This window comes from Protopterus annectens, chromosome 2.part0 (genome assembly GCF_019279795.1).
Source record: "Protopterus annectens isolate FY-2018-M chromosome 2.part0, PAN1.0, whole genome shotgun sequence".
NCBI lineage: Eukaryota > Metazoa > Chordata > Ceratodontiformes > Protopteridae > Protopterus > Protopterus annectens.
Genome location: NC_056728.1, coordinates 531,803,189 through 531,875,277, shown reverse-complemented (window position 1 = coordinate 531,875,277; position 72,089 = coordinate 531,803,189).

The following is a 72,089-nucleotide window of genomic DNA, read 5'->3' as shown; positions in this document are numbered from 1 at the left end:
AAAGTAAAGCTAAAGGCTGGAAAAAATGCCTGTCATCTAAGATCCATATGTACGGTTTCTCATAATGCAAAAGACTGACTGTCATCATAAATACAACAAGGCTGCTTTATACATTGTGGTAGCAGGTGAAATCCTTAACAAAACTGATAGTACAGTTGTAGTTCATGCCAATAAAGAAGGATCAAACTCAGCTGACTGTTCAGAAATTTTATAAAATTATCTGAATTTGCTTTCTGACATTAGTGGGAAGTGTCTCTATGTCATCAGCATATGACCATTTTTCTTCCTACCAGTATAGGGGTATCCCTATTGAAATGCCAGCACTCAAAATGCTGGGTGCTAACAAGCTTAAAAAAAGACCAAAAATATAGGAGAAAAGCAAATTTCAAAATTTGCTCTTCTCCTTTAAACTTCTTTTTGCAGGGGAGGCAACCCCCCTGCACCACTCCATGTGGGGAAAAGCCCTTCACTCCCCATGAGCCTGTATATACCAACTCTGAGATTGCCATTCATTGGTAAAAAGGGAATATTCTGAGAAATGGCATCTCTGACTTAAGACATATTAGTCTGTTATTTTAGCCATTTAGTCTCCATACTTTGGGACTTGCTCTAGCATGTCTCAACATTTCAAATGGTTACTGTGTAAGCTAAAGAGCCAGAGTGACATGATGCAGGTTAAAAATGCAGAATATAGTGTACTGAGGGTTGACCACATTACTTGTATTGATGTTATGAAGCTAGTTGCTAAGTAATTAGAGTGCAATTAGCTGCAAAACTTGCAGCTTTAAATTGTGTACATACATCTAAATTTCCAGAAAAGAGTTAATATTTACAACTCTACATAATCGGAACCAAATCAGATCTGTCAAATAATATATTTCCTGCCCTCCCATCAAATAAATAGAGGTTCATACTTATTTTTTTAAAGATGACAATAGGTTTAACATTGCTTAAGTCAACAGGTAAGATGCTCTTTATTAGAACAACCCATTCTTCAAACCACTGCATACTCTTACAGCTTTTTGCATCTTCACAATTCCCCAATCAGATTCTGTTTGGTCCATAGACTGTTGAAAACATATTCACTCTAAAAGACCTTGTCAGTCAAGATGATGTTGCCAATTACTGTGCGATAAGATGAAGATTATCGACCCAGTATCCTCACTTCAAGTGCATAGTCACATGACTTGAGATTATCAGCTCTGAGAGACTACCTCCTATGAAGCTGTTAAACCTGGAAATTTGTCAGAGAACCATAGGAAGCTGTCAACTCTACTACAGTTTTAACTAATGGTATGAAACAAGGACATCATCACATTGGGTGACCTATTCCAAACTGTCTGCAAAGTACAATCTGATAGTGTAGCTATTTTAATATATGAATGTGGATCCAAAAACGTAAATGCCTATATATTATTATGCCCAAATCATAACAATTTTCCATACTGCCTTGTATAACTGGTTGCATAGTTCCTTGGTCTCAGAATCATGTTGGCCAGGTTCAGAGTATTTACCCTCATATAAATCATCTTGAGCCAAGTAGTCAGCAAAACCAAAACTTGTTGAAAAATGCTTTGATCTTCTTTATGAGCTATAATCTTAGTTTGGCAATTTAACATTATCAGCATGTTTGCACATCTTTGCTATTTTTGGCACAAGTTCATTCACATGTAATGTAGTCAAAAAAAGATACAACATAAGACCCCACAAAATTTTATTATACTTTTTATAGGTTTGCTAATTCTAAACCCCAAATATACCTTCCATAATGTACTATGCAACGATTTCCTAAAAGGATTAAGAATTATGGTATCTCTTCTTAGCTAGCTATTTCGTAAACAAGTTAAGAACTATGGTATCTCTTCTTAGCTAGTTATTACACTATAATTAATTTAATTGAAATCAGTACTGAGGTATACAAAATTAATGTCAGCTTTAAGTCATCACTAACATGACTTCAGGATTTTCCTAATCTGGTTGGCACCCTTGGCAATTAGTCAGTGGGTGTGCAGGTTGGGGATCTAGGCACAGCTAGCCACTAGATGTAACATGTCAAAGATGTTGAGTGTGCTGTATTACCTGTATAAGAAAGGGTAACTGCTGCAGGGACACTGAGGCAACTTATAACACAGCCAAATTAGTATGGCATATCTGGACCTGAAGCAATCATACCTGCTTAAAAGGGTAGTGGTCATGTTAAAATCCACAGTCTTACCCATGAGGTATAGGCAAATTCCCACCTTGGTCACCTTAGAGACCGGCTGGATACATGGGGCAAAATCATAAGACATGCTTACGCATATGGCAGACAATTTTCCAGATACTGCACCACTAACAACACTGGCCATTACTGCCTCTATTCATAGACACAGCTACCATGCTGACTTACCATAACCCTCACTCCTTTAGTTGCTTTGTTGTTCATGGTCACTGTGCTCCATCCAATTTGTGCACATAATGATGACTATGCTCTGCTCACCCTCAGCCTGTATGAGTATGGCAATGTCACTATCACTTATAGCCTGTGTGTTAAGGCATGCTTCTATTTCTTTCTGGGTTGTCCATGATATTATGGCCCATAATTGTGGTCTAGACACTAATTTTATGTCCATACTGCAATATATTGCAATCACATGTACCTCACACTGGGTATCAATGTAGCCAAGTGCTTTAAGAAATTCTCACTTGACTGCTCCTCCTCTGCTGCATAGATATGTCTGGCAGAATTACAATGTCCCTGTGCTGTGACTGCTTTCATGTCACCATACGATCTATATGGCAGAGTTACAATACCCCTGTGCTGTGACTGCTTTTATGGCATCATACGATCTATATGGCAGAGTTGCAATCTTCCTATGCTGTGACTGCTTTCCTGATACCATAAGATCTGTCTAGTAAAATTTCAATGCTCCTATGCTGTGACTGCTTTCACAACACCATAAGAATTATATGGCAGAATTACAATGCCCCTATGCTGTGACTGCTTTCATGGCACCATAGCACCTGTCTGGCAGAATCACAATGTTCCCATGCTGTGATTGCTTTCACAGCACCATTTTTAGCAGCATGATACATTCAGATACAGACAACTAATACCATTTTTCCAGGTCTGTAGTGTACGCTGTAATTCCCAACAGAACCGATGAATCCAAACAGATGTTTAAAGATGTAATATGTCTTTTCTCTGTGATATAAGCCATGTCCTTATTGGTCTGGGTGTATCAGCCATGGTTTCAATTTGTATCCTGTATCAGTTTTTAACAAATGATAGTGGCTAGCATTATGAGTGGCTAAAGGTCTACATCAAATGGAATGTTTTATCCAGGAATCAGTCAGTGGCAGTGTGTACATTTTACAACTAGATGACTCTGTGGAAAGTCATTCCAAATGATTTAATACAATCATGCTGCATCTACCTTTGAATCCTCATCCATGTATGTTACTGCTTACTACTCTATTTTACAAAACATTGTATACCATTTGTTATTGAATACTCCCTTAATGTGTACAATTGTGGGCTAAAAGCTCATGTATTTGTGGCAATACAGCATTGCACTTTGCATGGTGTGCTTTTATTGAAAAGTCATCTTAAGAAGTGAGTCAAGCAGATTTTATTGTGCTTCTCAGCATTTAAGCAATTTAGTATCAGATGTGCTCAGTCATCTACATTAAGTGCACAGTGTGCAAAAATAAGTAGTCAAACACAAGAAATACATTGGAGAAATTCATCATTTGGGTTCCAGGGAGCTAGCTTCCTATTGGACTAATACTGCTACTGACCTATCTTCTAAAAGAAACAACAAAGCTATATGCCAGTAGAACAACCCTTTCAGAGGGCTGTTTGTACTCAGGAAATGTCGCTATGCTCCATAAAACTATTTAGTTATCAGAAAATCATACAGGACAGATGGCACACAATTTATTGCTAGAACGCATAACTTGCTTTCACAGTTCAAATTTGACTACAAAATAAACTAACGTAGGTATGATTTTTTTCCCTTTGGCCAACAAACTGATGCCTTCATTTCAAGTTGCATTGTCCAGTGCATCAAATTATATATATCAACTCATAGTAGTTATGTTAGTATAAACAGCATATTTTGTATTTGATAGAGCATTCTTAAAATAGTTATGATCAATGCTACAAGCTATGCAATATAATATGAAAGAGAATTTATGTAGCACACAACTAAAACAAAGTAAGTAACTCACTATAGATTTAATAACTGCATAAAAAAAAAAATTTAAAGTGTACAACATACCAGTTAGAGGTATACTATATAATGGAGGTTTACTTGTGGCCTTAATCAGTATATAACTTATTACACTGGACTAAGACACCATGTTTGTTTTAGTATTCTGTGAAAATGATTAATTTGCAAGGCATGTGTTATTTGTGTATTTTTAATTTGGAGGCACACTGTCTGGGACTGAGACAGAATAAAAAGGGCCAGCTTTCATAATCATAAAAAAACTGCAATTCAGAAACAGATTAGACACAATGAGAAAAAAATGTCATTATCAGCTAATTTGAATGTTTTTGATTTACACAATGTCATAGCTAGCATTAACAAGCACTTTGTTGTAATTATCACCAGTGTTGGCCCATGCATCAAGCTGGCACAGGCACCCTCCCATTCACTCTCCAACAAATATTCAATCACACACGCACGCACGCACGCACACACACACACACACACACACACACACACACACACACACACACACACACACACACACACACACACACACACACACACACACACACACACACACACACACACACACACACACACACACACAAACACACACACACATACACACACAGATGTGTACTGTCACCTGAGACCACTATACATTCCCCACCTCTACTTCTCTACAAACCTCTCTGATACTTACCTGCTATGCAGTTTCTCCCACTGAAAGTAATAGGAGAATGTAGCCTTTTAGCAGTGCTAATTAATGCAACCAGCCATGTTAATTTATGCAGCCGAGCGATTTTCTGAATCACTTGGCAGAGATGATCCTTTATTGCAGGCTGGCTGAGAGCACATGGCTAATTATTATATTATGTGCTGCTCCTGTAAAATGCCTGATTAGTACTATTGTAGGACATGGAGTCAGGTCTTTACATTGATTCTACTGATCATGTACAATCACTGTGGTGGGGCTGTTTAACAATCAGAAAGGTCTGCAGTCAAAGTAAAAATGGCTTGTTAAGGCTTGCAAGTGGTTCTAGGCCTTTCTGCATCTCAGTGACCATATGGAAAAGACTTTCCTACAAGGAAGAAGTAGTAATCCTCACAAATAAGTGTTACAGCTGAGCAAGCAATACCAGGTCATCCTTACACAATACTAATAACTGTCAGCTGAGCCAAACAACTTGCATAACCCAGTGACAGGGATATATTAAAAATATATACATAGTTTTCTGTTCAATACTTAGTAGATCCAGTGCCTAAGGTTACCCTCAGGCAGTTCTACTACTGGAACCCAAGTCTCAAGTGCTCTAAGACCCCAGTGTCTCAAAGTCAGGGACTCAATAATCTTGTAGCTTGTACACAGTGCTGTCTTCACTCAAACTAGAATATGAGTTCATGGAAGCAGCTGCAACATCTTATCTTAACATAGTATTCCAGATGGAGTGAGGCATGTGCAGCAGCCATGGAGTGGAAGTGTAAATTAGGAAAGTGATTGGGAAGGGGTTTAAGTTTAGGGAGCAGGAGGAGAATTTTAATGTTAAGGAGTTGGATGGGAGTTTTATGGTTATGGAGTATGAAAGAAGTTTTAGGGTTAGGGAATGGGAGAGAAGTTTTATAGAGAGGAAGCAGGAGGGGAGTTTTAGGGTTAAGGAGAAGGAAGTGAATTTTAGGGTTATAAAGCTGGAAATGAGTTTTAGATTTAGGAACTGAGAGGTGTTTTAGGGTTAAGGAACAAGAGGAAAGCTTAGGGTTAAGGAGTGTAGGGCTAAGGAGTGTCAGGGAAGGTTTAAGTTTTGGAAGTAATTAGAGAGTTAAGTTTAACAGGGGGGGTGGAGTTTTAGGTTTAGGAAGTGAGCAAGGATTTTATAGTTAGACAGGGGAGTGGAGTTTTAGGGTTAGGCAGCAAAGACTTGGGTTAGCAACTGGATGGGAATTTTACATTTGGAGATGAGGCTATGTTAGGGCTATAAGTTTCAAAGAGTCAGGTACTGGGAGGGCTAAACTGTAAGATCAGGCTAGTGGGAGCTAGAGTTCTAACCTTTTTGAGCAAGTCGTAATGAGCAAGTGTGATACAAGCTATTAGCCCAGTAGCACTTGTAGAAGACCCTGGTCAAACTAATTTTGACACTCTACACCTTTGTTTATTTTAACTTCAGTGTTGTGCCTATTCATTCTTGCCATTTCTTTCAAACATTCTGAACTGAGATACAGTACTGTGATCTACTGAAGGGAGTGCAAAGTCTGCATTGTGATTTTTGGGTGAGGCGATATTGTGTTTCAGGACAGGTGGCAGTGCAGGTGCAAAATGGCAAACTTCCAAAATAATTCAGAATGACCCCTTAAAGCAGTGCAATAGCTGGCTTCTCTAGTGCTCAGTGTCCATTCCTGATTTAATGCTACGGCCTCCTCAGCTCTTCAAATGAAGACCAAAATGAAAAAAAAAAAAAAAAAAAAACTTTGGCTTCCAAGGTAGCAAGCTGATTGGTACAGACACAAAATGGTCTGACAGTCTGCACAATTATCCCATCATTAAAAACCCTGTATTTCAACAATTTGTACAACTTCCAACAGGCAGTAGTATACACACTCCGCTCAGCTCTTCATTGAAGAGCAATAGAAAAAAGACATTGACATGCTTTTCTGTACTAGCATTTCAGTACAGGAAAAAAGTCATGGAAGTAGGAAATCTGAAGTGCACTCTCTTAACTCTTTGTGCTGGGCTGACTGCTTCCTTTTCTCATCCCTTGCAATGCAACTACCTTAAAGTATTAAAAGGAGTAAATGTGTTCTGGAGGATGAAGTGTAGTGTACCCTTTCACTAAAAGATATCTAAGAAGACTGGATGACAATTGTTAATCAGGCTGTGTGAAAAAAGTATTGTTGTCAGATAATACTATGGCAGATGTACAGCGCAGATACTTCTAATAATGTCATAGTGATTTTTTTTCCTTTTTTTTTTGTGGGGGTGAGGCATCTTGTATTGTCATAGTGAATGCTATGCAAGAAAGGGACACTGAGAGCACTATCAATCATATACTACAATTAATGACAGAATTGATTAGGTTAATAGATTCATAGGATGATTCTAGGCTATTGGCTCAGAGGCCCTTATAAGCCTAGCCATGAATTTTACCCATGTTCCCATAAAATCAGCACCTGTTTTTCCTGTTAAACAGGGACACAGGTGGGATCCCAGGGGTATATTTTGTGTTTCCCATCCAGTCTCCCAGGTTCCTCTTAAAGAAGGCTAGTGAGGTACTCTGCTTAACAAGGAGAGGAAGACTATTCCACAGATGGGGAGTCGGGACACAAATTTATTCCACCAACAAATTCTATTAATGTAACCCAAAAAGTGGTGCAATTGTGCAAAAAGAAGAACAAATAAACCAAAAAAGGCACCACCAGGGTTTCCAGACTCCACACAGTTTTATTTAACACAAATTGTTAAGCGCTTTCATCAACCCAAGTTGACTTCATCAGTACAATTACTGATTATTTGCTGGGATCGCTACTCAAAACAAGATAGGTGTGCACTGTAGACCCCTTCCCTAAACATATAGAGCTACAATCCCAACCTGGACGTGTCTTATTTTGAGTGATCACATGGTGATCAAAAGTCAAGTTGCTATCAACCTGGGTGCCTAAGTCCCTTGTGACTGATTGCATGCTTAGTACATTGTTATTAATGTGATAACTAGTGGGGATACTATAATTGATACTATTATACCTTTAACTTATAAGTTAAACACAATGTTTTTATTGATAGGATAATTGCGCAGATGGGGAGAAAAATATTAACAACACTAGGCAGAATGTCAGACCATTCCACAATTGCATCCATTGTGGAATACAGACTGTCATTTATTAATATAAAAATGGATGTCTTCTGGAACCCCCCCAAAAAAAGAAAATGTAAAGAAAAAAATAACAAGTACATTTTATTTACACTGGGGACTACATGATATTGCGTGTGTGTGTGTGTGTGTGTGTGTGTGTGTGTGTGTGTGTGTGTGTGTGTGTGTGTGTGTGTGTGTGTGTGTGTGTCTATCTGTGGTCATACAGTGGAAATCCATTTTCCTAAAAACTGTATAATATACTACATATTACTGGAATTTGCCTGAAAAACTAGGAACATTGTAGCAGGAAATGCACTGCTGATTGCATTCTTCTTCTCTTTTTGTCTGTTCCCATTAGGGGTCACCACAGCAGATCATCTGTTTCAATTTCTTCCTGTCCTTTGCATCTTCTTCTGTCACACCAACCACCTGCATGTCCTCTCTCACCGCATCCATAAACCTTATCATAGGCCTCCCTGTTTTCCTCTTACCTGGCATCTCCATCCTTAGCATCCTTTTCCCAATATACTCAGCAACCCTCCTCAGCACATATCCAAACCAACCCAATCTCGTCTCTCTGGCTTTGTCTCTAAACTGTCCAACTTGAGCTGACCCTCTAATATACTGATTCTTAATCCTGTCCATCCTTATCACACCCAGTGCAAATCTTAACATCTTTAATTCTGCCATGTCCAGCTCTGACTCTTGCCTTTTTGTCAGTGCCACCGTCTCCAACCCATATAACATAGCTGGTCTCACTACCCTCTTGGAGACCTTCCCTTTCACTCTTACCTTTACCTGTCTGTCACAAATCACTCTTGACACTCTTCTACACCCATTCCATCCTGCCTGTACTCTCTTATTCACCTCTCTTCCATACTCACCATTACTCTGAACTGTTGAGCCCAAGTACTTAAACTCATCCACATTCACCAACTCTACTCCCTGCATCCTCACCATTCCTCTATCCTCCCTCTCATTCACACACACATATTCTGTCTTAGTCCTGCTGACCTTCATTCCTCTCCTCTCTGAAGCATATCTCCACCACTTCAGGTCTCTTCAACCTGGCCCCTACTCTCACTACAGATCACAATGTCATCTGCAAACATCATAGTCCATGGGGCCTCCTGTCTGATCTCATCTGTCAACCTGTCCATCACCACTGCAAATAAGAAAGAGTTCAGAACTGATCCTTGATGTAATCCCACCTCCACCTTAAATGCATCCATCACTCCCACTGCAGACCTCACCACTGTCACACACCCCTCGTACATATCCTGTATTACTCTTATATACTTCTCTGCTACTCCTGACTTCCTCATATAATACCACAACTCCTTTCTAGGCACCCTGTTATATGCTTTCTCTAAGTCCACAAAGACACAATGCAACTCCTTCTGACCTTCTCTATATTTCTCCATCAACACTCTCAGAGCAAACATTGCATCTGTAGTGCTCTTTCCCAGCATGAAACCATACTGCTGATCAGTAATCATCACCTCCCTTCTTAACCTAGCTTCAACTACTCTTTTCCATAAGATCAAGCTGTGACTGATCAATTTTATCCCTGTAGTTACTACAGCTCTGCACATCACCCTTATTCTTAAAGATAGGTACCAAAACACTTTTTCTCCACTCCTCAGCATCCTCTGACTTTCCAAGATTTTATTAAACAATCTGGTTAAAAACTCCACTGCCATTTCATTAGTGAAGTAAAATGTATTATGCAAAGACAGCTTCTTTGTATTAAAAAATGTGCATGCCAATTAGACATAGTGATCAGAATGCCTGTTATATAAACAGGCCTATTATAAAGCCATCATTGTGTACAAGAACACATTTGTCCAGCTCTCATAAAGCTGTAGCTAAAAGTATAGGGCCTCCACTTTCTTAAAAAGGCAGAGACATCCAACAAATCACAAATTAAGAAAAAAATACAATAATTGTACCTCAAGCAATATCAGATGCACAAGTAATTCAACTATTTGTCTCATCAGAAAAAAAAAAATAATGTTGTGTCTGTTATTCCCTGAGGTGCATACACAGATAGAGCAAAAATACTGCATCTTGTAAGAGTTAATATATAAACAGACAATCCCCAGGATTCAATAAACTCTGTCTAGGCTAAATGTAGAGCCTACATGGAATGTACCCATGTACACTGCCACGGTCCCCCTTCGGCAGCACACCATGCATATTACTCATGGTGCACTGCCATGGGATAACATAGTAACAGGGATATTGAATTCATGCAGGCAGAAGTGTAGCGGCTATCCCATGGTTGTGGATTGTCCAGGGAATTACTAGTCAAATGTTATATACAGGGTGAGACTGTAATGTGCCCTGCTACTGTTGAAATGTGCTGAGCATTAATATTTTATGTTTTAATTTTCATTTTTTTTTTAAATTTTTTAATGTCTGTTTGTGCAGAGTGCAGCAGTGCCAAGCTGCACTTAAATATATACAGCTGATACCTGCTAGACACCTAAAAATAGAAATTGGATGTAATTAATTACTATTGTTTTTAATGTCCATTTATGCTGCATGGCTCAGAGTGCGGCAGAGCTGAGCTAAGCTTACATATACACTATTGACACCTGTCAGACATCTAAAAATAGAAACTGGATATAATTAATTATTTATGTCTGGTTTTGTTTAAGCCTGTTTGCACAGCAGGGCCATTAGCAACACAAACAGCTTAGTAGCATATGTGAAGCTATACTAGTTTACCTACTATCCAAGTAGCCAAATCAGTAGAGTCATGTCCTAAAGCTTAGTAGGCCCTGGGTTTGGGTCTGTAACACTCATACCATTATTTTAATGTAATTACATTTTTTGTTTACTTTAAAAACAAAATTGTCACATTGACAAGAGCTGAGCAATACTAAGCACTGTTTAAACATGGTTAAAGTTTACTACTGTTTGTGCATTGGTAAGCTTCGCTAAAATCACACTTGTGTGAGTTTCTGAAATGCTCAGCCCTACTAAGCAGGTTTGCACAATGCTAAGCAATGCTCTGCTTTTTTGAATGTTGCAGTATGATGTGTAAGGGTGGGAAAACACCCTATATTAAGGCCAATAGGTGGGAGTTCTGCACCATTTGTTGGAGTCTGTCTAACTGTTGGTATGCCAAGTGGTGGGGAGAAGGTGCATGCTTTTGGGCACAGAGATGGTGTGTGCTGGAGTCCAGGGTTTTTGTTCAGCACCTGGTATACAATTATGAACCTAGGCAGTTGCAGGGTAGTTACCAGGGCTCAAATTGTAAGGCTGAGGCCTGGGATCAGTTGGCCATGGAACCTACCAGTGCTACTGGTATCTCTGCACCGGTGGGCAGTGTTGTCTCTACTATGATGATAGAAAGAGGGGAACTTTGGACACCTGAGTCCAAGAGGTCAGGGATGGGCATGCCCCAGACATATGTACGTATATATGCTACTAGTTTACTTAAATACAAGCTGAATCTGTGCAAAACCGGTATGCATAATGGTGTTCTTCTCTTCCAAAAGCTGCATCTGGCAGGGCTGGCAACATGCAGTCCCATGCCTGTCGCCTGGCCAGGATGAATTGTGAGTGTGGTAAGTATAGATATATTATGATAAATGTAGTACAATAAACAATAAAAATTGTAGTGCAATAATGAATAAACAGTAAAAACTGTAGTGCAATAATGAATAAACAATACAAACTGTATTGCAATGATCAATAAACAATACCAGGAACAGTAAGCAACAAGGTGTAAAGCAGGATTGTGGTGTCATAACAAAATTTCAGTAGCACTGTATGCATTGCATGTCTATTGTAATGTTGCTGCAGTCAAGTGTAAAACTGCAATAACTGTGGAATACAAAAGTAATTGCTTGAAAAAAGTATCGTACAACCCACAGTATGGTTCAAGACTGTCTTCAGGCCACTTTCAGTTACATAACACTCTCTTTTCCTCCCACTCCAGGAACAGAAAGTATATGGGTAAGGTTGCCCACTTTATGGGCAGATATCTTGTGTATACTTCACAGATACTTAGCAGCAATACCAATAAAGTGTAAAGCAGGATTGTTGTTTCATAACAAAATGTGTCTAAATATTTGCAGTAGGGCTGTATTCATTGCAAGCCTGTCCTAATGCCACTGCAGTCAACTGCAAAACTATAATAACTGTAGAATGCAAAAGTAATTGCTTGAAAAATGTTATCACACAACCCACAGTATGGTTCAAGGCTGTCTCCAGGCCACTTCAGTCACATAATGCTCTCTTTCCTTCCCACTCCAGGAACAGAAAGTATATGGGTGAGGTAATCTATTTTATGGGCAGATAGCATAAGTATACTTCACATATACTTAGAAGCAATACCAATAAGGTGGAAAGCAGGATTGTGGTTTCATAACAACATGTCTCTTAATACTTGCAGTAAGGCTGTATTTATTGCATGTTTGGTATAAGTTGCTGCAGACAGTTGTTAGATTATTTGCAGATGTCCACTGCAGTCACATCTTTTGGGTTCTACTCCCATGCATGCCAACTAAAACAAGATGGCTGTCTAATCTACTTAATGTACAGAAACATATCTCTAAACTGCCATGATTTTCTGTAATGCAATTACAATGGCCCAATCTGTCTCCTCCCTGATTAGCAGATAAATGATTAACTGAATGCAGTGTATTGTCAAATCCATGTACAGAACAGCTTGTTAGTCATGTACTTGAACATTATATGAAACAGTTCCATGTAGTTGTGAACCTGATTTCTTAGTGCTTGGCCCACACTATCCCATACTAATGGCTTGAGAGGTATGTACATCCTACATCATCTATAGAGGAATTGTAGTCATCACTGCACACCTGTAGAACTATGTTTTAGCAGACCTTTTTAGGGATATCATCTACACCTTGACTAATGGTATGTTTTTTCTCTCTTTCCCCACCCCTTATCTTCTTTAATTTATTATTGTTATTGATTATTATGATTTAATATTAATATGTTTTGTTAAACTAACTTTTGTTGGCCTTATGGGTTATTTCATACTGGCTTGCTGTTACTATACTTGCTGTTATGTTACTTGATGTTGTGTTCCACATAATATACATTAATATGTATTTAGATTAATCAATATATGTTCCATTATGTTAATACTAACATTGGTTTGGTTATTACTAACCTTAACTTATTGTTGTAACAAATTTACTACAGCACTTTAAGGTAGGCCAGATTCGGGTGATCCAATTAACTAGCCTCGTCTGGCTGTGGCACTAGGTCCCAGCACATTTGAGACCCAGACCAATGATGCCCCTATTGCTGCCCCTATACTACCTGCAGTATTGGGTAGTTTTACCCCATGGGTTAGGGGAGGCCCCCCTCTGGGACCAGTGTTGGAGGGGGAGTTGTCGCCTGTGATAAACTGCCAGTTTTGGTGTGCAGGATCATGTACTATGGGTTTGGACAATACCTGCACCAGATGAAGAACATGCTGGCCACCCTGGTGGGGCAGGCTCAACACGGAGCCCAGTCTCCACCACTGTCACCCCAGGTCAGTGGTGAAGACAGTCCCATGGGTGGTGACATGAGTCATGCTGCTACCTTGTGGAGGCACATGGGACTGTGATTCCACAACACCCTCCCCATCCAAGGTATTCACCCACCTCTTGTGTCACACACCACCCCTGTCTGCTGTCTTGTCTGTCTTGTCTGTCTGCAAAGGCTTTCTCACCTACCCAACTTACCTTCCCCGCACGTACCTATGTCCCAAAAAATATTGTCCCATACATCGCTGTCCATTTCTTACATGTGTCCATTGGACACACATAATTTGGTCCAATTCTCTTGACAACACAGGTATGTTGTCCTCACCCCTTTCTCTGGGGGCGAGAGTCCAAATTCATCTACAAATTCTATCAAAGTGCACAGTTGTTGCTGTACAAGAAATGGATAACCACATTCCTTTCCTACACCCTTCCTGCACATGACTACCTGCCTTTCACTATGTTTTTCTCCCTGCTTGCACCCCATTTCAACACTTTCCTATCTCCCCATTTTTCATTTCTTGAAAGATTTCTTGTGTGATGCTGGGTGATGCATCTCATTGTGCAGCATTGCTAAGCTTAGCTAAACAGAGCTATATTGCTATATGTGTTTTAAATGATAATAAACACATACAAAATAAATACCTGTCCCCTATTTTGAACCAAAGATCATCAAACCTGCAGACCACTGCATTAACCTGCCACACTACACAGCTGTTAATTAAAACAGATGGTTTCAGAAAAATATAATAACTGCAAGTTACAGTCATTATAGCGAGTTTAAGCAGAGCTGAGCATCGCACCACATCATGCAAACTTGTTGAAAGAGTAATGGAAAAAAATGCAAGTGTAACTTGGAGTCTGGTACAAGAGTACACCAGTAGAAAGCCAGACACAGAATAATGGATGTAAGTGAGGTCTGCAATAGCAGGTAAATGTGCATGCTTATCATCAATATTTAGAAACATTAATGGCAACATACATGTTCAGCTGGGACTCTGGTGGAGAAATACAGCCATTCAAATAATGATGGATGTAAAAAAGCATGTCACAACCTGTATGTGTGCACTTATATCTTGACAAATACACCTGTTGTAACAGCAACTCAGTAGCTCAGTCTATTAAATGCTGTGCAACTGGCAACTTTTGCTATACACAGTTCTGGGTTCATATCCAGTGGTGTGTAGCATTTAAATTACATTATTGTGAAGCCAAGCACTTAATGACTGACTCTTTATCCACACACTGCATTCCAAATCAAATGTCTGCTTTTCACTGATGGAAGTCACAGGCCTGCAGATAGGAACACACTTCACTTATCCCTATAGCAACACTATAAGTGCATAAAGTGTCAAGGCATGCATTAATATGCATTCACAGAGGATTTTAACTTAGGTAATGCAAATGAGGCCTATTAATGTGAGAGCACAACACACAATCATTTTATAATCACATTCCAGATTATCACAGCTGCACAAATAACATACACATATGAAGCCCCTGCTAGTAAGAAGGACTGCCAGCATACATGTTCCATATAAGTACCAGACTGTAACACATGGCCTGATAGTTGCCCAAGTAGGTGACAATGTTATATTTACTCCCTGTGTTGCTCAAGGATTAAACAAACATGTTGCCTAGTAGTCTGTTAGTGATACCATTGCCTAACATACTTACCTTAAACACATGCCTTAATTTGAGTGGAAGGGGTACCCTCACTTTAGCTCTGCCTCTACAACATAGCTGACACCAGTCCCACAGTTACTCTTACAGCTTGTTGTCCTCCAAAGTATTCACACTCTCTCCTTATGCCTGCAGCAGCAGCTGCAGCCTGTAGCCCACACATCTGCATGTAAAAGTAGCTGTTACATACCTACCCTCTGTGATGATGTAGTCTACTCACCCCAGTAATGTCCAACACAACATATCAGAAAGGGCTTCTAATCTACATGAAGGCCTTATATCTTGTTCAGTGTTTGCACGTCACTGGCTGATGATACTGCAAATCAGCTGTGTTGGCTGCAATTAGCATTTCAGAACCACAGATTGGTTAAGAGGCAATCGACTGGTAATGAGAAGCATGTTAAAAAGGCAAACAGATGGCTATGGAAACCAGTCTGTATGAGACTTTCTTCACAAAGTAAACACATTGCCAGAAACATTTTATATCTGCACATATCAACAGAGGAGTATTGTACTCTATCAAGTATGTAACCTTTTTGTTTACAACATGATGCATATGTGTGAATATACTTGGGGGGGGGTGGAATTACAGCATTAAGCCTTTCTCAGAACTGTGATAATGACATGTCATTGATCTCCAGATTTGTTACACCTACAGAGGTTGTACAATACATCAAGGGTGGAATGTTTTTTGTCAATATGGCACACTGGTCTCATGGGACTGCCCTTTTATAGTGGTTGTAATAGCACACTGCTATTTGCTTGACACTGTTGTTTTGACATATTATCAGGGAGGTTGCCCCTAGGAAACACACAACAATTGAGTCCAGTGTTGGCTTTATGATCACACAGCAGTATCTGCCATGGCACACATGGGAATAGCTGACTATCACTAGTATCTTAGTTATATCCATATGCTTAGTATGTTTGCACACTGTGGAATATGACATGTATGATCAAGCAGTGGATACTGCCAGCCATTATGTTCTTGTTGTATCTCTACATTGTGTACTTCCATGTATGTGATCCTGACATGTGTTCCCATTTTGTTGTCTCTCAGGAAACATGTATCCCAGATGCCATGCCCCTGTCAAAGATGCAGAGAATTATATAATACTGGAAGGCCACCATCAACACCATGAACTCCTACTGTCCAGGGGGAGGCAAACAGGGAACAGTGGGCAGCACTGTGGGCTGACCTTGTTTGTGAAGTGAATGCCATAGGTCATCAGAGCAGGACATATGAGCAGGTTTGACACCGTGCAACAGACATGATTAATGCTGCATGCAGAAGAACAGCAGATGTAGTCAGGGATCATGGTGTCACCGGTGGAGGGCCTGCAGTAGACCAGCCACTCTCAGCCACTGAGGAATTCCTGGCAAACCTAGGAACACAACAAATCTCAAAGGCATCCATCACATTGTAAATCTTGGATGTGGGTGCCACAGTTGCCATGGCAGAGGAGCGTCCAGGTAAGCTTAGTTTGATCAGCATTGGAATATTGTAGCATTCAGTGTGTCAGGGTGTATATACTGTTACGTGGGTGTCAGGTCTTTGTTCTTTGGGGATGAGGGGTTTAACTGCAGTTTTAATCACATACTCAGATTTTCAACAAAATAACACAGCAGCTACTGTAAATGTGAGATATATGGACATATTACCTTGTTATTGTGCAACATGTGGTAGTACTTACATTACCTCCCCTCAACTTTTCACAGGTCCATCAGGTATCGGACAAGACTGTGGTCCTGCTCCTGTTAAGCATGACACTGTTTTGTTACAAATGTAGATTTACAGCAATGTATTACTTAATCATCCCAGGCCTGCTGCCTGGATTGCTGCACTGTCTGCATGACTGCCAACTGGACAGATATTTTATGACTGTACACACGTTAGAGTCATATCTATGCCTTGTAGGTGTGACCACTGTGATAGATGCGACAGTATTGTCAGGACATTACAGATTTCCATACGTGTCAACTGTGCAGAGTCTTCAAAAATGTCAACAGTGTACCTCATTGTTGCTGATGAGATTGCTGTGTAAAGAGATTTTATTTACAATTAACTACAGCTGTTTGTGGTAAAAGTAGTGTCATCATGTCCTACTACATGGGGTTAGGTTTTAACCAAGTCTGTATTAGTGACAACAGTGTTTAGAGCTTTACATATATTGCAACATTGTACTGCAGAGCATAATAGTGCAGGTATTAAGGTACTGCTTTTTCCCTTCTTATCACAGGTGACCAGGAAGGTTGGTCTCTGTCCCCTATGCAACCTGATGTCAATGTCTCCTTTCACTCTGATGATGGTGGTGGTCAGATGAGGCATAGATGGGGTTTTTAGGGGCTGAATTTGTCCCAGAGGTTGACATCCTTCTTCTGCCCTCATTGTCACCTCACACAGTCATTATGCCTACATATACCCAGTCTCCAGAGGCAACAGATATTGGACAGTCAGATGATGGGGACATTGAACAGGAAAGTCTGGTAACTATGGCTTCAGGGAGTGTAAATACTGGCCATAGCCAGACAGCTGGTGACGTTCCACACAGACGGATTGATAGGGGTGCTCATAGGAGGACTGCTCCCATTTCACCACCTGTGGCAGGTGTCACATCAAGGGTCACTTGGCATATTCTTTGGGCCATCATGGTGGCACAGGCACATTCCGAAAGAAAGTCCAGATGTATGCTCAGGGTTTTGGATGCAACACAGTTTGACATTTGTGAATGCCTCCACCACATTGGTGACACCCTGGATCAGTTCACTGATGCAGTGGGAAAGAAAGTGGTCTGAGACAGGTCACAGAATATCTGTCTTTGAATGCACATCGTCTGTGCTGGAACATCTGGTTGGAGTTGAGCATCAGACTCATGGATGTAGTTCAGCAACCCACTTTGGTGAGAGTTCTCATGACCATGCACATAGTGGCAGTAGATCCAGCACTAAAGAGGAGAGTGTGCTGTCCACACCAAGACATGGCTGGCCATGGGCTCGTGGTCCTGGACATTCCTGTGGAGGACACTGTCCCAGCAGACAACAGTCACCATCAGGGAATAGCACCACTTCTGCCCTTGGCCATGGAGGTGCAAGTGCAACTCCTGGCAGAGCCAGATCCTGTGTTTGGGGGCAGAGATGGAGAACTGTAAGCTCTACCATGCATGGTTCAAAGCTGTCCAACATACAAACATGTAGGGCTAGCACTGAGCTTGACTGTGTTCACGCATCCACTCACACACCACTGTTAAATTCAGATCACCAACCGGCACACATGGCACATTTCCATTGTCCAGCTTGCCTGCTTCCCTTCCTGACTCACACACACACATGCTTTCAACCTATTGGGTCAGCCTAGGCCTCCTGCACCCTCACATAGCAACCTGTGCAAGTGATGATACCTGTGCCACATCCCTGTCATCCTCATCATTGATGCAGGGAAATGAAGCTATGTGTCTGATGCACAGGGTGACTATAGACATTAATATGTACTTGTGTAACATAGTGTTGCTTTTGCCATGCCACTTGTACTGGTCACTGACAGAGACTGTATGATAACATTTGCAATTAGTAAGCCACATAAGTTTGTGTACCTTATGTTGTATGATGTTGTAATGGCTGTATACTTGCACAATGAAAGGTGTGTTATGGACCTGTTTATGTTTCAGTTTCAGGAATCTGTGGGGGACACCTATGGATACACAGTGGCTATAAGCCCATATACTTCACAGCACAGGATGAATGTCAGCACAGAATAAATATGTCTTGAGCAAGGTACAGCACTATAGGTGATGGCTGCATAGATTCATATGTGTATAACAGCCTAACAAGAACAGTGGCATAATGCAGCCTACTCATGCATCCCTAATCTACAAAAAGGTCTGATACCCTTAATAAGTGTCACCAGGGTTTCAGGAGCTAGCACATGTACAAGCTGTGGTGATGGAGATGACCCATCTACAAATTTCCTGTGTCCATTACAGACATTTGTCCTATATCAATTAAGAATGTCTTGTTCTGCATCCCATTATGTAACTTGCTCATGATGTGTGTTACAGCAGATGTGTGCTTCACATGCATGGGGGGGACACTTACATATAGGGTGTAGTGTCTGTGTTACATACCTGTCTCTCCACCGTGTACTAATTATACCACAGTAACAGTGTAGGTGTGTAGAACAGGTAAGACATGTTATTTATTTATTTTATTTTATTTTATTTTGCATTTGTTGACCGGGCTAGTCTAACTGGAATAAAATCCATTTTCAGTAGAGGCCCGGGGAGAAAAGCTCCAACACAGATAATTTTATACAGTAAAAAATAATCACAAGTTCAAAGAAGTATAACAGTAGTAAAATAGCTCTAAGCAGTTACAGCCATACACAGACACAATATATAACTGTAATAATTGTCTCAAATTCAAAGAATTATAACGGTAGTTAAAAAGGGTCTAAACAGATTACAGCCATACAGATTAGGTACAGTTATAGTCCTGTCATGGATATATGGGAAGGACATAGTGGGATCTGACAACTCCCTGTATGGCAGCCATACTCATCCTCTCTAAAGCATTTAGGACACAGACTACGCATATGCATTCTTGACATGGACTGTATAGGGCATGTTATCTACAATGTGTATTGGTTTATCATGGAACCTGTGTGGCTGCTACAGTTATAAGATATGCCTGTGCAGTGAAATAGCGAATGAGCCATTGCACTCAATGATAGGTGTGATGAGTATCAAATATGGTATGAGAATGACAGTCTGGGATTGGCATGTCATACCTTTATGTATGGTTTGTACATAATTGAATGGATCCTCACATTATACTGACCAGTGACAGTCAAAGGCTACATTACTGTCTGAGTCCATAACTCCATGAGTAATGGCTCAACTGCATGCAGTGTGCAGACACTACCATATTTTCCAGGAGTAGATGACTTCCCAAAGGTTAGTATTGTGCAGTCATTGGCATTTATTATTTGTCAGTGACTCTAACAACAATTGAATGTGTGTCTCAGGCCATCCTGGATAACTGTTGGTTCTGTGTGGTAATCAGTGACTGCTCCTAATATGCAAGCACCTGCTAATGTAGTCAGTCAGAGGTCACTGAGAGTGGCAGTGACTGCAGAGAACCGAATGGCTAGAAGGAGACTCAATTAATGATGTCTGGGGAAATCCACTGTTGACTGTATCATTGTAGCATAGGTCTCACAATGCTATATTCCCAGAATATGACAATCAGACACTTGCTTATCTACCAGCTGACATACTACTCTGTAAATAACCTGCACGGTTTTCAGCAAGGCCTGCTGTACTAATATTGTCACACACCTTGTCAGGCCATGGTAGGTGGAGTGAGTCATATTCCTCTCACCTATTGCATAATTTAATACTTGATGACGTCCACCAGTTAGGGTAGGTAGGCATGATCTGTCCTTGAGCAAAACAAACAGTGTGTGGTCCAGTGTCAGTAGGTGTATGACATTGATACTGCTCATATCAATACTAACTCCTCTCATAGTGTTTCATATCACACGACTCAGAGATCTGGGAACACTGCTTATTACTGCATGCTAGTTGTCCTTTGTGCAATTATGCTTTGCAGTTGCTTCCATCATGTTCCAAGAAGAGACTCATGCAAGGTGTCTGCACAGAGCACAAACATGTTTGGGTAGTATAGTATGTATACCCTGTGAAAGTAAGGTGGGGGTTTTACACAGGTATTCTGCAGTTGGATACTACTTAAGTGGTGTGTACTGGAAGGACACGATTACCTTGTGAAGACTATGGAAAGCAAGGAAGTCCATGGAATTGCTGTTGCCTGGCTACTACTAACACTCTTCTTACCAAAAACACTCTCATGTAAGACACCATGCTCTGATATGTTTTCTGTCATCACACGCAAAATGTTACTATGATGCTCATGATGAGAAGCAGGACACAACCTGTTTATTCATCCACATAGCTGCCCCACATCATGAAAGGCTCTGTAGACTTCACATACCTTTATCCATGTAGATGCCTTGAATAGCAACCTGGGCACTCAGTTAGCTTTTGCATGTATTATTCCTTCTGTTCCAGGGTTGGTGGTATGTCACTAGGGAACTAACAAGATGGTGATTAAGAGCACTGCTGAAGCATCGCAATATAATGTGCAATGTCCAGTAGTGTAGATATCAAGGCTTGCTGAAATAAGCAGCACAGTGGTGGTGATCCATTGTAGGTAATAATCTCACAGCAAGTCATGCATCTGGTCCTTCAACAGATTTATGATGGATATCTGCATGACATGTCTGTGAGGCCTACTGCAGTGGACTGGCCACTAATGGCCAATGTGTGTCCACCTGCCACATGTCCTAGGCATGCCATACTGTACAGTTATGTACCCAAAACATATGTCTGTGTTCCCACATTGTGTCACACAACAACCAGTGTGCTGTCTAGTTGCTTGACAGGCATTTTACACTTGTGAAGCAAATGTAATGTCAGCAAAGTTGAACAAGTCCTCTATGCATGCACAGTCATCCACATATTCACTGCAAGGAGTGCCTACTAACACTGTATGTCAGACTGTGAACCCTAAGGGTGTGGCATCATGACCCTAACTTTGCAGGACCAGCTGATGACAAGTGTAAAGTGTCCCCATCCCTCTACTCCTATGACACACAAACACAATGTGTGCATACCTCTCAACCTCTTAGTGTAAGAAATCTGGGCAAAGCCATATGTAAAAGTGGGACAAAGGCCCAAAAATAGGGACACTTTTAAATATTGCTCTTGCAAACTTGGAAAGTTGATAGAATAACCAGTTTTGCATTAGCACAGATTTTCTGAAGGGTATGAAGTCTGAAACTCACATGTCTGTCATTATTTTCTGACTTCAAGTCTTTAATGATTTGCCAATAATTTTCCAGAAAACCACAATTTTATATAAATAGACCAAGAATATAAGGCAAAAATCTGGACATTCTGCAAAAATCTGTACAGGTGAGAGGTATGAATGTGTGACAGATGTGACTGCATTTCAGACCTTGCTTCCATGGTGTCTTCAACAGCAGTCATTACATATGTCAATGAGCATTTTGCCAATATGCACTACTCGCATCCTGCACCACCTACACCCACATTACACAAACCTGTGTATGCAGCAGCTTACATGACACATTCCCAAACAGCAGACACATTAAAAAATCCTGCCTTTGGAGAGTACAGTACACATAATACTGCATGTGCCACTCTCTCACCGGTCAAACACCTTAGACAAAACACAAAATCACACATGTTAGTCATAGGTGAATACATTGTGAGACACACCGATGTCTGTGTCAGCAGGCTACATAGGGAAAAAATCACAGTTAGCTGTCAATATAGTTACATATGTAACCTCAAAGGACAGGCCCATATTGTTGGTGAATTCGTACATAATGATGTCATACATAATGAGTCTGTGTCCTCATAGGTAAACTGTAGTCCCACAGGTTCTGCATCAACCTCACTCCCCTGTCCCCACCACATATGCCACATGACATTCCTACAACCTGTCCTATACCTTCCATATCTACAGAGCAGGTCATAAATGGCCTCTCTATGGGGGATACACAGCATCTATTGGACATGCTAACATCCCAGGCTGCATCCTACATGGGATCTAACAAGGATTACTAACACCATTGGGAACACCCAGAATACTGTAAAACCCTACCTTTTTCTAAGTTAATGAGGTGATCATATTTTCGCTGTATAGACATACACATACACACCACATGGCCTAGAGTGAGATTAGAACCTCTACCTATGTAATTTTACACACTATAGATCACAGTACAAGTTTGATACTACAGTGGAGGCTGGAAGTCTTAAGGTAGATGCCATCATTAGGCCTTGTAGAAGAGGGCAGTTTGGAAGCCAGCAGCAAATTACAGGTTGAAAAAGGGCATACCCTTGTAGTTTGAAAGCCAACATTAACCGCAAGGGATGCTACTCCATCAACTGCCAAGTTGTGTGCAATGTGCAGGGGATATCTTGAATGTATGTATTGGCAACCCTGGTAGTTATCATGAGTCTCATATCTGGCACACATCACAGATGTACCAGATGTTTACTAGGGGGAACATCCCACAGGGCCATTTACTGAGGGATTCTGGCTATGCACTGGAACCATGGATGATGACACCCATCAGAAATGCACACACACCAATGGATGAACACCATAATGAGGCAAACACACTAACTAGGAACATCATAGAGTGTGTGTTTGGGCTTCTGAAGTCATGGTTCTGGTGCCAAGATATATCCAGTGGAGCCTTGCAGTATACTCCACGCACATGCATACAAATATTTACAGTTTGTGCTATGCTGCCCAATCTGATCCTTCAGAAACAGCTGCAGCAGGATCAGCAAAGGGAACAAACACATACCATCCCAGCAATGCCTAGATCACCACAGCCACAATCACAGAATGACTCAGAGGAGGAACCCCCAGCTGATGTCCCTGTAGGTAGACATAAGCATACTTAGTGTGCCCTTGCTTTGGCTAAGAAACAATGTGTAGCACATGCACTGACCACCTAGGGTCGAATGCCTTCCTCTTACTCACATACATATATTAAAATTGATGCCAGGCAACTCACACAACTTTTATCTATACATGTGTTGGCTTTTGCTACTTGCATCAGACAGAGTCAGCCCTGAACTAATGCTGTGTCAACTTCCACAATTGCAAGGTAAGGCCTGAACCTACACTGTAACTTGGAACACTATTATGATATATTCTTGTATATGTCTTACCTTGTTACCGTATGCAAATGTATAGTGGTGCTTTTGTAGATAACTTAACATGTGAGTATACACACTTATTTTACTACAATGTTACCATATGTTATTTCTATGCATCAGGCATGAAATACTCACACAGTCCAACCACAGCTGCATACTGTTACAACATGCAAGGGAGAGGTTAGGAAGTGACTGCAGTCCATTGCAGTTTCTGACTTTAGGCTAATTTGTATCCTAACAGTAAATGTGCATTTTCCCCCAACCACAAAAACAGGATTATAAGACAAACAGATGCATAGTTATAATCATAATTATAACAGGAGTTGTGTCTACTAACTGGTCTGTGTATAAATATAAGTAATAGAAGTACTTGAACAATATGCATGGTTTGATAGCAGTTTTCAGTTTTCCTGAAGGTGATTGTGAGAGGAATGACTCCCAGTTTTGTAAAGCAGCTTCTGTGACCAAAAGGACTAAGGCAGCCATCCTGTTTAATGAAGCTTTAATGGTGTTTAGGGTTCAAATCCTGATGCAGGTTAAAGTTTTGAGGTGTTTTTGCAATAGTTAGTGTTTTTTACAGACCGTGACTCTGTGTCCCATAATGTTTTAATATTAATATTTTTAATACACATTTGAGCAATGTGTCGTGCTGAAAACTGGTTTAATAATGCTTAACTATTTTGTGTTAACAGCAAAACTGCAGGAAATGGAAATAAGCAGAAGAGAGTTATACCAGACTGGCGATAGCAGACACTGGATATATTCAATTATTGGCCATAACAATTGTGAAATCACTGCCTGGAGTAGTGATAGGAGTGGGCTGCAGTAGGATATATACATCACATAATATGAAGGCTGTATGTTAACAATTCACCTCGCATTTGCGCACTGCTTACCTATGTGCAAACAGGTAAAAGAGGGAAATGTACACGAATGTACACTTAGCACAATAATCTTTTAAGTTTTGCTATGCTTAACTATCATAGGTCTCAACAGTACAGATTTATGAAGAATGTCCATATTTTTATGTAATATTTGCAGTCTGTTCCCCATAAAATGTTGGTTTATACAAAATTATTGTTAAATCATTTAGAATGAAGTCAGAAAATAATAACATACATTTCATTTGTGGATGTCATACCCTTCAGAAAAATGCATGCTAATGCAAAACCTGTTATTTCATCAAAATTCTAGGTTTGTAAGGACACTATTTCAATTTCTTACTCTAAGAGGTTGAGAAGTATGCTAACTATTACATCACATACATAGATCTGTGTTCTTACGGTTCTTTATTTCCCAAATGCTTTGTGTGACCTAAGACTACACTTGGAAACATCGCAAACTAAAGGACACTGCCATATCATTGTGCTCACAGGCTTGCACTGCCAAAGTCAAACATCCAAATATGCTCAATAAGGGATTCATATTGTTGCACAGCTATGGCTTCTAAACAGTATACTACTGTTAGTGTACTAGCCTCAGATGACACTAAGGAGCAATGTGCCTATGCAGGCCTCCCAAATTGGTGTTCCCTACATCCCTTGTTGTTGTCATCTACTATAAGTTCATATTCAGTCTTGTTAAAATCAGACTTGTGTAGTGGTGCTTGCATTAAAAACTGTGTTCTGTAGTCTATGCACTTAGGAGTTTGGGTATCACTGTAGTAGTAGTGTGTGTGTGTGTGTGTGTGTGTGTGTTTGTGTGTGTGTGTGTGTGTGTGTGTGTGTGTGTGTGTGTGTGTGTGTGTGTGTGTGTGTGTGTGTGTGTGTGTAGAAAGAATAGTGAGAGTGTGTATACAATTCTGCCTTGTCAAATGGCATGGTTTTGCATTGTTTTTGTGCTTGCAAAAACATCCATATCTAGCAGTCCTCCAACCTCTTGCTCCCCACAGGGACTGCTGATGTCATCTCCTATAAGATCAACTGCAGTCATGTTAAAGTCAGACTTGTGCTGTGGCAAGTCCATTAAGTACTGAATTCTGTAGACTGTAAATTTAGATGGGTAGAGGTTCAAACCTTACTGCAGTTAAATTTGTGTGTGTGAGTTGATGGACATTATACAGAGCATTTTACAGCAGCCTATGGTACACTGTCCTCATGTCTTCAACAAACACTGATGATGTTGTCAGCTATATCCGATTGTTAGATATGTATTCCTCACAGCAGGCCATGGGCACACACTGCCCGGTCTATGTCTTCTCCCTCCAACTGCCCAATATCTGATGCCTCAGTAGACTGAGTATGCATAGGCATACTAGCTGTGTCAAGGGATCCTGAGTGTGGGTGCTGGATATCAACTTCTGTATCAGATTCAGCCTCTGCAACCCCCAACTGTGCCACACTTTGGTCACCATCATCATCAGACTCTGATGGGACTCTAATGTCAGGTGGAGCTGGGGACACATAAGTACTTCCATGTTCACCTGTGATAAAAAGAAAAACAGGAAGACATCATACTGCTCAACTGTACCTAATTCCTCAGTATTTACCAGTTTTGAGGGCAAAATAATGGAGTGCCACGGATTTCCAAGTGACACCCTCGATTCCTAATTTCATCATGCATCGCCAGCCTCCAAATAATGATTAGTTCCTGAAAGTTAGACAAACTGTTTATCTGTCTGCTGTTTTGTAAAATGAGTAGCAAAAAACATCTTCATGCTGTTTTCTGATTAGTTCACTGGTTGGTAATAATACCAAACACAGTTTCCTTTATGGTAAAACCACACCTTGTTTTTAGTCTTTTTATGAGGATGGGTCCATTCTGTGTAACTGTGTAGCATAGACACTTAAATGGACTCCATCAATAAAGTACAAGTAGGTTTGCAGGTTTTTATTTGCACATACATGTAGTAAAGCTTGACATTTTACCATATCAATTCATTTTCTAATTAATTTTCTAATTCATACCTCTTTTTATGTATAGTTTCATTTAACAGCACACATTTTGCCTGTCAGCATGCAGATTTGAAAGGGGTTCACAATCACATTACATCTAGTGACACTGCTGAATATTTTTATTTATATTTTATTTTTGACAGGATAGATGTTCACTGGGTTGCATTAAACAAGTTTAATAGTTTCCATAACTTGAAGAAAATGCAGTTTTTGTTTCTCCCATATTGACTGATTTGAGCAGGAAAGGGTGCTGTCCACCTCTACAGCTCAAAGTGGTAGCGCAGGGAGAAAAGCATAACAACATAAACAAACCCATTTATAAGTATTGTGAGTTAAGCACAATACTAAATTATGAAACAGTCCTATGCACTTAAGGTAGGATGCATACTCTCTCTGACTCCACTTCACTCCAAACCTTATTAATAACTACCTATCCTCCCACCTTTTGTACTTGCTCTTCTCCTGCTGAATAGGAACTGCCAATGCCAAAAATGGAAGCTACATTACTCAAAGCATGCATTGCTCTCAACAAATCAGGGACAAAGTCAAACATAACCATTTTAAAATATTAAAATATTAATAATATTAATTTGAAAATGAGACATTGACAGAATAAAAAATGTGAATTAGTATATATTTGTTTCCGATGTAAAAGAAATTTCTATCTGTAATAATAGCCATAAGTGCAGTCCACCATTTTTTTCTCCAAAGGTCACAAGCTTTAGGAGGAACTAAGAGGGAATTAGGGAATATAAACAGAAGTAAATTTTGAGTTAACATAAAAAATAAAAAAATACAACCATGGAAATAAGACGTAAATAAGACGTAAACTTTATCGTACACAACCAAAAAGACTTTGAGTTAGTTAGGGATGACCCTGAAAATTAATTACAGAGCTATGAAAACACACAGGAACCCTGACTTTTAGTAACATGTGTCTGTACCTGTTACTGCTTTTCTGGCTTCCTAAAACTGAGAAGCACTGATTTTTCTCCCACTAATTTGCAAAGCTTCTTTTTCTCCTACCTAGCATGTGGGTGACTTCTTCTGCTGCAAGGTACCTCACTTTCTTGTATCCACCCTCAGGAGCACTGACCAATGCAGCATGTGCATGGTGGAGCTGACCTCACTGTCAAAGGAGGAAGTGGTGGAGGGCACTCAGACAGAGCTGTCAGTAGATTGTGGGCAGCCCATGGGTCATTGGATGCTCTGCACAGTCAAGCTTGAGCTCCAGCAATTGGAAGGAAAATAATCACCGGTTGCTAAGCACAGGATATTGGAGATTTCTTCCTAGTGCTTAACTATTTAGCTGACATGCTGTTGCACACTCAACTCAGTGGAGGTCGTCAGCTGGTTCACCTGCAATTTAAGGAGCTCTCAGGCAGGAAAATGTACAACAGGTGAAGAGTCATAAATTCATTGCCAGGTTCTTTAAGCAGCCAAAGTTCTGCAGCCAGTGCACCAATTTCATCTGGTATGTCCATTCACTGCGCCTGTCTTGTCTTTTGTACATTAAGTTAAAGTCCAGTTTTCAGCACATTATACCCACTGTTGCTTCTGTTGCTGTCTTTTGCATGAGCTTGGACCAAAGGAAAGGGTGCACTGAGAAGGGAGTAAATACAGTACTTGAGATAACCTGAACAGCGCGCAAGCAGTAAGCATACTCTGAGCAACTGATGCTAAAAGGGAGATGATGAATGCACACATTGCATATTTAAACATATATGGATAAATACATTTAAGGTGCAATAAGTGAATGATGTGGGGGAACCTTGTATTTTGCTTAGAATATCTGTCAGTTTAATTTAGAAATTAAGTGTGAAACAAGTGTGCTTGTGTTAAATAAAATGTTTTCTACTTCATTGATTCTGACTTAAGTTAATAGCAGTGTGCCCCCACCACTTTATGGCAACTTGCTTGCTTGTTAAACTTCTCAAAATAAAGTCCTTAAAACAAAACTGACAACAAGCAAACTTTGAATGTTGTCAGGTGCATACAAACCTCTCACTCTTTAAGAGCAAGAATTCTGGACAAAGACAAAAATAACAGTGGGACAAAGGCCCAGAAATAGGGACAGATATTAAATAATTCTCCTGTAAACTCAGATAGTTGCTAGAATAACAAGTTTTGCAGTAGAGATATGAAGTCTGAAATTCAAATGTCTGCCATTATTTATTATTATTTAGCAACTTCAATCTTCATGTTGCTATCCCACAATTCCACTGGAGTGAGTGGGATTACATGATTATATATGCACATTTTATTTTAATCAATGTCCCGATATTTAGCCAGTTGTACCTACTTTTCATTGGCCTTTGTCCAGATTTTTGATGTTTCAAGGTTGAGGGGTATGGATGACATTAATATCTGCACAACTATACTGCAATATATGTTATGCAATTTACACTGCTGTCACCATTACAGATATTTAAACCTAATAACCACAGCAATAAGTGTAGACAAAGCCAGAAATACTGGTTGTACAAAGGCTCAAGAATACAGACAAATGTGAAATGACATGTTCCTACAAACCTATACAGCTGTTGGAATAACATGTTTTGCTTCACCCTGACATATCTGAAGGGTAATCAGTTTGAATGTGACATCTGTGTCATATTATTTCATGTTTGAAATCATTAATGACTTGTCAATAATCTGCCAGTCAATTGTTAAAATCTTATATATGGGCCAGAATGATGAGTACAAAATCTTGACATTCAGCAAAAACCTGTGCAGTGGACAGGAATGCAGACAGTACTGCAATACATACAGCAGTTCTGAGAGGACAGTATAGCAGATCTGTAGGAATATATATATATATATATATATATATATATATATATATATATATATATATATATATATATATATATATATATATATATCTACCTCTACAGTACAGCCAAAAAATTATTCCACTTACCAATTGCTGCAGGCATTCCATGGTGAATTCCTGATTGTCCTGGAAAAAGTAAAGGAAGACATAATGGCAACAGCAGCACATATTTCAGTACAACAGGGGTTAATACTTTTACTCATCTATATGTACAGTCATATAAATTTTATCAGGAATGCAGCTGATAACCTTTAAATGAGCATTAAACTACAGCTATCTGAAATACCCCCAACAAATGCACATACAGCTTGAAACACCTATATACACTTATAGATTGCAGTACTATTTTAATGATGATGATGAAACAAAGCATACCCGGCAGCCCCACATGTGATGCAGGATTGGCATCCACATCTAAAACATATTGTCTCAAGGATTACTGAGAGCTGCCTCTGTGGAGATATGTGCCAGTAATTTCTCTGTGGCAGTTACAGGACCTAAACACTGCAATTATCTCAATTACCCCCCAAGCAAAAAAATCAACCTGACACACATTAAAATTATATACACTATTAAAGAATGACTACAGCAGTATTCTACTGCTGATCTAACAAAGCCTACTTGGACACTCCTTTTGAGTCACAGGAGTGGCTCCCAGATCAAGGACATACTGGTTGTTGGACTGCTGAGAGATTTCTTGAGTGGCAATATTTGCCAGAAATTCTTCAGTGGCACTGAGTGGCTCCTCTGTTGCAGGCCCACCACCAGTGATGTCATGATCTCGTGCAACTTAACCTGCACACCACCTGGCTGAATGTATCAGACAGGTAGCTTTGTGATGCACCTGCTCATATGTGCAACTCTGTTGGCCCACCCCGTTGATATTTTGGACAAGGTCATCCCAGAGTTCCACACGTTCAGCCATTCTTGCTTGCCTTCTTGACAGCAGGACTTCATGGTGTTGCCAGAGTGCATTAATAATCAGTTCATTTTTGGCCTCAGAGAATGGTGGCCTATATCTAGGGGTCATATCTTTTACTGAAAGACAAAATAATGATATCACATGTAATGATCACACAAGTACAAATTGTTGCACAGATAATGCATTAAACAAAGCTTCCTAATATTCAGCAGTTGATTAAGCTGTAAAGATTCAACAGTGGGCAGTAAATAATAAGGGTGCTTACAAAATTAAGAGTGCAGCAAGAGCAAGATATTCTTGATTGTGCCCTAACAGATACTGAACTATGTCCCCCACCCAGCATAATAGTCATCTCTAGTTCCTGCCATTACAATACATCATCTCACCCCCCCAAAAAACAAACACTAAATAACAGGGTCCCGGACAATGTTGTTAAGCAAACAACTGGGAAATGTTAAAAGTGCTATCAAAGGATCTTTCCATGGAACATGTGTACATAGTAAGCACACAGAATTATACATTATGTCTACCCTCCCATACCCACCTACGCATTTGCCTTTTTATAACAGAAATACATCAATAATTGATTGGATGTATCTTACTCTGTGCTTCAGAGATGCTAATTACAGCATACACAGTTGAACTGTATGTTAATCAACCAATCCTGTGGAGCTAATCAACAAGATATAAAAACATCCATGTTGTCTCTATTTGCTTTTTTTTTGCTTGTTTGCTTTTTTTTTTTGTTTGTTTGTTTTGTTTTGTGGATTGAGAAAACATTGGAGTACAGACACAAACTAAGCACAAATACATTATTATTAACTGCTGCTTTTTGAATACATCTGTCTTTAATGCAGGCTGAAGACACTGCTGCTGCTGGCAATAGCCATACACAGAGAAGGTGAAATGTTTGCAGGGCATATAGGCACTGGAGGAACTGAGCAGTCTCTCTCAGGATTGATTCAGAGACAGAGAGAAGTGCAGGAAGCCATCCCAATGGAAAGTAATCTATGTGTTTAAATGCTATTCCTAGTGATTGGAACATTTCACAGAGTAGCAGGGGGCCATGCTTGGTGTGTTACAGGCATCATCTTCCAGGATCTTCAAAACATCACTGCATGGTATGCTACAACATGGCAAATTTAAACATTAGTTCTGAGTATATTTTCAGAAGAATGCTACAATTGTAACATGTATTGCATTATCCTAAATTATTGTGTGCCTTACATTGGAGTCATGTGCACATGACAACAAAAAATGGGGAGCAGGATAGGGTCTACATTAAACATGAGGTGTACAACTCAAAATGCCAAGTCATGTTGAACGGCATATGGATCATCTGCCACATGTGTGCTGCCAAAACTGCCAGTTAATATGAATCCCATATGTGCCCCATCTCCCAAGTGCTCCAGATGTCTGCTGCGGGGTATATCTCACAGGGTCACATAGGGGTGGATGCCTTTGCTTCCCATCCACAAAATCACAGACAATGCTTGTTTATGCTAGCCACTGCATAGCATATTCCCACTTAATATCCTTTAGCATTGTAAAGGCAATAATATAGAATTGTTTAATCACAGGTTCTGTACCACAATACTGTTCAGATGATTGCTGACTAACCAAGGAACACAACATGTTAAGCTAATGTTGTATATTTAAAAACAAGAATCATAACAGCCTGTGTAAGGAGTAAGTGAAGTATAGTCCAAGTTAAGCTTTTAACTAAGTGTACATCTAACATGTACTATTTCAATATAAATGTACATTCCTTGTTGATGTTGCTTGTGTGCTGAATGAGTGTTACTGACTGCAACAGTGGTGTATGTGAGAACAGCAGCTTTAAGGCACCTATGCTTTGCTCTGAATCTACATTGCATGTTGATCTGGATTGCACACGTATGTAAGCATATTCCTTGTATGCTAACAAATCGGACTGTGTATATCATAAATTGATTTTTTTTCTGCATGTTATCACTTTTTGTATTACATTCAGCTTGTATGAATGTTACAATGAATAGAAATGTAGCCACAGTTTAAATACCTTCTCCTATGGTGCAAGGAGTTAAGTATCACTTTTAAGTTCACATGGTCCTGTGTTCAAATACAAATACTGCAACTTCTTTTTTTTTAATGTGTCCTTGTAATAGCCATCAATGCAATGAATTCTAGACACTTGCATCTTCATTCTTGTTGTATGAACAACTGTGAGTGTAGGACTGCCATAGCTAAGGTTCAAGGTTCTAATACTACAGAATCCTTTCTGTTTGAAAGGTGTCCCACTTCACATTTTAAATTATAGTAGTTGACCTAGTTTTTCCTATATTATAATTATTATGCTGATGGATGAGACAGGCATATTATGTCAGTGTCAGCTGTACAGTTTTTTATTAATATCTGTATTATTTTGCATACTATGCTTATTTAGCTTCATAAAAACAGGCACAGCATTTTAAAATGTTGCAGATTGCAACATTCTGTATTCCCGTTATCTGTTATAAGTGTAATTGGCAGAAAAAAACACATTGTACATTGATGTTCATCTGCATTATACATGGCTGGTGTTCAGGGTGGAGATTTTAGATTTCAATCTCAAACGTGACGTGTGCAGAAGTCAAAAGTATTGTTGGGAGTCCTAGTGAATGATTATGGCCCCTGGCTGTTGCAGGAGCACTGTCATGGATCAGATTACAAATCAGCTGCATGGAATAGTTTGGCCAAGGATCTTTCCAGTGTTACTGGTATCCTCAGCACTGTTGAACAGTGTAGAAACCACTATCGAGACCTCAGGATGAAGAAGAGGAATACCCCTCAATTGTTGGATTGATGAATTTAGGACTGACGTCACTCCACAGATGGATGGTTATCACGTACAGGCACGGCTGGAATGATTAAGCAGTTGCATCTGTTTCTGAGTGCTGATCTTAATATGTTTATTTTTTTTTCCCACAGCTAATGTGGGCAGAACAATAAATGTGCAAGAATATGAGGAAAGATTGAGAAGGATAAAAGATGCAAGTGGTATGTATGCTTCAGAATAGTACTGGTATTTTAGCATTAGGAGTGAATACAGCTTATTGTGCCAAACACTTGTATCACTTTGCATATGCATTTGTCCATTTTAATGCAATATTGTGCATGCATTAGTATGTTTAGTAAAACAGCAGTCCAGTATTACAGAGTAAACAGGGGTTGTCATTTAGAAAACCGCACTACCAAACAATACAGTACATGTTTAAGTTGACATAAATATTGTAATGTAAATTATGACCTATACACCATCCAAGAGCTGGCTGTATATTATTATCCTTATAATAGTTAGCTGGCATTATGCTGTATTCCAAATGGAAAGTATAGTATTACATTAGTCACTGCTTGGAGTTCAAATAACACACTACCTAAATTTACAAGCAGCTCTTTACAATAATATTTTAGCTTGTCATCAATAAAATTCAGTACTGTTATGTATTCATAATGATAGCAGTGGAAGTGCAGACCTCTATACCTGTGCCTCAGATGGCATGCTGTCAAATGTGAACATTGTACATGCAACATGCATATGTAAAAATATATGCAAGCATGAATAGTTGCTGGAAGCAATGTGATCTGTAGTATAGTGTGTCTATGTTAGCAAAGGGGCAGTATTCAATGTAATAAATGTATTTATTAGCATTTTTTATTGTTATAAGTAAAATGTAACAGAATATAGTACATTATGTGTATAAAGCTTTGTATAATATCTGTGCAGTTACAAATGTTCTTTTATTTTTTTCTCTCACTACACCCCTTCTCTTCTTTTTTTTAATTTTCTTTTTTATTGTTTTCATTATATGTATCTAATCATATTTTCCATTATAATAATTATTTTGTATTAATTATATTTTTATGTAAATGTTATTTTGTACATTATTTTTGTTATATTTATTTCATTATTAGATTTTGATTTTATTTCTTGTTACTACACAGCAGGGGAGAACAGTTACCACCAGAATTCTTATATTCCTTCCACCGGCTAATATACCATGGCCCAGCACCTCTGGGCTGCAGCCTGCAGCATGCCCCCTGCAGCCCCTGCCCTACCTGCACTGTCAGGAAGTTCTGCTCCAGACAATAGGCCTGTGGTAACCCCTGGGAGCAGAGGCAGGGGTGCCGAGCTGAGCTGCCAAGTTTGGTGCACAGCTACACTATATAGAGACGAGGCTCATCACACTTAATAACACAAGGAGACACAGATGTCATACACAGTAGCCATTGGCATAGTGAGGCGACAGTGATAACAGTGCATTGGGTGGGGACTTGATTCTCACTGTCACCAAACATGAAACCCATAGGTTCACTATTCCCCCACCCACACCCCAACCAAGGTGTTCTCCCTCTTTGTGTCCTTCACCAATCCTGTCCTTGCCTTGTATGTCTTGTCTGTCTGCAAATGCTTCCTCACTTTCCCAACTTGCTTAACACAGACTTGCCATGTCCCTCCCCCAACATTCCATTTCTCCTTAAAAAAATAAAGAAAAAGAGCACCTGTACCTAAAAAAGAAAATATTGTCCCATACATAGCTCACCATTTTACAGATGTGTCTACTTGACACACCTAATTTCATGTGATTGGCTTTACAATGCAGTTATGTTGTTGTCACCCCTCTTTCTGGTCGTGACATTCGATACACCCTTCCTGCACATCCCTACCCACATTAATTCCATCTTTTACTTTTTTCCCCTTCATTGCTCCCCATTGTATCACTTTCCTATCATCCCCTTTTCTTTTCTTTAAAGAATTATTGAGTGATGGTGTGTGATGATAATGGTATAAGGAGCATATTCACTTTTATGATATATCTTCCGCACTATATCATTGTGTTTTCTTCCTTACTTGTCTCCATTTGAGTACTTTCCTATCTGGCTGTTTTTATTTTGTAACAGTTTTCCACTCAGTGGTGTGTACTGCACATAAATGCACAAATGCAAGAAAGTATGTTGCTGTGTTTCACACTTGCAAATGTACAACCTGCAAGACCATTCCAAACTGCCAACATATATGCAAAGAAACAAATGAAGGAATTACATAATGCTGTTTTCAAATCTGGTACCATCTGGACCCAAAATGTGAAGTGTGATCAAGTTTTAATGAGATAAACTCATGACTACACCCTCATTAGAGTTAATGAAGCAGCAGGTGTATATATTGGTATGAAAACATACCAATTAACAGTTTATTCTGAGTATCCTAGAAAATAGTTGATACTCAACTGAATGTGTGGCCCTGTGTTAAAACAGTGTCATGTCCCTTTTTGTTGAAGCTTATGGTACTGGCTTCCATTATAGATGTGTTCTCAGTTCTGCACATTGCTGCGTGGTGTGCACCAGCCTGCAGATAATGCATTAGTGGAAATAAATATGGAAGATGACAGAGAAAGCAGGGTGAAGGTTCCAGTAGTTAATCTGTAGCAGGCCATAAACCATTACACGTGAAATAGCATGTGTTTCCCACCAAAAGAGCTTATCAAGAGGACGCACTGTAGAAATTGCGATACATTTGAAAAAGTGCGTGCCACTTAGCATCGCACACACATGTTTAAACAACTGCACTGGTTTCTGCGATGTTAACTGATGCACACCTTTGGCAAATGTATACAACAATAACTTCCAAAAAGTGCATTTCCATGGTGATTATATTTGTATCAGCTGTAATCTCACAATACCAGAAATAAAGCACACCTTCCCTGGATTAGAACCCAGAGCCATCAGTACTTTAGCCTAACACTCTGTGCATGTCCCCATATGCAATTTACAGCTGCTACTTAAGGAAATTGCTTAATGTTGAATGAATATTTTCTCACAGTTGCTTGGCGATGCTGCACTATCGGGCAAACACACTTACTTAGGAATATGTGACAATTACTATTGATTGTTTAGAACACATCTGCTAATTAAATGATTCTGTGTCTAGACTGGTTAATGCATTGTTATCAAAGTCCAATGGTACAGGGTTCGAGGTAGGGTGTTAGCAAAAGTTTTGTAAGTGTGTACTATATATTTAGATATATTCACCGATTGTACTGCTGCTTAACAGTGTTTAGCAATGGTTCACATTGAGCACCACTGCGCGATAATTCTTTAAAGAAAAAAAAAGGGGATGATAGGAAAGTGATGAAATGCGGAGCAAGCGCAGGGGAAACAAAGTGAAAGGAAGGTAAATATGTACAGGAAGGATATAGGGGAGGACCATAGCTATGCATGTCTTCAACAGTAATAACTGTGTGCATGTACACATTTTTAGCACTATTTGGACTGTCTCCTCCTGAGAAAGGGGTGACAATATATTTGCATTCTGAAGCCAATTGGACCAAATGAGGTGTGTCATATAGACACATCTCTGAAATGGAGAGATATGTATGGGACAATTTTTTAGGACAAGTGCCCTTTTATTTTTTTTTTAAAGGAGAGAGTGGAATGTTGGGGGAGGGACATGGCAAGTCTGAGGCAGGCAAGCTGGGAAAGTGAGGAAGCATTTGCAGGCAGACAAGATGTGCAAGACAAGGACAAGGTCAGTGAAGGACACAAGAGAACACCTTGTTTGGGGTTGGGGTGGGGGCATTGAGATCCCATGGATGTCAGCACAGTAACAGTGTGACTCAAGTCCTCACACATTGGACTGTCAGCACTGTTCCATCATTGCAGCTCTGGATGCAGTGGCCAATATCTTGGCCTATGGCCAGTCTGCCAATCAAGGATGGACAGCAGGTTCTCCATCTGACATAGGCATGCCCACAGTCTGGTACACAATCCTAAACACCCACATCTGGCAACTCCGCACAAGTGATGAATGCACCCCCTATGCCTCTGCTGCCATAGAGGACCACATGGCTGGCCCCTGGGTCAGATCTAACTAAAGTTCCAGATAGGGCAGGGACAGCAGGGCTGTTCAAACAGATGGCAGCCCTGAAGTGCTGGGCCTTGTTGCTGTAGCCAGTGGAGTGAGTGTAGGCAGATAAGCAGGAACTGGCCTACCCTGTGGTGCTGTAGTAATAACATAAAGAAAAAAACAAAATGAAATGAAACACAAAACAAAATTAATCAACGATTTTACAAAAAGAGAAAATATAACAAACATTATAAAAAAGGTTAAATAATATTAATACAAACAGACTGATAATAAAAATTTAACAAAAACAGAAGCTAAAATTATGCATAATAAATTTACGATAAGAAATAATAAAAAATAATATAATAAGGTGAAATATGATTAAATAAATAATATTATAATAATAATGGGAAAGAAATCATAAAAAAATAAGTAATCCCGATATAACAAAAAGAGGATATAGGATGACATGAGAAAAAAAAGGATAATATTAGCAACTTCACACATTATACAAGCTTTCAAAAATAACTTTATTTTATTCTGTTACAGTCTACTTTAAACAATAACAACTGGCAAGAAATCCCTTTATTTCTTGGACTACAATGTACAGTGCTTACATGTGACAGCAGACCATTTCAGCTACAGGTCTGGAGGTCTGCACTTCAAATGTTATAATGATGATGATGTAACAATACTATATTTATATTGAAGAAAAGCTAACACAGTTTTGTTATCAGATGATTTTTATATTTGGGGAGTGTGGTATTGCAACACACAAGCAGTGTCTACTGTAATACTGCGCGTTTCCATTGGAATACAACATAATGCAAACTTAATTTTACTATAGAGACTCATGGTCACTGTTTTCAGGGAATGTGCAACTGTTACTTTGCATTTCAGTCCACACCTCTCCACCTTTTATAGCAGTATATTTTGACATATCATAAAATATTTGGTGTACAAGGATGCATAATTAGGTATATATTTCAAATTTTACTATTACACACATTGATAGTTGCATAGGATTTCTGTTAACATAACATTTGGCCACTCATCTATTTATTGACTTCAGTATAAAGTACTTGCCAGACAACCATGAATCCTACAATGACCAGAGCAACGCAGCAATTCTTAAATCTGGATTTTCAGCATTTAGAAGTAGTATTGAAAGCTACTGTTCAGATATACATTTCCAAATTCATAACAAAGTATGATATGGCAACTAATCTATCTGTAACTATTAAGGCTGCGATAAGAGTGTTTTATATAATTATTCTTACTTACCACATGCTGCTCTCATCCTCGCCAGTCACCTAGAATGAGACCTCACATTTAATGCCCTCTCTTCTGCAGCTGTGGTAAAAGGGAAAAGAAAAAACTTTATGAATGCCAGTGTTTACCATAGCCACCTTGAGTATTTTCAGGTAATACATGTAAATCATACTTACACATCATGGGGGTGTTCCCTGCCTGACAATCCGTGATCTAGTGATCAAGGGTATCCCTCTTTCTCCTACAGAGGTCATCATAGTGGTGACGATACTGTTCACCAGTGTGGGGGATACCAGTAACACTTGTAAGAGCCCTTACAAAACCATCCCAGGCTTCTGATCTGTATTGGGGTGCCAGTATAGTCTTCCTGAAACAGGTGTGGGCCATGATCCCTAACCAGGAGCCCATTAAAAACCTTGGACTCCTGGACATCCCAGCACTGTGCTTTAAACTGCACAGCCTCACCTGCACCAGACATTGCTGCACAAGTCAAACCTCAGTGTATAAAGTGCAATTCCCAATAATTTTAAATACCATGTCTTCCCAACAATTGTGCTTACTGAGAGTGCACACTGCCTAGATTCTGATACATTTGAAAATGGTACGCACTGCTTTCTATCGCACAAACCTATATTTGTGCAATGTTAAGCAGTGCACACCTTTTTCAAATATATTGGCAAAAACAATCAACCAATACAATTCCACAGTTATTTCCTTACAGTACTTATTTGGATAAGCTGCAATGTCACACCGTGAGAAGAAAAGTTTGCATACCCTGGATTAGAGTCCAGGACCATCAGGACTCTAGTCCAACACTTAAACCATGTCAGCATGAGGGTAGTAAAATGATCAATTCATTTTTAGTAGTCATTGTTAACTTCATAGTATGAGCATAGCACAGCACTGCTTACCGGGTTTCTATGATGCACAGCATCATGCAGTGATATTAATTGAAAGCATCCTGTTTCTAGTTGTAGATGTCTGGATCATGTCTGATACATAAGTGGTCCCACTGCACAAACATGCTAATCATTGGTGAGTACAGCAGAGTGTCTTGCAAACATGGGGAGAAAATAAAAATAAAAAAATAAATAAAAGGAGAAAAGATTGAATAATATTTGTGGTTTTCAAATAGTCATACAAGATAGATACATTTTCATTTAGGACTTCATACTCTTCAGGAGGTGCATGGCGGGGTCGACTTTTGGTGTTGGTGCTTACAAGGATTCATTATTTGTGCTTTTCTATGAGGTTTTTTGGCCAGTGCAACTGGGATGCACTGAGAAACCTCATTTTGGCATGATGCAAATTATGAATATTCATTACACTCTACCAAGACTTCACAGCCATGTACATAGATTCACTCTGTGTAGGCTCTACACAGATCCTACATGGGGTTTATTGAATACTGGGGTTGATTTAATGCTGTGCACAATTCAAAATGACATTCTACAATCCATGGAATGTATTATCATGGAACTTATAAACAAAGACATTGGCAACCTTCAAACACTGGACCCCACCCCGTTTGGGTTCATGAAGGGCCAATCTTGTCTCTTGAACCTGAATGACTTCTTCAAATCAGTATCCAGAGCTCTGGATGAGGCTAAGGCAGTCCACACAGCCTATCTGGACCTCGCCAAGACCTTTGACACCATCCCCCACTCTGGAATCCTAGATAAACTTACTAAGCTGGGCATTAATCCCTATGTCAATCGATGGGTTGCCAAGTGGCTTACTGACAGAAACCACACTGTAAAAGTAGCGGATTCCAAATCCAGTTCCAGACAAGTGACAAGTGGTGTATCTCAGGGTTCAGTCCTGGGACTATTCTTGTTTGGCATCCACTTCTCTGAAGTACAGACCAACCCTAAGGGACACTGGCTTAAAAAAATTGCAGATAACTGCAAACTGGGAGCCATTATTGAATCCCCAAATGATGTGGATATGCTACAAAAGGGCCTTACAGAAACAGATGCTTGGTACCAGAGCCATGGGCTCAAGCTCAATGCCAAGAAATGTATAGTTATCCCCTTTGGGAAAAAAACATGTACTCGTGAATTACCACATAGGTGGCAGTACACTAAACACCTAAGGTGTGATAAGAGACTTAGGGACACAGGCGGACAGTGGTCTCACCTTCGATAACCACATCACCACAACAGTCAGGAGATCCTTCTATGTGGCACCTCATCACTAAGGTCTACTCATCCAGGAAAAAAGGAGGTCATTATCCCACTGTAATCATCCCTCATTAGACCCATTATAGAATACAACACCCCATTTGGTATGTACCTCTCAAGACATCTGGAACAACTGGAAAGGCTGCAGAAATACCTCACTAAAAGAATCACAGACCTAAAGCAGATGCTCTATGCTGACCATCTAAAAAAATTCCAGCTATACTCTGTCGCATATCGTCTACTCAGAGGTGATCTCTGCTTAACATACAAGGCCATATCAAATCCAGAGCTGTTGGATATGCTACACTTAAAGAAATCCCAATCCCTCAGAGCCACATGCTCCAGGGATCTAAACCTTGTCATCACAATGAACAAAACATGCTGGAGGGATAGGTTCCTGACCCAGAGACTTCTCAGACTCTGGAATAGACTACCCATGCATGTCAAACAGAATGCCCCTTTGGACATCTTCATAAGGAACCTTGACAATTGGATGGGAGATAGGAAATTCACCCAGGGTATCACGTCAGTCACCGGTCTAGACAGGGTCCAAGAAAGTAAATATTGTGGGAAGAAAGAGCAAGGGAATTGTTATGGCTAGGCTTGTATAGGCCCTAGTACCAACCTATGAACCTATGAGTTTATTTAAAGAAAAAAGATGTATTACTCTAGTAAATTCTGAATATTCTGAGAATTGAATTTCCATCAAATGTTTTATCGGTTCAAATTAACATAAAAAAGATATAGCTGGGAAACCTAAACTTTTATGCCTAATAAGTTGGATTTTTACATTCCATGGAACGTAAGGCAATTAAGCTTGCCAGAAAATGTTCATAAATGCTCATTTAAGAGATTTTTATCAAATACAAGAAATGTTTCCCAATAAATGCTGCTTCAGGAATAAAATAATAAGTAATACAGTTGTTTAACAACATTAACAAAATGTATTCATGCCAAATAAAGTCTATCAAATTTTAAGTGTCTGCTTGAGTTTATTTAAATAAACCACTTGACTTAGTTCTAGTATTCATTGTGCAGAATTAGAAAAAGAGCACCTGCAAATGTCAGTTTAATACCAATGGAATAACTTGAGAGGTATCCCTTTTTTTTAGAATAGGAAATTGTCAATCTTTTGCATCTAACAACATATGCTATCCTTATAATACTGAAAAATGGCAATTGGAAACATTAAAACTTGATATATTATAACTAAGATGAAGAGATGAAGAAGCAAAAGAAAGCCATGCTTTGTTCAAGAAATATTATAATAAATGGAAGCTTATAATAATTTAGATTTAAAATTACATACACTCACTATTAAACATTTCTTATAACTATAATATATTTATTAAGAATGTTATAACAGTTTTAAACTTTTGGTATCAGATGTCTGTTAAGTGTTTGAAAAGGTTTAGTTATATCTACTTTACTAAGGAGAATATATCCTTTTTACAAAGGCATTTAGAGAGGCAGTAATGTATTGAAAGAAAAGAGTGTCATAAGCCATTATTCTCCAAGGAATAGAATCAATTTGTAATAGATGTATCACCTTAATTAAACAGTGAAATAGTCTAGAGCTTTTAATGTTTACTGTTATTGTCTTTTGTCTACTCAAAATAGCAATTGGTCAATGCAGAGATATTTTCATTTCTGCTTTCTTCTTTAAAACAGAAAATCATGCATATCTGTGTTGTGGCTTCAAGTAATCTATCACACTTTATTATTTTGTAGCTATCTAACTTCAATATGTCAGGAAACAATTGTTCTTTAAAAGTTAAATATACTTTAAAAGAGTTTGTTTTGACAAACATCAAAACAATACTGTATTTCTTTCCTAACAAAGAGACTGAATACTAAGCATACCTTCAACTTAGGACATTATTTTACTTACTCTAAAGCTTTATTCTGATTATTTTCTGTAGTCTGGTTGCAAATCCCAAGATATATTTTGTTACGTTTTCCATTTCTTCACTAGGGGAAAAAACAATTGTTATTTATTCTTTACTAAGGAATTAATATAATTTCTATCTTGTTTTCTCCTTTTGGTTTGGCAATAGCGTACTGCTTTTATCTGTCACTTATGAAATTGGCTTTATCAGTAATCTAATGCTCTTGAACAACTGGAAATCATACATATTGTCTGTCTATTTTAGGAGGAAATTGCAATAAGTCATGTGCATCAAGGACTAAATAACAAAGATTTTTTTTTCATTATTTATTTATTTATTTATATTTGTTGACCAGGAGTGTCCGACTGGACGTAGGTCCATTTTCAGCGGAGGCCCAGGGAGAAAAGTTCCAACTTAATTATATATTTTAAACCATTTCCAATCTTATTATACAGAAGCAATTTTATAGATTCTGAAGAATAGGTTAAAGAAGCAGGTTCAGATGGATTACTCAAGCAATATTAGGCCTTACCCTGTTACATTATTTGCTTCCTGATGAGCACCTAGTATATCCTGTTTTGGTACTAAAGACAGTGAAATCACTTTATTTTTGTTTGTATATTAAGACTAGAAAAATGTTTCTTCTGATAAATATAGCTACCTTAAAACAGTACAACTGAGACCAGCACAATGGTAAAACAGAACCTTGTAAAACAACACAGTCAATAAAAAATAATAAATAAGTTCTGCAAATGCTGTACTGTTGATTTAATAACCAAATAAATAAATATTTACAAATACAAAGCTTTCAGATAAAGAGATCCTTCTTCAGTGCCAAAAACTTAAAAAAAAAAACAGTCATTACATTTAAATAATAGTTCCAATTAACATAATGTGTATAGCCCACCAATCATAGTAAAGAGTAATCAAAATATAATTAACTTCCTTAAAGCTATAAGTAATCAAAGAAACATAAAACTAAAGCTTAAAAATAAATTTTATCTTAGACACATTTGCCTGTGTTTAAGCTGAGGTTTCAGGATGACATTTGCGTTTAGTTAATGCTTTAGTTTGTGTGGACTGCAAATATCACATCTATGATCAATAATGAATTATTTTCTTTTCCTACGAGATTTACCTATATAAAAAGCTGTAACTTTCTTACAGGTGGCAGGATAAATAATATTCAATGTATTACAGGTCACAAAACATTTAAAAAATATTCTACGTGAATGAGGACATGTAAAACCTTTCTCTGTACATAGAAAATCACAACAATTATAACATGGAAAGTTCCCTAATTTACTACTGTTAGAGGGAGTCAAGGACTTCATATCTTTATAACACAAATGAGTCTTATGATTAGACCAGTTCCTATATGTAAACAAAGGTTCATCACCAATATATGCATTCAAATTAGGAAATGTCTTTAAAATTCTCCAATTATTTCTAATTATTTCTTTTACACATTTTGTATATACATTTTAGGTAGTTAAATTGTGTATATTTCTATTCTTACAATTATCCACAACTTTATTATTACTATCTATATTATTTGAAAAATATGAGCTAGTTGAATTGTCTCTATTATTAACTACTTCATCTTTAACTGTGTTTAATAAAGTAGAATTATATTCTGTATCTTGAAATTCTGTTAACATTTCATTCATCTGTTTTTTTTTTTACAAAATCTCTTTATTTGAATTTTCAGATATTAACAGCGATACATCCAATCAAACACACAAAACAAACAGTACATAAAAAAGGAAACATTCAAAAAACTAATAACACAAGAAATATATATACACTATATACAATAGAAATCACTACATCATCAAATGGAGTATAAAAAGTTTTTAACATCACTTAAGAAAGTGAAGCATAGTATAAGGGTCATATTTTATGAAGAAGATAAATATAGAAATTCAACTACTTATTATACTTAATGTAATTAGGGAACGTAATTATACTTCATTCATCCGTTGTTGAAAATTTTGATCATTAGTATTCAGCCTGCTAACCAGAGAAAATTAACTCTTAACTATCTCTTTAAAAGTATGCTGAGAATGCATACTTTTTATGTAGGTAATGATTGACATATGTTTCTTGCTTATAAATGCTCAAGTTAATAATACTATTTTTAAGACTAATTAAAACATCTAAAATTTGTAAGTTATTATCAGAATAGTTCATTTTAAATTTTAAAAAAGTCATAGAAGTTTTAATATATTCCAGAAAGTTATATAAATCAATAATGTTCCCTGTCCATACAAAAAACACATCATGAACAAATCTTTTAAAGTAATGTATTTTATCAGAAAATTTAGTTAGTCCATTATATATAAATTTCTCTTCCCATTTTGATAATGTTACGTTAGCATAGGCGTTGGCGAAGGGAGTACCCATCGCCACACCTGATATCTGTTGAAAAAATTGTCAAATGAAAAACATTATTTTCAAGAACTATTTTAAGCAATTCACAAAGTGTCTCAGTTTCTCTGCTTGGTAAAAGTCTAGAGTACATAATAAATCCCTAATGGCCTCTCTACCATATTAATTAGGAATCACTGCAAATAGAGATAACATATCTAGAGTTTCCAATAAAAATTATTATTTTTTTATTAATATACGACTCATAAAAAGTTTTAAGAAAATGTTCAGAATCTCTTATGTAACTCTTTACATAATTTAAATATTTACCTAAGTTTTTTTGTAAATATATGGAAATAGGCTCAGCAATCCATCCCTGTCTTTTGACAATAGCTCTCACTGGGAGATGGATAAGAGACTTGTGTACTTTCAGCAAACCATATAAAATGGTGTAATGGGGCATGGGACATTAAAAAAATTATATAAATCCGAAGAAATATCATTCCTCATTTGTAAAGCATGTATGGACATATTAATATTACTAAACCTTTTTATATCAGTTGATGGAATTGTCTTAAAAGTCAAACGATTAGGTAATAAATCATTCATCTGTTGAAAGTAGTCATTTTTATTCATTACAAGAACCAATCCACCCTTATCTGCTTGTTTAATTATTATATTCGCATTCTTTTGTAAGTGAATTAGTGCTTCTTGTTCATCCTTAGTTAAACTATAAAACTTTATTTTCTCTCTGTCTTTATATAATTTATATAATTGGCTTCCACAAATATCGTGAAATGCTGTTAAAACTGGATTAGTAATAGGTATAAATGTAGTACTTTTCTTATATACCTTATGATATGTATTTATAGAGTCCTGAGAAATCAGCTTTAAGTTGAAATTCCTAAAAAACAGTTTTAGGTCTGTAAGGGTATTCACGATATTATCAGAAGTTGATGGAATACATTTTATGCTCTTATTTAGCAAAGATATTTCAGAAAAAGTCAGTTCAAAGCTAGAGAAATTTATAACTGATCCTAAGCTGAATGTACTTGATGTTTTGACTGGCTTCTCATTCGTGGGCCATTTTGATTCATCCTTCAGCTTCCTCTGGTTGAAACCTCTCTTTGCTGATTGGATATTTTTTCCATCAACTTCACTTGAATCATCGATGGACATCTCCAAAAATCTTCAGAAAGAGCTGAGGATTCAGTAAAAGTTGTAAGACTGGTCACAGCAGTTGCAACAGACAAATGGGAGACTGCAATGGGAGTAGCATTAGAAGGAGGTAATGTATCATTGGTTATAACTGAGTCATTACATTTCTCATTGGATGTTATATTAAACAGGGTAGTATTCTCATCTAATTCATACATAGAGCCCTGATTAGTATTTTTAAAGTTCACTTATCTTGTATCTTTTTTAGTAGTTTCTTTTGGCCAAGAAAATATATTTCCCTAACATCTCTTGAAATCCTGTGTTTTTTAGTGGCTTCCAGACGATGTTCAAAAGCAACCGCCTATCTGACATTTTACTATAAATAGATATAAACATTTTAAATGATGGTAAAGATATAATTTAATTCTCTAAGGTGTTAGTTTCATCTTGCAGATCTTTCTCTAATTTAATGAAAAAATCATACATCAAGGTCATATAATCATGCCCATGTTTCAAATTCAGTTCTGTCCTTTTTAAATATATATTTTTTCCCTCAAGAAAGTATACCTTCCCTTGCGCTACTAACAACTCAGTAGCTAAGTGGATAAGATCTCCTCATCAAATTTACAGATTATGGGCTTCAGTTCTGAGCTCCTTCTCTGACTGTAGGGATTGTATGTCATCTACACGGGTTTTATCCAGTTTCTTTTCTCCTTCCAAAAAGATTTATGGCTACTTTAAACTTTCCATCAAGATTAATATGCCATTGTCCATGTAGCCCTTATCATGTATGAAAGGGGTCCAATATGAACGATTTGCTTACCCAGCTAAATGAGTAATAACAATAACAATAAAAATATTAATAATAATAATAATAATAATAATAATAATAATAATAATAGCAACAACACCTAGTCTGTGGTCAAAAAGGATTCTTGCCATTTTACACTGCTTGATAAATTGGCCAAAATCATTTTGTGGGTCCCTATCACTTTGTTGAATGATTTATTGAATACCTCATTGTCATACTTTATTCATTGAATCTTACGGAGAAAAACTAGTTGGTCATCATCAGGAGTTTGTCCTTTTCCAGACTGTAGTGCAATCTCAGAGTTGTATATTTAGTTGGGGGTGGGGGTGCAGTCCCCCACATTGGGGGGTGTTGGGAATGCAGCCCCCTGTGTGGGTTTTAAATTTTGTGGGTTTTTTTTTTTTTTTTGATGTTTGCTAGGTTGGCTGACTAATTTTTTTCCAAGGGAAAAAAAATCACTGAAACAAGCATTCAGTGGATTAAGTTTTGATAAAAAAGATTGATGAAGAGGTATTCAATAAATAGTTTGTTCAACAAAGTGATATAGAGCCATCATTTTGCTTGGGAGTTTGCTTGTGAGTTTTAATTTTTGCAGTGTGATGTTGATATACTGAAGATGTTTTTGTATACTGCAAACTGCTGGTTGCAATGGGGTCTCCAGACTTATGTTTATACTACAAATTACTAAACAAAGCTGACTACTTTCCCCATAATTAATTTGCATGCTTATTGCTTTGTTGAAGCAGAGTATTAAACTTAAGTTGAGAGGTGTGACTCAAAATACAATCTATATTGATTATGTGTTGTCAGCTGCTATGTCCCCATTGACCTCTGCTACTACAGTGTTGAGAGGGCTTCTTTTATTGTTTTCTCTTATACTTCCTGCAGTTTATTAATGAAAAAAGTGTGTCTTGTATATTTTGTTCTTATCACAGGGATGAGAAATGTTGTACCCAACAGCATTTCCATAAAATGTCCTGGGATACATACCACACACATGCTTCTTTATTAGATATGGTGAACCTAGCTTTGCCTGCAAGTGTTTTGTATACTAGACCCTGGAAAGAAATGCATGACAATCTTTTTTTTGGCAGATATCTGGCTAGAATACTTACAAAGACTCTTTACTCAACTGAGTGCAATTGATGAATGAGGCTATGACCCTTTTGCTGATAGCTGTAAATTCAAACAAGACAGATTTTTTCATTTAATTAAAAAATATATTTGGTATGGAATCAGTCTATTAAGAAACATTTTTTCCAGAATCTTCCATTGTTAGCTGGTTGTTTCTCAGCATTCTCAGTGGTCAGCTACCCTTTTAAATATACAAAGTATCCTGGATGTTTATATTGTTTTAGCTCTTTCCTCAAAGATAGTGTTTGTGACGTTTTTATGTTATAGCCCAATGTGATATAAGCAGTGGTATTTTACTGTTTGTGTAGTTTCATTGTCTTTGGTGTGGGATAATACATTCTTGCTTTGATTTAAAAAGTGGAGGCGCAATATATGTAAGTTTTCTCTTTTTAATATTAATCACCCTGGTCATACTAATTTTTGCCAATTCATACCATACATGCTTTCTTTGTTATATTTATAAAGATTTCACTGATGACAGGCTCATTTATTATGATCCCTCAGTCCTTGTCTGGTTGGACTGTCACATGATATGGAAATTTCATTTGGCTATTTTAGAGCTGCCGATGTGGCTTTTGGTATCACAGATGAAGTCAGTGTAGTGTAATTACTCTTCTTGAGAACTTTCTAACAATGTCTTTCTTGCTTCTGCAAGCATAACATGGCTTCCCACAAACAGGATTGAGGAACAATACGTTTTTTAATGTTTTAGTTTATTAAGTGAAGTATTTGAAAGTTATGTATATTTAGTATCCAACATTATTCCTAGTGTTTTTAAGCAAGAGTTTATGTATGTGCCTTTAATAGCTTAATTGAGAATAATTGTTTTTAATGACCTCTTTTGAAAAGTATTTAAAGTTGATCATTAGTATTTCAACTGTTTTTCTGAAGAAGTCTGTTTTAGATGAAAGCATGGAATAAAGTTTGTGTACGCTAAAGCTGATTCATTTTCCAGTCTTTATTGACCATCGGAAGCCTTTGCTTTTGGATTTTTGGTGTATTGTTGGCATTGGTTCTATGTTTTTTATTCTTAGTCTATCACTCTCACGTGGTGTCCGATGGCCGAGATGGAAAGTGATCCATTATTGGATATGACCTTGCATTCTACACCTTCTGTGGGTGAAAATGAACTATTAAATATCTTATTATCATCTTTGTCTGATATACAAAAGACTTTGAAAGCTTTGGTCACGAAGCAGGGGGTTACTGGTGAAATGGTATTTAGTTCAGACGATGAACAAGTAACTGTAGTGGATTTCAACACCAAGAATACCCCTATTGATAATAGAACTTCCACAGTGACTTCTATGAAACCACTACAGTATAACATTTGTTCCATTTTAGACAACAGGTATGATCCGTTCCTTAAAGCGGACTACAAAATTAACAAAGCTAAGACTGAAGAATTTCATAACAAATGTGACAACTTATGTAAGATGTTAAAAAAGTATTGGTCCCTTGATTTAGAGATGAGATATTTTCAAAGATGGATTGAGTTACAGATAGTACCAAAAGTCTACGTTTTCTAAATACCCTAACGGCATCACCCTTTAAGATCCTTTCTTTGAAGAATTGGCAATTTTTCAACAATGCTGGTTTACAGCTGCTGAAATTATTAATAGACAATAATTATAAGAAGTTAACATCTTTGAAGGAAGAAATTTTAAAGATTGCTGAAGTGAGTCTTTTGGCAGTAGATTTTGATCCTGACAGCATTTATGAACAGGTTTTAAAGGAGGTAGAGGTGCATGAGAATGAAGTTATTGATTGGAAGCAGAATAAACTATTGAGGGATGTCACTGCCTATGAAAATGGATCTGCTTTTGTTAATTTTGTTCCAGAAGCAAAAAAACAAGAACTTTAAATCCACAGTTACTGGCTATAATAATAACAATAAAGTTCCTGTTAGTCAGAAGAGTACCTTAAATAAGGCACATTGGACGTCTGAACTTGACAGCCAATCACAAGCTTCCACTTTATTGATGAAGGCTTTTAGAGTGGAGAAAACTGTAACCACCCCTTCTGAGATGGAGAATGACATGGTGGGTGAGGAGGCTTCAGCCAGCAAAGAACTTTTAGCTAATTCAACAGGCCATGCAGGGAACATGAAGGGAATGCATATGAAAATGTTGTTATCCAAGAAGGAGAACAAGAATGCCAGGACTTGAATGACAAGGACGAGGGGCCAGATTTCATCCGACTCATCGAATGACAAACAGTAAGAGGATATACTGACAATTTTAATGTTATTAACTTGTCTGGTGTCATCTTGAATGATAACCAGATGCAAGTCCTGAAATATGACTTTAACTTTGTGCCGACAAAAAAAGCAGATTATAGTCGGACAGTTGTTGACTTTAAACAGTATACTCATAGACTGAATTTAGAATATTTGTTTAAATATGTTGAACATGACACCTGTTGTTTGCTTAAATGTTCCAGTTACATACCAGTCTTGCATCAAACTATTAAGGAGTCTGAGGAGGTGTGTTTACAAGATATTAAAAATCATTTGGATAAATGTACTAAAAATAGAGGTTGGGACAATAACCTAACACTTTCTGAATGTAAAGCTTTAATTGAATTAACGAATAGACATGATTTAAGGTACATGAAAAGTGACAAGGGAGGTAACATAGTAGTTATGACTGTTGAACAGTACAATAAAGGTATGTTAAAATTGCTTAATAATGCTGATGAGTATTTACAAGTAAATGTTAGAGATATTTTTAACAGCTTTCAATATATTCATTCATTTTTATATGATGCTTTAATGAGTTAAATAATGGATATTAACATGTATAATTTCTGTCTTATTGAGAAGCCAAGAATTGGAACACTCTTCGGTATCTCAAAAGTTCATAATAGTATGACAGAGCCTCCATATAGACCTATTGTTTCCTCACCTCATTCTGTGACCGAGGGTATAGCCTTAGTCATAGATTTTGTTTTAAATCCCATAGTACAGGAATTACCCTCATATCTGAAGGATTCTTGGGACTTGCTAAACAAGCTGAGACATTTATTTTTCCAAATTTTCATTTAAAAAGAATTGGCGCATTATTTTGACGGTTGATGTAGTGTCCTTATTCACTAGTATTCCACACCTGCAGGGTGTGGAGGCTGTGAGGGAGTTTCTAGCTGCACCAACTTATGCAAATACTGTAATGGCTTTCTGGGAATCTATGATTCTTACTGAACTAAAGCAGGAATATAATATATTCCTTAAAGCTAGATTTGTAGATGATCTGATTTTTAAAATGGAGGGTGATGATTTTGTTGTTTAACAATTTTTGAAAGACCTTAATACTAGGTCTAGATTTTTGCAATTTGTTAAAGGGGAAAGTGGAAGTAAAGTTAACTTTTTGGACATATGTCTGGAATGGAATGATGTGACTATGTTATTTGTTAAAAACAGGCACAGTAGGAAACCATAAAAGCCGCCAAAAAATGAATACTGTCACACCACTACGGAATAAAATAAAGAAAAAACCTTTAATGTGAGCGCTTTCGGCAAGCACATTAACTTGCCTTCTTCAAACAAACAGTTATAAAACAGTTTTGGTTCTCCTTATATACTATTCAGCTGAGTAAATTGATGAGTCAGCCTACATAACAAGCAGGAACATTTTAAAGTAGCCTCGCAACACACAACATAAAATAAACCATAAGTTGCTATATAAATCTTATTCTCATAAAGGAATATATGTCAGACACCAATAAATATTATAAACACATAATGTTTCAACAAAATTACCAAATTGTTAACTAAAAACTATAAACTTAAACAATGTATAAATATATATATATATGAGTATAAAAATATGGTAAGTGAAACCATAAATAAAAATTAACATAAACAGTAGATCCAAAAATCTATCTAAATGAACCAGAAATGTATATAAGCACTAGGGGTTAGGCCTAAAATAACTTATAGGTGAGGTCAGAATTTAAAATCGCTCCTAGAGAGGAAAAGAGACAGTACACATAGAACTAAAGGAATGTTTAAATGTGGCTCATGTTCATACTGTAAACATATTTTTGCGACCAAGCAAATTTTCATCAATAACAAGATGTACAAAATGAATTATAGATATAATTGTGAGTCTAAAGGTGTTATATATGTGTCTTTGTGCACTTCATGCGATGCATTCTACATTGGCAAAACGGAAAGGAAACTAAAACAACGTATTTATGAACATTGTTATGCTATAAGTAGGAATGACTCTAACAATGCACTGGCCAAACACATTTTAGACTATCCTGATCATGCTTTCAAATTTGCAGTTTTACAACATAGGAGCATTGATATTAGGGGAGGACCATGGCAAGTCCTTTTGGAAATTGATGAGCTTATATGGCAGATTAAGACTAGAGCACAAGTCTTTCCGGGTTTGAATGAGAGCCTTTCTATCAAATGTATGTTGAGATATTTGGCCCTTAAACGATGACATTAAAGGGTTTACACATACATATACATTTCTGGTTCATTTAGATAGATTTTTGGATCTACTGTTTATGTTAATTTTTATTTATGGTTTCACTTACCATATTTTTATACTCATATATATATATGTTTATACATTGTTTAAGATTATAGTTTTTAGTTAATAATTTGGTAATTTTGTTGAAACATTATGTGTTTATAATATTTATTGGTGTCTGACATATATTCCTTTATGAGAATAAGATTTATATAGCAACTTATGGTTTATTTTATGTTGTGTGACAAAGCTACTTTAAAATGTTCCTGCTTGTTAAGTAGGCTGACTCATCAATTTACTCAGCTGAATAGTATATAAGGAGAACCAAAACTGTTTTATAACTGTTTGTCTGAAGAATGCAAGTTAATGTGCTTGCCGAAAGCGCTCACATTTAAATTTTTTCTTTATTTTATTCCGTATTGGTGTGACGGTATTCATTTTTTGCCGGCTTTTATGGTTTCCTGCTGTGCCTGTTTTTACCAGTTTTACTATGTTATTTGTTAGCAAAATACATAGAAAAGAAACTTTTACAAATGGTTATTTGCATTTTAAGAGCAACCTTCCTATTTTTATAAAGAAGAACATTCCTAAGAGACAGTATATACGTGCCTGTCATATGACAACTTCATCTGTGGACCTAAAAAAAGAAGTTATGTCTTACCATAATGTTCCATCTGTGTTGTTGATCTTCATTCATGAATTATTGATGGGTTATTGGTTCCATCCTCGGAACCGAGCCAGCCAATATCAAGCTCACATCAGTCAAAAACTCTCGAGCCAAGGTCCTACCCAGAATGCTCTGCTCCCTGTTACCTCAGATTGAGTTTGCAAGTTGATAGATAAAAGTAGAGGCTACCTCTGGTTATAACAGACCTACAAGAAAGGAGTACATGAAATCAATCAAGAAGCTCTGGATGGGGGACGGAGGGTGGGAAGTAATGAATGAATGAAGATCAACAACATAGATGGAATGTTATGGTAAGACATAACTTCTTTATCTGATGTTGTTAATCTTCATTCATTGCTTACTGATGGAACAGAGTCCCCAGCTACCTGTATTCCTGGGTGTCCCTCATGGAAGGACATTCCTAAACACCATGGAGCCAAAGGAAGCTCTACCTCTGGAGGCCAAGTCCAGTTTGTAATGAAGAATAAAGGTATGAGGTTTGGCCCAAGTTGCAGCTGAGCAAATATCATTGAGGGAAGCCTTAGCATGGAAAGCTGCTGAAGTTGCCATAGACCTTGTAGAATGTGCTTTGACTCTATGAGGCAAGGTGAGATTGTTTTTGTTGTAGATAAAGGTTATACAATTTCTCAACCATGAAGCCAATGTAACTTTTGATACAGGATGACACCGTCTAGGTCCAGAAAAAGCCAGAAACAGTTGGTCTGATTTATGGGCAGATTTTGTTCTGTCCAAATAAAATTGTAATTGCCTATGAACATTTAAGGAGTGCAGGCAATACTCTCCCTTGTTAGAATGGTTAGGAAAGAACACTGGAAGGTCAATAGACTGATTTATAGATCGCTCTAACACCACTTTTGGTAAAAAGGTAGAATTAGTTCTCAGTGATACCCAATCCTTATAGAAGATAAGATAGGGAGGTTTGATGCATAAGGCCCTGGAGTTCTGACAACTGCCTGGCCGATGTGATTGCAATCAAAAACAACGTTTTCCAAAAGAGATATTTTACATCACATAAAGACACAGGTTCAAAGGGGGGAGCTGTTAGAGCTTGCAGAACTAAATCGAAATCCCAAGGTTGTACGGGTTCTCTAAAGGGAGGTTTTAGGAAGATAACCCCTTTCAAGAAAGACTTACAGAGTCTGTGTGACATAAGTGAAGAATTTTGAAAACCAATATGAAAATTTGAGATAGCAGCTAAATATACACGGATAGTAGAGGCAGACATGCCAGAATAGAAAAGATGCGATAAGTAATCCAATACCACCAAGACTGGGGCTGACAAGGGGTCTAATTGTTTATTTGCTGCCCATAGAGATAACCTTTTCCATTTGTTAAGATAGATTAGTCTGGTGGACGATTTATAAGAATATTGCACACAGGGGACGAAAGGTTTTCATGCTTGGCAATCATTGGAAGTGGAGAAACCAAGCTGTCAGTTTCAGGGTTGTTAGATTGGGGTGAATCAGACCCTGTGGATGTGAGATCAATGTTGTGGATAGATTGAGGATCCACGGTTGATCTAGCAGGTGAGGCCAGAGGAAGGGAAACCAGACTTGTCGAGGCCAATATGGAGCAATGAGGATCACTTTGCTCTTCAACTGTTGTGCTTTCTTTAGAAATTGGAAGATGAGAGGGAGAGGAGGATAAGCATAAAGAAGACCCGAGGGCCAAGCATAGACTAGAGCATCCCTTGGTGACTGTCTCCAAGGCGGGATCAGGGCAAAGTAATCCCTGCACTTGCAGTTGGTTGGGGAGACAAATAGGTCGCAGTAAGGCTGGCTCCAGTGACTGAAGATTTATGCCGCTATCACAGGTTTGAGGGACCACTTGTGAGGCTGTAGAATGCACCTGTTCAATTTGTTCATTATCACGTTGGAGCTCCCAGGAATGTGCATCGCAATCAGAAAGCGGTTGTGAGCTGTTGCCCATTGCTATATTCTCAAGCCCTCTCAGCATAATGGGTAAGATCTGATCCCCCTTGTTTGTTGATGTACCAGACCACTGACATGTTGTCTGACTGGATTACAATAGTCCCTGATGGAAGATGGAGTGAAATGCTTGCAACGCTAGAAGCACCACCCTCAGTTACAGGGCATTGATATGCAAAAGGGCCTCTGTCTCCGACCAGGTGCCTTGGACCGAGTTTCCCTGACATAGCCCCCCTACTCCATCAGGGAGGTGTCCATGGTCACTGTGGCTTTCATTTGATGAGGGTTGAAATGGCGAGGCCATTGTTGGGGATTTTGAGATGTCCACCAGAGTAAATCTTGCTTGTATCTCTGAGTTACACTTATCTGAAAAGACAAAGGATGTTTTAGAGGGTACCACTCAGAGAGATGTAGCCATTGAAGAAGCTTCATGTGGAATCTGACTAGAGGAACAATGGTAATCGAGGCTGCCATTGACCCCAATAGCTGGAGTACACATCGAGGTGGAGATTTGTGGTGATAGAGCAGCGGTTGAACTTGTCATCTTATTCTCTGAAGTCTGTGTTCTGCAAGGGATGAAGTGCAATTTTTCATGTCCAGCAGTACCCCTATAAATTCCAAAGACTGAGTTGGGGTTGTGTTGGATTTCTCCCAGTTTATAGTGATTTTCAGGCTTCGAGCTGTTAATGGAGTATACTGCAGGGCTACTTCCAGTAGATGATTGATGGTGGCGTTGAGGAGCCAGTCTTCTAGATATGGAAATACCTGGAATCCTTGAAGTTGCAAGTGAACAATAACCACTGCCATGCATTTTGTGAACACTCCGGGGACTGTAGAGAGACCGAAGGGCAGGGCTCAAAACTGGTAGTGAATGGCTCCTATACAGAAGCGAAGGTATTTTTTTGAGTGTTTGTCCATTTTTATGTGGTAATATGCATCTTGAAGATCTACAGAGCACCTCCAATAATCTTCTTCCAGAAGAGGAAGGAGAGACTGAACTGTGACCATCCAGAATTTCTCTACTTTTACAAATCTGTTTAGTGTACTGTGATACAGAATTGGTCTCCAGTCCCCTGTTTTTTTTGGCACTAAAAAAAAAACCTTGAGTAAAAAACAGATCCTATCTGGTCTGGGGGGACTGTCTGGATGACTCTTATTTGTAGCAGCTTTTGGATTTCATGTGCTGCTGTTTCCCTTTGACTGGGTGGAACATCGGGTAATACTTTTGAAGAGACTGGGCAAAGATGGAAGGGGATGTGATAGCCTCTGGATATAATCCATTGTACCCAAGAGTCAGTTGTTATCTTTTGCTAGGCAGTGGGGTACAAGGAGAAATGACCACTGACCACTTCCAGAGGTGAGCAATCGGGCAATGCTTTAGGAGCGCTGATAGAGTTGGCCAGAGAAAGAATGTCTGGAACCTCAGTTTTGCTCCTCTGCCCGAAAGGAGCGTCTTCCATTAGAGTTTCCCCCTCTGCCTCTAGGGGAGAACTCGGCAAGTGCAGACCAGAAAGAACCCTGTGATTTCTTGTGCCAGATCTTTCTGCTCTTCTGATTTCTGGAGTAGAATCACTGAGAAGTGGAGTATCTGACATCAATGGTAGACAGGGTCTTGCCATCTTGTTCATACCTTGTCAGCATATCCTTGACTTTAGAGCCAAACAAAGAACCGACCTCTATGGGGGCATTCATGAAGGAAGCCAAAAGGAGTATGCTAAGTTGCAAAGGCACATCTCAGCATGTCATCTGGGGACTATACCTGCACCTGCCACTCTAGCTGCCCCTTCCATTGCATGAGAAATAAGATGCATGGAAGAGTTGGAAATACACTCTAGGGTGGCTATCTGCGAAGCCACATTATCACAGATTTCATCAGAAACACAGCTCCTGCCAAGGTTTCAGAGAGCTGGTTGATAAGATCTCATTGATGTCTGGTAAAATGTGCCAAATAATTCAAAGACCTTACGACGAAGGTCGATGAAGGGAACACGTGCTTCCCTAATCTGTCAATCACCCCGGACTCCTTGTTGGGCAGATGGATAGTTTGGCTCTCTTCTGCCAAATCCTTCTTATTAGCAGCTGCCACCACCATAGCATCTACTGGAAAACTTTGCGACCAATGGGGTTGCTCAGCTGGGGGCAATAATATTTTATCTGGTCTCTTAGGTATTGCTTCCATGGTGTCAGGAGCCTTCCATTTGTGCTGCATGATGAGCTGGATGAACTCATCAGCAGGCGGGGTGACCCAGGAGGTAGGGGGTCAGGCACAAAAAGCCTGCAGGAATATAGATTCCTCAGAGGAAGGATTAGAGGGTTTCCAGTCACCCCACTGTCTAAGGATCTCAAGGACATCACCAAAGGGCACCTCATCAGAGGGTGACCATGGAGACCCTTCCCCGTCATCAAAATCCGTATCTTCAGTCAATGACTCCCCAGTGGAGTCCATGTGCTTCCTCATGCTTTGCAGGGTACTTCCTCAGTGGGAGGTTCTGGGGAAGACTGCAAAGAGGGGGTCTCCTGAGGAGGAGAAACCTGAGGCTCTTGTGCCTGGTGTACAGCAGTTGAAGCTTGTGGCAATTGTAGCACAGAGGGTGAGAGGACTCCTACAAATGAGCTTTGCCAGTGGAGGCAAGCACCCTCTCCATGGCCAGGAAGGCTGGCCCACCCAAGGAGGGATGGGAACTTAAAACTGAGCATGACACCCTCGGAAGTGAGGTCATACCGCACCCTGACGAGCCTGTCCCCAGACCAGGAGTCTCAAGAGGATCATGAACTATAAGAGAGTGAGCATCCCTAGAAGGTGCCATAGAAAAAAATTGGCATAGAGCTAGGAATGCCCTCCCCAATGGCACAAGCACTGGCCTGAGAAGAGCCCGATACCCAGTGCATAGAATGCCACAAGGATGACTCTGGTTCTAAAGTGAGATCCACTATTTGAGTTGGAGGCAGAGTAGCTGCTGTCAGAGAAATAGGCTTCAAGACTTGAGTGGAAGACGAAGGAGGAGTATACGTTGGGGTTTGAGGAGATATATGTTCATCTGAAAGAGGGAACGTGGACTTTGATGGTTGAGAGAGACCTCTGGCCACAAGCAACTGGTCAACAAGCCGCAACACATCCTGTTCAGAAAGACTCTTGGTTGACCTCATGGAGAAAGCTGATGGTGATTCTGGCCTTTCTAGGAAAGGACTATACTGACTGCTAGCAAAAGGATCCAGTGAAGGGGAATATTTGGTCCTTGCTAATTCAATAGGTGCAAAGCTCAGAGCCAAGGAAGTCTGCACCAAAAAAAACAGTGTAGAACAAATCTGCAACAAAGATGTCAGCACCATAGTAGTTGAAGGTGTCTGCACCATAAAGGCTAAGGTCTGCCCCGAAGGGTATGGTGCCATAGTGGAAAGTGTCTGCATTGGCAATAAGGATGGTGTTGAGAAGGAGTGCATCAAAGCACATGTCAGTGCTGAAAATGTCTGCACTGTGGAGTAGAGAAGAGTCATACTTGGAGCCAAAGATGACTGTACCAACAGTGCCGAAGGGGACTGAACCTGTATTGATGGTGCCATTAGGGGTTGCGACAGAACTGTTGGAAACATAGTTGTCTGCACTGGGAACTCTGGTTCAGGTATTGATAAAGGAGACATGGCTGTAGTCAGAATCATTTTGGGCAATGCCGAGCCTGGAACCAACAGGGTCACAGGGGCAGCGCCGGAGCTGTTATCAATTTCACCTTCTTGTGAGTTGACTCCCTATGATCTCCAGATGTAGAAGAAGAGAGTGACTTTGGTGAAGAAGAGGAATAACGCCTCTTGTGGGGTTTAACAGGAGGGGGTGAGACCTCCGACCCAGAAATAGCCTCAGAGAAAGGAGACTTGAGGAGACCTTTCAAAATTAACGTATTTTTCCTCTCGTTGAGAGTCCTGGTAGAGACATTTTTACAAATGCCACATTGAAGATCCACAGTCAAGTGGGAGACATTAAGACAGAAGACACATAAGTCATGGCCATCGGAAAGTGGTAACTTATGGCCGCAATCCTTGCACTGCTTGAAACCAATGCTACTTTTCTTATCTGACATAACTGGTGTGGAGAAGAAGCACAGTACCAAAAGGAAGAATAAGGGCTACCCAACAAAAAGGGTAAAGGGAGAAAGAGAAGAATTACCAACATTAGTAATGGAGAATTACCACAAGATAAGAAAGGAGAGTAATAAAGGGAAAAGACTAAAGGGAGAGAGTCTAAATTGTGCAAAAGGGTAGGAGAATATTAGAATAAACTTTTGAGAAATAAATTAGAGTAATAACAATATATAAACTTTCAAAATATTAGACACTTAGCTGAGAGAGTGGCTGACACTGCTGTACAGCAACGCGGCAAAGAGATCTGTGGTAACAGGGAGCAGAGCATTCTGGGTAGGACCTTGGCTCGAGAGTTCTTGGCTGATGTGAGCTTGATATTGGACAGCTTGGTTCCAAGGATGGAACCGATAACCCATCAGTAATGAATGAATGAAGACCAACAACACAGATGGAACTTTTATCCCTAGAAAAGAAGAGTTAGATATGTTTGCCAACTGTTTGAATAAAATGTCAGGTTTCCCTAATGAGAAAGTAAATTTAATTGTTGACTTCATGGGGGTAGTCTTAGACTACAATTATATATATTTTGAAGGAGAATACTTCAAACAAAACAAAGGTTTTCTGGTGAAGGTCTAGGTGAAATGTTAAATATTAAATATTAAAAGAATGAACATGCTTAACATTTATATTTCATATATTTCATATATTTTATATTCTTTCTGAAAAAATACTACTCAGTAAAATTCATTACCAAATGAAACATACATAAACATTGCTCATAAATTCAGAAAGCAGTATCTATAGCACATAAAAAACATACTTGCTGTCTTTATACCTCAGTAAGCAAAAAATAATATTCCAACTTCCCCACTTCATCTTGTTCCAAATAAAGTATTTCAAAAAACTCCTTTTTCAACTAAAACCCACAACTTCAGTGGCTGACCAATCTTTGATATTCATTAAGGAGTCCATTTCAGATTCACATTTTTCTGAACTATGGAAAAAAAACATTAATTCTCCCAGTACATAAAGGAGGGATTCAGTGATCCAGTGGAATTTTCCATTTATTGACCTATAGCCATACTCTTATCCCTATCAAAAACCTTAGATGCATTCACTCCCAACGTCTAAAATGAATCATAGATAATAACTTACTTTCCCTCACCCAGTTTTTGTCCCTCACATAGCACAACTACTGCTCTTCATTCCTTTCAAAATATAATTAATCAACTTAAGAAGAAAGTTAATCTAATGTCTATTCCTTGATCTGTCAAAAGCAGTTGACATTGTCACCCATCCTAATATACTACAAACATTACTTTACCTAGGTTTTTCCACTCTTACACTAACCCGGCTTAAAAATAATCTCTCATCAGGTGCCAATGCTTCAAGTGACAAACATCCTACTTGTCCTTCATCTCATACCCACAAGAGTTTCCTAGGGTTCAGTCATAGGTCAACTTATGTTTAATATTTTCTTAAACAACCTCTACATTGCTGCTGGACAAGGCATCCTTGTGCAATATTCAAATGACTTCTCACTATGTTCTGTCCCTGCATGTCCTCGTTACAAGCTATTACAAAGCAAGCCTACTCCTCTAAAGCTTTCCTATGTCAGACCAATCTTCTTCTGAACACAAACAAAACAAAATGTCTACTCATCATTCCAAAACAATATTCAGTCCTTATAAACCCTTTTGCTATATCATCTGCATAAACACTACAATCTTTCATACCAGGCTGCAGTGAGTAACCACAGATGACAAAATAAATTTTGATCTGTACATCTAAAATACCATCAAAAAGACCCATGTAAAACTGGGCCTCCTCTATAAAGTATCTCTTTACCTCAACCTAGAATCTAGAAAGGCTACTGCCCTTCCATACCTTCCATCAACCTTCTCTTTTACTCACATGTACTCACAATAGTAAATTCATTTCTTCTACTCAAACTGGAACAGTATTATAAAAAAGCTGAAATTATGCAGCCAATCTTCCCAAAATAAGCTCATCATTGCTAGCTTACAATAAGCTTAACTGTTTAAAATCCCCCAACTACCAAAAATACAACAAGCTTAAACTAGTTTATATTACACTACATGGTCTAAAGATATCTATCTTGCACAAATACTGAAACAGACCAACAACCTCCATGATGCCCTGTATTATTGATATGTATCCAAATGGTAGAATTGACCGCCACATAATTTAAGAGAAATCATAAATCCAAAATATTTCAAGGCAAGCCTTAGGACCCACATCCTGGGTCCTTAGCTATATTTCTGTCATTTGTCTCCTGGATAAATGTTATTTCAACAGTATCATTCTATCATTCTCACCCTATCCCTCTTCTGTACAGTAAATTTAATTAGGCTCCATTTTGACAGTGCCTCATAAATACTGAACCTAGCTTTACAATTTGATATATAATTGCTTACATTATCCACCTATGTGTCAAGTTACCCTCTTTCTAACAAAAATACATAATATATTATATTTCACCTGGAAAATATTTAAAACGTAAAAAGTTAATCAGGCAAAAATAATAATGCTATAAAAAGTATTGTCTATGCCCCAAGGAATTAACCTATGAAGAACATATAATATATTATGATTCTGTAACTTTCTCTATTAATAATATTCGTGTTTTTTGTTTGTTATGCTGTACTTATCTCTAACAAATAGTGTTTAAAATTGTTATACTGTTTTAACTTGTCTGACAACTATACAAACATGGAGCTTTTCTACCCTGGCATGCATTGAAAAGGGGCTACTCATGGCTTAGTCAGACTTTCCCAGTAATCAAATGCTAATAATATGAAACTGTGCACACATAAATATATTCAAAATGCTTTTATAGCTAGGTCCATCCATATATCGATTTATCCATCCATGCATGGTCCCTTTTTTTTTCAATTTTGCACACAGAAACTGGGTGACACATCAACAGTGGCAATCATCTAGAGCCAATGTGTACATTACCAGTTAGCAAGAAATTAAGAAAATAATATAAAAGGCAATAAAGAGTAGAAATGTTAAACTCTACTAATATGGTGAGATGATTCTGACTTTCCTTAAAAGTGAACTTTTGAGCATCTAGGGGAAACTGGGCACACAGCCTCCATCCACTACTAAAGAATATATAGGGTTATATTAAACTGTTGCCTATGAGAAGCAGTTTAAATGGCAGACTTGCTAGAAATATGATGTATCTTATTTTATGGAAGGGAGTAAGAGAGCAAGACACACAAGAATAAAGAATAGCACTGCAAGTGCAACAATGTGTCATCTTATCTATCTGATTTTGGAAAAAAGATTAATAGAACCTGCCAACTCATTTAAAACACAAGTAAAGCTTCACCTGTTAAATAAATGGATCTGCTTCTGTATACCTCTAGGGCAAATGACACTGATATTTTCAGTTTGCCATATTGTCAAACCATTTCTCTTCATTCAGAATCCTATGCCCCACAACCAGTCTTCACCAGTACCTGAATAGTCTTACTAGCACCTCACATCTATATACATTGTTTTTTAACAGTTTACCCCCAATTCTATACTTCTACTATAAACCTTAAGATAACCATTTATACAATTGGCTTTGAACCTACTTTACACCCCACCTCTTAGATACAGTACTAACATTTTCTGACCTATCTAGTTCCTTCTTTCACCTGTTTTTTTCTTTGAATTTCAAAACACTAATTATATAATCTAATATATATTTGATAAATTCACTATATATGTCTTAAAATGCTTAGTGTTCAACATCTGCTAATACATAACTATTTTGTATACTGTAATAGTTGCCTTTATTTTATAAGAATATAATCCAATTAGGAAATGTATGTGCAATTGTAAATGTATATAACTTAATGTGTGTTCACGTATATTACTAAATGTCTGTTAAAAATGTTTGAATTATGCTAGAGTTTTTCTCTGCAGTCCTCCATTAAATGGATTTTTTTTTACTAAACCAGCCAGATAAACTGAGTAAACAAATGCAAAACAAAAATAAATAAATATATGCTAAGGTTAAGTGCTCTATTTGTGTTAGACATGGTTACAGCACTTAATGGCACTTAAAAGTTTGTCAAGAAGGTAAAACAGCTTTTAGAAAACATTATAACTTCACTGTGCCTCACTTATAAACTAAAAGTGGGTGAGAATGAAGCATCCAGCAGCTTTTAAACTTCTTCATTTTTTAGGACATTTTGTTTTTGGCTGCTTTCTATCTGACAGTGCCAGTGTGTTTTATTGACTTTCTAAGACATTGAAAGCCAGTGAAATGCTTCCTGCTCCTAAACATTGTTTTCTGATCATAAAACGCTATTGATAAACATTACCACAAAGTATATGACCTATATTTATTTTTATTTACTTTATTTTAATTTATATTTTTTATTTAATTTTATGATATACCAATGTCTTGATATATGTGAACATATATCAATGTTTTCCAGAGCAGTATTTTTAATGAGTAGAGTTTTTTTTGTTAAGGCTGCCAGTGCTGAGCTGTAACATTATAATGTTATCTTTAAACTGTTTATTTAGGCTGGAAGCGTCAGAAGATTGACATCACCTAAAATAAGGCATTAAGGGGAGGTGTAGAAGGACTTAGCCAATATACAAAAGACTTTGGGGGGATGGTGCAAGCCATCTATGTCAAAGTACTTAGGGCTGTCTACCATCTCCTGCCAAGCTGATATATTGCAACCACTTTGAATAACACCAAGAATTAAGGCCATTGTTGAAAACAATAATATTTTGTTTATATTGCTGCACCACCATTCTTGGTGATCAAGGTTATGTTTATTCCAACCTCATTCACATATTCCATGAGGTCCACCATATCTTTCTCCATGTAGTCCAGAGAGGTATGCCTCAAGTCATTTACACCTAAGGGTATTATGACTGTGTCATATATGTACTTCTGCAAGGAACTGAGTGCTATGATAATGTGGTGAATCCTGCCATCTGATAGACAGCTGACCATGACCTTGTCCTCATACATTCTGGTGAGTGGTGTATTATTGTATATAAAATCAATAAAACATCAGCTCAAGTTCAAACCAGGCACAATACTGACTTACAAGTTCACTCGCTGGATCGCTGGTAAGCTGTGCTAGTGTGTAAAAGAAACAGCCAAAGCTATAAATCCAAAGCGAAGTTCCACATTAAATAGGATGTTTAAAGTCTATGCAGACCAAAAAACAGTTTATAGATGTAAAATGCTGACAGTCTCTTCAAGCAAACTGGAAACAGACTTGGAAGTTAGAAACTTTCAATAATTCCAAAACCTTTATTTAGTATAAAAGGGGTAAGCGCTTTCGCCAAGCGGCTTTTTCAAACCATCAAAACCATTGCATTGAACTGACACACCTTATATACAAAGCTCTTAATTAGTGGGTGTTCCTTACAGAGTCAAACATTTAAAGGTGTATGCCACATAAAATCAAAACAGCATTAAGAATACAAATGAATATTTGCACATGAGTATATAAAAAAGTTATATATAATAAAAACTATATATATATATATATATATATATATATATATATAAGACTTACACAATATGGCAACATACAACTGAGCAATAATTAAATAAGATAAAATAAATATAAAATAAAATAAAAAATAAAAAACTAAAGTGAAAATGCATGAATTCATTTAAAATTAATTCTTCTACTTGGTCGGTGTTCCTTACAGAGTCAAACATTTAAAGGTGTATGCCACATAAAATCAAAACACCATTAAGAATACAAATGAATATAAAAAGCGCTTACCCCTTTTATACTTGAATAAAGGTTTTGGAATTATTGAAAGTTTCTAACTTCCAAGTCTGTTTCCAGTTTGCTTGAAGAGACTGTCAGCATTTTACATCTATAAACTGTTTTTTTGGTCTGCATAGATTTTAAACATCCTATTTAATGTGGAACTTCACTTTGGATTTATAGCTTTGGCTGTTTCTTTTACACACTAGCACAGCTTACCAGCGATCCAGCGTGTGAACTTGTAAGTCAATATTGTGCCTGGTTTGAACTTGAGCTGATGTTTTATTGATTTTATGCTGACTTTTTTCGTTCTTTTGCTCAAGCTCATTTGTGTGCCAGTGGTATTGCTGTTTACTTTTTATATTTATCGTATTATTGTATATCACTATGGAGCCCCCTATGAGTAGAATACTGGATTGTGAGGAGGTTTACTTTATGGGCTTTGGAAATGAGTTAGTGTGAATCTTAGATGCATGTTTCATGGTGGGTGCTGCCTGTGTTGTAAGTTTCTAAGGTTGCAGAGGGTAATTGTTTCTTACCATATTTTTATGAAACCTTTGTAGTTTAGGTAGGTTACTTTTAAATGCCTCAGGATACTGAGGTCTATTTCATTGATTTGAGCTGTGTGTGCTTTGTTTAGCATGGTGTTGTGGGGTACTGACAACCTGCTTATTATTTACCAGGTTGGCTACAGAAACAGCTAGAAAATGTTAATCCATGGTTCCAGATGCTTACTAATGTGGACTGTAGGAGCAGTTATGCCTATGAGGAATGGAGATGATTTTCTGGAGGTGCAATCTTAAACCAAACAATGTGCTACTTAGCATAGACATATCTGTATAAAATGAACACTCTTAAGTCTACTCACAAAGAGCAACATACCACTTAGTGCAAACCATAGCATTTTTGTACTACTAGTGACTATTTAAAGTACAATAGAAATGTGCGGGGCAGGTTATATAGAAAATGTTAAGGCCCTAAAAACTTACACCTGTAACACACAGTGCACAATGATGCTGTATGATAGGCAACATTGCACTAAATCTCCTTACATATACAATAAAAAAGTAATCAAAAGCTCAACATAGCACACCATCAAACACCAAGTCACTTGAACTTAGCCTCCACAGCAAGTAATGCACAAATAGCCTAGAAACATTATTTTATCACCAGAAGGAGCTAATGAAGTAGTCCCAGCAAAAAATCATTAGTTTAGCCACTCAGTAGGTTAGCCTAGAATAATCAATAGCTATGATTTGCTTGTTTGTTACTACCTGGCTACTCCTAGCTCTAGTTTTACTGCTGCAACACATAGCTAGGAATCAAAGTCCCTTTGCTCCTTCTCTAACCAAAAGCAAAACAGCAGCATCACCAATCCCAAGATGGTTCTTAAGGAGCATGTGGTAGGCCCTTTGGTGATTAACAGTCTTGTCCCAAATTGTCTATTTGTCTGTATGGTTGTTGCAGCTTTCTCTTGGTACATGCCCTTGACACCTCATAGAGCAATTCAGCACAAGAGAGCTACGTTATACATGTCCAAAATCAGACCAGTCTGTGAAGTCCCATACAGAGTGCCTATTCAATGACAGACAGAAAACAATGTTTCCATGTTCCTTCTTTCACCAGGAGCAAATCAGCAGCACTATTCCCAATCTGCTCCTAAGAAGCAGCTTTGGGGATTTCCAGTGATGGTTAGTCTCTAGGAAGGCTAGGAAATAATGTCTGCATGCTCCTTCTCTCACCAGGAGGGAAATAAAAGCATAAACTCCAAGCTGATTCCTGAGATGTAGTCTGTAGGCTACCTGTGATTAGTAGGAGGGCTCATATATTTGTGACTTCAAAAGTAGAATTGAAGAAAATAGATTAATAGTCTTGGTATTGCATTATGCATCATATAGTGGGGAGATATGAAACAAAGACTTACTGAAGTTTTAACAACCTATGGAGAAGGCTGTTCTAGTCTGACCTTCTAGTGCTAATTAGTATGAGCGTACAATATGTATTTGAGAAAAGCTTTCAAAAATTTACAAAAGGGACGAGCCACTTAAGAGCCATTGAGTTTAATAAAACAGCAAAGAAAGGGTGACTGGGTGGATGAGAATCATAGTCAAATAACAGCAGCAGCTGGGTCAGTTCCTAAAGGATAAAACATTTTTTTTCCTTTTCTGCTAACCTTAAATTATTAATGCTACTTCTCACCTCCTTCTACAGATCACCTAGCAGTAATCTCTTTGCAGTCAGAGCACACAGCAGAAAATAAATATTTCCTAACTTTCTCCAAATACTTACTCTTGAAACTCTAAGATATAAAAAATACAGCAAGTACAAAGTAAAACAAGCTCAAACTAAATCAAACTGCAGTAAATATAATAATGAAGACAATGCAAAATTGCAACCCTTAAGTTAGAATTTCAAATAGTCTCACAACAGCATCAGGTCAGTTTAGCTTTTTTCCCCATTGTCCTGGTCCCCTTCAGTAATACACATCACACCAAATGACATTTGACGACCTTTATTAAATTTCTATAATATAGCTTTAATCACCAACTTTATTAATTACAACTATTCATGATATAATTGATTCTAAATACAGCATAACATCCTTATAATGTTAATCAGGACAGCGTACCTACTCACCCTGCCCCAGTAAGCAGCTTCCATACCTCTACTCACTTACTTTATTTATGAAGCAGCGTCCCATCTCACTTCATACACCATTCATTGTAATGTTAATCAGGGCAGCGTACCTACTTACCCTGCCCAACAAGCAGGGTCCATACCTCTGCTCACTTACTTCACTTATGAAGCAGTGTCCCAACTCACTTCATACACCATCCATTGAATTTACCTTCCACCAAATAGGCACCATCCTTCCCTCAGCTTGCTTATCTATTCAGCAAGCTTCTTCCAACTTCTCATTTCCTTTCCCCAGATCCTTGAAATGAACATCCAGACAGAGGGGGAACAAAAGAGGGCAAGCCTATCCTTCTTCTCCACCTACCCCCACTGATAAATAACCCTACTCCCCACCAATGAAAAGAGGGAGGGTGGGTGGGTAGCAAGTTCACGCCAAATGTGATTGTTGACCAAACTACCTAGCCTAAACCTCTTAAGCCCCTCCCCATCATTATCGCATTTCCTCCCAACCATCCCTGCCTCCATTTAACCCTTTCACCTTCCCAACCCACTTAACTTCCTCTAATATTAAATTAACCCCCTCATGAAGATGTCCCAGGACAACTTAGTTTGTTGCCAAACTTCATTTGTCCTGGTCATCTTCAATAATACACATCACACCAAATGACATTTGATGACCTTTATTAAATTTCCATAACATAGCTTTGATCACCAACTTTATTAATTACAACTATTCATGATATAATTGATTCTAAATACAGCATAACATCCTTGTAATGTTAATTAGAGCAGTGTACCTACTCACCCTGCCCCAGTAAGCAGCATCCATACCTCTACTCACTTTATTTATGAAGCAGCGTCCCATCTCACTTCATACACCATTCATTGTAATGTTAATCAGGGCAGTGTACCTACTCACCCTGCCCAACAAGTAGGGTCCATACCTCTGCTCGCTTACTTCACTTATGAAGCAGCATCCCAACTCACTTCATACACCATCGATTGAATTTACCTTCCACCAAATAGGCACCATCCTTACTTAAGCTTGCTTATCTATTTAGCAAGCTTCCTCCAACTACTCATTTCCTTTCCCCAGATCCTTGAAATGAACATCCAGACATCAGAGGGGGAACAGAAGAAGACAAGCCTATCCCTCTTCTCCACCAACTAGCCTGACTAGACTGTTCCCCCCTCCTTTCTACCCAAAATTGTTCAATCCACTTCCCATAAAGGGAAGAGTCAAGCCAAACATCATTTGGTGTACCCATTATCTGTAAAACACCTTAGAATCCTGTCATAAACCCCTTTGCCATGCCATCACTGAAACACACCCTAATGAAACTAAATAAAGTAGGATTACCATGACCCTGTTGTAATACCGGAACATCTACACCAATAGAAAACATACCCTTTTGGCCCGCTGCCTTCAGAGCTGAAATCATGGCTCAGCCTGAATGTATTGACAGCCTATAACCACAACAAAACCACAAACTATAACCCCTTGAACTCAAGGCGGCACCCAGTCAAACAACTAGTAGCAAATCTCACACCCAATACCCTGTTAACCATAGCATATCACCTTAGCCCACCCACTACCCAGTTCTATATGTGCAACAACTCCATTACCGTAGGGAAAAGTCTAACTCCAACTTTAATGTCCTACCCTAGCTGGCAGAAAACCAGCCCCCCTTGTCCAACAATTGCTTTATCCTGCAACCAAGCTTCCTTTAAACTTTCTAACTCCCCTGTAACAACACACCCAGTTTCTAAAAATCACCCAATACAGCCACCTACCTACCATGCTTCCTAAACCCTATCTACAAATTCACCCAAGCCCAAAGTGAAATGATCCTTGTGCTATTCTGTAAAACTTTAACCTGATATGCAACATTAACACTACCTACTCAAGGGATGAATTTTGTCAATCCCAAATATACCACACATTAGGAACAAACTCCAGCATCCTGTCCAACACCTCATTGGCCCTTCCCCCACATACGGTTCAACAACTGGATGAGTGACTACAAGCCCCCCAAGGTTCCAAGAAAGCAAGGATTGAACTTCACTGGCTTGCAAGAGCCATAGGGCTGTAGTCTAATAAGTTCCTGTGCTCCTATGAATGATGTGACTCTACTCATACCATGGGATCACCACACTCCCCATAAACCATCTGACAGTCCCTTGCCCCCCCCCTACCTACCTCTTCCTTACCCCCTATACCAACGCAGTAATCAGCTCCCACTAATTAAACAGAGCTCTAACATGCATTACTATGGTGATTACTCAGCCCTCCTTAGGCCCCATTCCAGTAACATCCATCCTATTAAAACATCACCTTTCAATCCACAGCATGATGCCTTCTACACTTTAGCAATTTCCGTCAGTAACTGTTGCCCATGTGTGCTCCCCATGTATAACCTCCTTGCTCATCACCGCTTGCATCATCTGCGAATTCACTGTTTATCACCCCAACTGGTACTCAGCACTTCACCATCTGCAAAGAAAAGGAGAAAAGTAAATCATCTAATATGTAAAGAGAAGGCTCCACTTTATACCCACCTATTCTAACTCATAGCCACAGTGTTCCAAGACCCCATCTGTAAAAAAGAAAAGATATGTAAATACATAACACACATTCCAAAACATCTTCAAAGGCAACCTATCTTGCCAACCCAGAAAGGAATGTACCACCGCCACTCACATCTATGACAAAGCAGCCATAAGTGATGCTATGCTTCCAATGACCTTATCAAATACCCAAGATAAATTGAACTGCCAGTGCAGTATGTTAAAACTAAACCCTACACATGAAGGGACCAATCAATATCCACAACGAGGTAACCTTGCTATTCCAGACCATCTCCATTAACCCCTGCATAAGCCAAGCTAAATTATATTATAAAGCCATCTACCTAGCTCTTAACCTTTCATCTCCAAATGAGGCACACTAACCAACATAGATATGAACAGCTAGGAGACACTTATTTAGGTTTTTTTTTTTTTTTTTTTTTTTTTTTTTTTTTTTTTAATTTAGACACTCATTCCCCCATTCATTCCCTGGGAAAACATTCACTTTATGCCTCCCAACAACAACATTGATACAACTGAAATGTTGGACCCACTCCAATCCCACGTGTACACTCCTAGACGTCCACATCCATCATAGGGCTCCGGCTGAAGAGATGGAAAACCCAACCTATGCACGTCGAATCCAAGCTTACATTTTTTTTTTGTTTTTTTTTAATATAACCTATACAGCGTTCTGCAGCCCCAGTGCCTTCAGCCCCCCCCCCCAAAAAAAAAAAAAAAAACATCAGTCTGACTGGAAAATATATAGATTTTATTATTTGTAGCCTCAAAAATATTATTTGCCATTTTTTTTTTTTTTTTTTTTTTTGTAGCTAATAACATTTTCAGCACATTTAATATCATTCAAATAAGATGGTATAACTGTCAATGTCTGTCAAGGACAAGTCAGCTTCAAAATGTACTAATATACTAATTTATACATTATGAAATATCCTGAAAAGTTTCTAAATTATTTAAATGCTAGAACTATCAGTGATAACATGGACTGAAGATTGAATGATTGAATTCTTAACTGATTTTATTTTGTTGACTGGAAATATCAAACTGAACAAATCCATTTATTTACAGTAGTGACCTAGAGAGAAATGGTCCAGTTTAACAAAAACTATATTGGACCCAACTGACATAAAATTGCATCCGTAGCATGAAGTAGACAAATGAATGACAGTCTGTGTCAAATCATCCACTAAATGTGTCCACATCCAGCTCCCAGTATGCCTGTGTAACATAGTACAGGACTGACAATCAAGATTGACACCTACGTGGAGAGCTTGGACATCCAGCATTCAAACATGTGCCAATCCATAGAAAATACAATTTGAAGGCACACCCTTGGCCCGACTGTGCAAAAGAATAAAATGTTCCTACCCATCACAGCAATACCTCCACTGCTATACACCTCGACAAAGGCAACCAATACATATGCCAAAGCTTCCAACAAAATATGAATTCCACTGCAAAGGAACTGTCTGATTCATCACTGTTGAACAAGATGAGCATGTCCATTTCTATACCGAATCATCACTGCAGGAGACAGAAGGGGAAGAAACCAGGCTCCAATGCAATTGCA